This window comes from Macrosteles quadrilineatus, unplaced genomic scaffold (assembly GCF_028750875.1).
Source record: "Macrosteles quadrilineatus isolate MER2022 unplaced genomic scaffold, UCM_ALF_1.0 Scaffold_7__1_contigs__length_78375512, whole genome shotgun sequence".
Lineage (NCBI taxonomy): Eukaryota > Metazoa > Arthropoda > Insecta > Hemiptera > Cicadellidae > Macrosteles > Macrosteles quadrilineatus.
Window position 1 is genome coordinate 34,071,137 of NW_026542600.1, and position 57,272 is coordinate 34,128,408.

General features: G+C 33.8%; 1 protein-coding gene across 3 annotated transcripts; it reads right to left on the reverse strand.

The window, feature by feature from the left end:
• Nucleotides 1-1,691: 1,691 nt before the first annotated feature.
• LOC128997790 (protein sex-lethal-like) lies at nt 1,692-52,341 on the reverse strand. 3 transcript variants are annotated; one of them, XM_054423485.1, is made up of 5 exons: nt 52,067-52,339; nt 40,081-40,256; nt 23,939-24,052; nt 20,349-20,509; nt 1,692-3,645 (listed from the first exon to the last, which is right to left on the reverse strand). In XM_054423485.1, exons 1-5 carry the CDS (start codon nt 52,202-52,204, stop codon nt 3,413-3,415), a joined length of 822 nt encoding a protein of 273 aa, XP_054279460.1. In that variant the 5' UTR covers nt 52,205-52,339; the 3' UTR covers nt 1,692-3,412. The 3 variants fall into 3 exon arrangements, with proteins under 3 accessions (XP_054279460.1, XP_054279462.1, XP_054279461.1); XM_054423487.1 differs by lacking the exon at nt 1,692-3,645 and adding an exon at nt 3,654-3,910 and having other exon boundaries at nt 52,067-52,340; XM_054423486.1 differs by lacking the exon at nt 1,692-3,645 and adding an exon at nt 8,324-8,661 and having other exon boundaries at nt 52,067-52,341.
• Between the last annotated feature and the right edge of the window lie 4,931 nt (nt 52,342-57,272).

Below are 57,272 nucleotides of genomic sequence, written 5' to 3' on the forward strand. Positions count from 1 at the left end.
CCAAAGCATTTGATAGTATATCACATGAAAGGCTGTTACAGAAATTGCATTATCTTGGGATTCAAAAAACTCCTTTGCAGTGGTTCAGGTCATATCTCACCAACAGGCAGCAATTTACATAAATCAGTCATATAAACAACGCTATAATTTCAAAAATTCCCTCCACAACACAAAGTATAAAGCATGGCGTCCCGCAAGGGTCTATTCTTGGACCTTTGCTTTTTATTTGTTATGTTAATAATATGCCAAACTGTCTATGTAACAATGTAATATATAATTCTAAACTCGTACAGTATGCTGACGATTCTAATCTTATTGTATCTGCTAAATGTCAGATTGATTTGGAAATAGCAGCTCATATAGAATTAACACAAATCCAAGAATTTTGTTTAAACAATCAATTAATGCTAAATTAACAAAAAACTAATTTTATTTCTTTCAGCACTAAGTAGAACAAAAATAAGTGTAGCCCTCATATTTTTATTGACAACACAATAAATCAAATTGATTGTACAAAATTTTTAGGTATCCATATTGATGAATGTCTTAGGTGGGATCATCATGTAGGAAGCATTGTGCGTAAGGTAAATTCTGGAATCTATGCCTTGAAAAGAATGTTTTATTTAAGTGACCTAGCAACATTAAAAATAGTTTTTCATTCCCATATCCAATCACTTATATCTTATGCAATAGTAGTGTATGGAGGCACTTGGGCACTTCCCAGAAAAAATTTAGATAAGATACTTGTTTTACAGAAAAAGGCAATAAGAATAATGTTAAATGTAGATGAGTCTGTAAAGCAACATTTTGTCAATTTGAAACTATTAACTGTGTTAAGTTTGTACGTACTGGAATGTATTGTACATGTAAAAAATAACCAGAAAAAATTTAAAACACATTGTGAAACCCATCAATACAACACTAGAAACAAAAATAATATAGTTCTACCGAAACACAACTTAGAAATGTATAAAAATAAGCCCTCATATGCCGGAGTAGTTTTTAAAGATAATACCAAATGAAATAAAATATATTAAGGATAAAAAATAGTTTAGACAAAAACTTTAAGAATTTTTGATAGAAAACCCCATCTACTCAATAGATGAACTTTTTATGAATGTATACAGCTATAGATAGTTTTATTTTCTGTATTTTTTGTTCAGGTTAAGTATTTGTACATAGTAATTATAAGCTTGACACTATTTATTGTACGTTTTGTACATAATATAAATAAAGATAATTTGAATACAGAACAGATTTTTTAAGAATTTGCTTCAAGGAAAAAGAAAATGGGGGATTTTATTAGTTACCTTTTAATCAAGTAGAGAGTAAAATCTATTATAGTGATAACCTTTAAGAATTGGCCATTTTGCAAATGATTAAATAACGTTAAGCAGCTGTTTGTATTTTCAAAAAATCAATAAGTTTGCTTATCATCAATTAAATATTTATCTCTTGTCTGCCTTTATTTGTTATTTTTCATTAACTTCAAATCGGGTAAAAAAAAAAAAACTCTGTGGTAAGAATTTTAAGTGTTTTATTTTAAATCAAACCGACTAATAAGTGGGGTCCCAAGACCACTATATCTTAATCTTTGTTTGCATCTTCCCATTCGGGGACATTTATTGCCGAGCAAAAGTAATCAAAAGTTTTTTTAAAAATAAAAATAGAAAGGTAATAAAATACAAACATAATCATAATTTTTTTAATTTTATTACAAAATTCACAATGATAACACAAAGGTAACAGAGATTTTTACCTTCAAAAATCAAAAATGATGTTTAAGATAAGTTGAACATTATTATAATGACCGTTATAAAAATAAACATATACTTACATGACTATCTAAAAAAAAGAAGAAAATACAAACTAAATTCAAAAAACATTTTATTGTTGATTAATCTTTAACTAATTGGAGACGAACCTGGACTCGCTCAAAATACCACGGATAAATCAAACTCAGCTTAAAGATTTCTCAACTGTGGAATGTTTCCAAAAAAGCAATGGCATAACAAAAAATATTGATAAAACATTTGATTTCAAAAACTCAATACAATTCTTTTATCTTCATACTCGTGGTTTAACGATGGTTAAGTAAATCTGTCCCAGGTTTGGATCTTAATGTGCCACCTAGGGTAATTGCTTCTTCCCTCAACGGGAAATTCGCTAGAATTGTTTTCAAATTCAATGCACAATTTATAAACCATGTAGGCTTACAGTATGCAAATAATGACCAGGTAACAACTTATTTCCTTACAAACCTAATGTCAATATTTCTTACCCTTTATAACTTATCTTATAAATTGCAAGGGAATAGTGTATAACCAAAAAATAACCCTAGAGAAAACTCAAAGCCTAAGGTAAATTAACTTTAGTAGTACAACAATTTAGCTAGGTCCAGGTTCAAGACTACAATTTTCTCCAAGGCTTTATAATTTTAACTCGTCTAAATGAAATGAAAATTCTTAAACTTGCATAAATAAAATTATTATAACTCTTAAACTGAATAATTCATCTTAAACATTTTTCGCTTTCAAATTATTTGTAACACAGTTAGCCTTAAATTGTAGTGTCCTTTTTGATACAATCAGTACAGGACTATTGAAAACTCGATTGATGTAAAAATATATATTTGCTATATACTAAATTATGAGCAAATCAACATTAATAAATTGATTTATAATCTTGTTGATCTTCAAGAAGAATGCATACTTTCATGGTAATTATTTAGAAACTATACAAACTAATCATGCTTCTTAATAATATAGTTGATATATAATAGTTTTTTATATACAATAGAGAATTATAAAACAGATTGTGCCTTAAGAATCTGTGTTTTATGTAAATTTACATATTATGTTAACAAAAACTCATTGTGTAACTTTATTTAGAGCCAACTAAAGAAACTCATAGTATGCTTTTGGGGGAAGTGTCGTACTACAACAGCAGACTTTATTGGTCTCTTTCTAGAAACCACTTTCTGGTATACAAAGAGTACAGAAACCAGCTGCTTACTCTGTAGTGTGCTTAAAAAGGATTTTCCGTATGGTAGTTATTTTGCCAACAGGCGTAATTTTATATTGATTTGATAAAAAAATTATTAAATTTGCAAAAAGAATAAATGATTTCATATATCTATTATTTATAAAACGTTATCTTACCAAGATATATTTACAAATGTATATAAAAACAATTTCTACTTCAACTATACATTACTAACTGGTAAAGTTCAGTGGTAGCATCTTGGGCTGGTTTGAGACTGGTTGTGGTCACCACTGGCTTGTCCATGTTACTTATACTGTAACGGCCCTTCACCGCACAGACCAGCAGGTCCATAGTGACGGGCAGTTCACATAAAAAAATTACAACTTAAATTAAAGCGCTTATTTACAACTTATGTTTACGCCTAATTTTAGAAGGCTGCATATCCGTTGTTTGGGACACCAAACCCGAGCGGATTGTATCTCTGTTGCATCTTCTCTTGTCTTAACGCTCCAAAACCGGCATTGTTCCGTAGAGGGTAAGATACGAGATGATTGTTGTTGAAGTTGTTGGCATTGTTGATGCTACGTCCACCACGCAGACTTCCACGAACGCTCGGTCCGCCACGACCGGTGCCCCTGCCCCCCCGACTGTCACCTCTCCCTATAACAACCGCGAGGTAAAAAAATGAAAAAATAGCACATACAAAAATGTCTTCCACACTGGCTGAAAATGTTAAGATTCAAAGATAAAAAAATAGAAATAAAACACCTCTTGATACCAGTGCCTTAGGACAAAATGAAAACGGTTTAAAGTCGCACAGACGATGTTCCGTGCTCCAGCAGCATATTCATGGGAGGCTTGACAAGGGAATGTGCAGTAGATCACCCAGGTGAATCAGCACATGCAGGGGCAGCTCCGTCGGAAACTGAAAACCAAACACTTTTTCAAGATACACATTTTTTATTCGACCCTATTTGTTAACTTTTAGGAAGTGTGTTGAATGAGTGAACTTTTATTATCAGTTGCCTAAGTCCAGGCTTCTTGAAATGGGGTTATTCAAGTTAATATGAGTTTTTAAGCATTATAATGTTAAAACATGAAGCAAGCTGTTAAGCAAGAGGCATATAAAACAGTTAGTATCTAAAAAAGCAGATTAAGCCTGACGTTCAATCTACATCCTTGTGGTGATTAACTATACAGAACAGAGTGAACTAACAAGAGGAGAAGATATTCACTCCCACAACACTCCAAGAGCTATAGACTACCTTCTCCCAGCTCACCATACAACTCAATACAGCCGGAAGCCTTCCTACATGGGACAAAAGATCCTCAATAGCCTGTCTAACCACTTGAAGATCTTAAGAAATCAAGACCTGAAGAGGCAACTTCATAGATAATGTTATGTTAGAGTGGATATCCCTCAATACTATATTCTCAAAAACTTAATAAATTTATTATTTAGTTTGATAATTTGTTTAAAATATGGCCTAACATAAGGGTTCCTTTACAAGCCGACGTATAACACTTATAACAAGTCGACAATTTTTTTGTCCAAACCTGACTTAATAAAAAATATTTTTGGAAACTGGTTCTAAAGTTTCGATTGAATACAGGTTGTCTTTACTATTCACATTGAAGTTGTTATGAATAAAGCACAATGGCAATAAGATTTTTGTTTTGGTTTACACCTCACTATACGTACAGCATGATTTTCTTTAACTTCCCCTACACATATTTCATCTAGAGTATGAAGCTAACATATATAAAAGTTTAAATTTTAATAGAAAGGTTTGCTAAGTTGAGTTTCACTGAATATGCCAGTATATAAATAGACCTCCATTGGTTTTTACAAGTGATGGGTCGGTATTTCACGTCAAATGTCGGTACCGGTACGATAATGCTGAAAAATTACTGATATTGCCATTATCGCGCAAGAGAATGATGACATTTCCGTGGCCGCAGGAGATGATTTTTCCGCGATGGAGGATGACGACAGCATGATCCCAGGAGACGACGATGACATCTACACGGCCACAAGAGTTGTTCATGATTTTGCCGCGATCGAGGGAGACGATGATGACTTATACACAATGACATTTCCGTGACTGCAGGAGTCAATGATGATGTTTACACGGCCACGGAAGATGATTTTGCTGCAATCGTGGATGACGTTACTGCGATATCGGGAGACGATGATGACGTCCACACGGCCGCAAGAGATGTTCATGATTTTGCCGCGATCGCAGACGATGATAAAGACGTTTCCGAGACCTCCGGAGTTCATGATGATGACTACACGGCCACAGGAGATGTTCATGATTTTGCCACGATGGCGGGAGACGATGGTGATGTCTACACGTCTGTGAGTGATATTCATGATGTTGCCAAGACCGTTAAAAACAGTGATGATGTTTCAGTAATTTAATTGAGAAAGATATTTCAGATTTTGCAGTAATCTCAGAATACGACGATTATCACAATATTTCTTTGAGTTTGGCCGGACTGAAAATATCAGGCTGGCACACCTCTATATAGGCCTAGGACCTTAAATATGGTAGTTGTTTGATGTGATAAGATGGGTTTACACTTGGAAATTGGGTAGTTAGAACGTTTCATTGCTGCATTCATTTTTTTACTTGAAAAACATCCCTAATAGCCTACCTCAAAAATACTTAATAGAAAGATATAAAGACAGTGGATGTTGTAGTAGTAACCAATCCATTCAGAAAACTTGGTAAAACAATTTAAAAAATGGTATCGGTATTGAGAATTGTTTTTTAGGTATCGGTATCGAGAATCGATAAATTTTGTTATTAACAACATCACCAATTCATCAAATATTTTTTTTTACACTTCTGCTACATTATATATTATTTTGTTTTGAATATGTTTGGCTATTAAGTGTGTGTTTTTTTGTACAAATAAGTTTTATTTTCCTAATCCTTTAAGTTTAGTACCAACCTAATACTAATGCAAAATACTGTTAAACTGAAATACAGTATGGATATTTTGTTTTAAAAATAAAAAAATTAACTAGCATATCCTACAAAATTAAAATAAGGTACCAATGGTACTGGAAACAAGAACCGATTTTGGATAGGAACTGATACCGGTACCGACTTTGAAAAAGTGCAGCAGACCCATCACTAGTTTTTTTGGCCAGAAAAACAATCTACAGTGTATAGTGAAGAGTACCTGTAGGTAACAAAACAATTGAATAGATAAGTCTTAGGTTTAAAAATAAAAAAATAAACTGATTTTAAAAGCTAGGCTCTATGTTTAATTTTTAGATAGCATTTTTACAAACAAACCCACCTTCTTGTAACTCCAAAAACAAATTTTTATGAAAGAGCATTTGCCTACAATGACGATCCAATGCAATTTTTGTAAAAGCATTCATGCCACCTGGAATAATCAAACAAACACTTTTCGCAAGCTAATTTTGCCAACAATCCAATAAGCATCTTATGTTATCACACTTGGTGCCACTTTTGTAAATTGCCCATAAGCAAATTCATCAGCACATGACCACAACATATAATGTTCCAATAAGCAATCAATGTAAGCACTTTTCGAGCCACCTGAAACAGTTTTGGATAAACAATTCTGAAGATAATGGTTATAAACACTGTTTTATACAGTTTTTGTTTCATATTTTTATTTAATAGATCAACAGTAAAACTATTAAGTGGCTGCAAAAGGTATTTATATACATAGCCCTATTAAAAGCAAAAGTATATTACATGTCAGAAGGTGATCACATTTTATTGATTACATTGGGAAGACAAACTGAAAGTTAATAAAATTGGGAAATGTTAATAAGTAAACAATTTACAGCTGAAAAGGAGGCCCAAGATTTGTTAATAGAAACACCCATACCTTTGTTAATATCACTTTAACTTTACTTTACATTTACTTTATTCTTTGGCAATTTCATTCAGACAAAGAATACATTTTGAACCAGATTTGTCTTCAAAACAATAAACGCAATATCACAAAATGCCCAATGATATTAGAATGTTTGTTAATTCCTGAGGATTAGAGTCATTATTTTGAGTAAAAAATACTACAATTTGAATTGGAACCATCCTTAGTTGGATTTCACAGAGGACTGAAATAAGATATCCAGGTTTCCAATCTGCATGCCACTTTGGGCTGCATAAACTATACTGGGCCCATATTACCACCAAAGCTTTTGTATGTAAGGATTTTTTAAGCTTTTTAATCCAATAGATATGATTTCATCATCAAGCCCTTTTTTGGCAATAGATTCATCAATTTATGTTCATTTTTTTTAAAGTAGTTTCTAACACTTAGATTTTTTAATGTATGAACTTTTGCGTCAGCTTATTGACACTTCACATTATGAATGGGACTAACACTGATGCGTTTGGCAAAGTAACTAAGCACATTCCATCACAATTCATGCCTGGAACAACAACAAATTCAACACTGATAAAAAACACTTATAGTGAACCTGTCCCCCTTTTATTAAGTGACCCTTAATATAGTTTGAGTGTTAGAATTGTCAACAATCAGTTGATGATTACAATTTATTGTTAATGTTTAAATATCATGTACTGGCATGAAATTATATTGATACAATGTTGATATATTTGGCATGGTTTATGTGCAGCAAGCAAATTAAAATATGGTAAATGTAAAGGTGGTGCTTCATTGATGGCAGGTTATGGACTTTGATATGAATTGCAAAAATATTAAGTATAAAATCAATAAAATCATCTTAACTGAAACATATATGAACTACACGTAAGGAAAAAACACAATAATATATTTAATACATTTATTAAATTACAACTTGGACCAAAAATATTATAAATCATAAAGGACAAGAAGCAATTTATTTTTAACACAATAATTTGTATTTAACACAAGAAAATGTAAGACAAGAAAAATAGTAAATTAATAAGAGAATCAAAAAACAAAAAGTACCACTTACACAAATTAGCAAAATACGTTAGTATAGAAACACAAACAACATTACTATCACATAACAGAAAGTGAAAATAAGACAAACCAATGAAACAATGAAATCTAAAAATAATACATGTGAACAAGGTTTGCAAACCTAAAACAAGTAAAAACTATAAAAATGCATTTTATTAACAATCAAAACTGTTCTTGAAAAATTAATCTAGTAAAGAAAAATGTGTTAATCAAAACAGGTAAATAGTTGTTCGGACAAATAAATAAACCCTATATAGAAAATGCACTATTTGTACATTAACCTACAACTTCAAAGAAGTAAAAAAATTGTTTATATCTGATAAATATTTAATATTATATTATATGCATAATATTTATTTAATATTAATTGAACAAACCTTAGTTTGTTTGCTACACATTCTTTTGTTGTTTGATCATTATCATAACTTAAGTACTTATCCATAAGCACTTGTCCGATAATATGTCGCCTGTAGCCTATAACTATCTTGTAATTTACTATACTTTATATGTTTTGCAAAAAGACAACTATCCTCATGTTAATTTATGGCAAGGTGGGTGAGATATTGTTAACAAATGATTGGATGATTTCCAATTGGTGTTTTTCAATTTGTATTTCATGGGCTTCTCTAAGAATTTGATAAATTTCTTCAACCCGGTTGTACGTTTCTTCAACTATCCGGTAGAACCCGCCTACAAAGTTTGCTTCCGCTGTAAATTAATTTAAAAATTAGCAAATAAAACAAAACAAACTTTAATACTGTAAATACAGTAGAACCTTGCTAATTCAGCTCTCAATAATCCAGACCTTTCAATACTTCCGAAAAAATCATAGCCTAGAAGAATTAGTATAGCCTATATGTAATTTCATATCAAAGGACAATTAATAAGAACAATTTGAAAAGGAAATTAAATACATAACTGTACTTTAATTATTGAACCTAATATCCGAGTATTGTATAGTAAATATGTAGTGATTAACCACACACAGTGCCTAACTGCATAACTACAGTACTGGCAAGTGATTCGGAGGACGAAACACAGGACTTACATAAGTAACTCACCTGCGCTTATAAAAAAGGTTGTTGCTCCTAGACTACAATTATTGTTGTAAATTTTGTCACAACATTGGCTCAAACTTTGGCTTTCTCAAATTCATTAATGGTGAACTTTAATTAACTAATTCAATGGCCTCTCGATGATCCAATATTTTTCCTGAATTCAATGCCCGTTTAGGAAAACGCCACCCGTTTAAGCCAGATTATCAAGGTTCTACTGTATACAATGTAAATTTAAAAAATAACAATAATACTCATAATATTGCAAGACAAAGGCGTGTGAGTACTTGCATATGTACTTGAAATTTCAATAAATTTAACCCTTTGAATACCTCGAGCGGGTGAATCAATTTCACTTGAGGTTTGCCAGGCTTTACCTGTGTAGTACATGACAGTTATGCAAAAAAAGGCCCTAACCTAGAACAAATTAGTTCAAAGGTAAACTCTTCTGGAATGTGTTTGGGACACACTCCTTAACATTTCCTGAGGATTCCCAAAAAATCCCACTTCAGCAAAATCCGCCATCTTGGAAAATGGCAGAAAACAAATCAAACTTGCAAGGTTTTACGGAAAATGTTATAACTACAGATTTATTCGACTTATAATAGTCGTATGAAGCTCAAACTACTCTAAAGAAAGTTTACTTCAAGAAAATAACACATTTATTGGTATTTCATAGTTTTAATATATAATAATTGTAGCTTAAATACGATTTTTGTAATTTCAAATGTGTCTAGTTCATTCTTTTTCTGATTTTACGCCGTTATTACATAAAATAGGTATATACCACCCAGTTAGTAAAATGTAGAGCTTTAAATTTCAAACAATATACATATGACTTTTATGATATTAAGCCAACAATCACGCCAATAATAAGAGATTGAATGCACCAGTGTGCGCAGCGCGTAGTGCCATGGGGCTCGGCACCGCGGCCGACCTACAACAATCATCCGCTAACCACTGCCGAATTCGCAGTCAAATATGTGGAAAACGTTGGATGATATGCAATTTTATACAACAATGCATTTTATTATGAACGAAAATATGTTATCACAATCACTAAATACTTCTTATATGATCAATGCTAAGTTTATTGGTTTTTGATCTGCAAATTAACAACATGATTCTGCATGATTCGAGTTTGGGTTATAAAATGCAGTAGCCAAAATCCTGAATGTTTTTAAATAAATCAGACAATGACATATACTACATCTAGTGTACAATGATTCAAAGTATCTTTTCATTTTTTATTTAATTTTCAAAACGTGTCTTGCTTTTACAAATAATGTTAATCACTTGGCTTCATGTTGATTATTAGTTATTTTTCAGTAACCTGTAACAATAACGGTACCTATCCATATGTTGAGAATATATCATTTTCTTTACTTTTGATTGAATGTTTTGATGCATAAGGAAACCAAGCGACGCAGATTTTATGCATAAGTTTAATTTTAATACCAATTATTATTACACATTAAGCAATATTTACTAATGAAAATAAACATATAATTTTATTACAGCTATAAAGGATATTTAAGACAAACATTAAAACATAGTTCAAAACCGGAATAATAAAGTAGAAAGAAAATTTAAAATACTAAACTTTATTGATTACATGAATGATATTAATTCTGTGTGTAGTTTAATCAAGGCAGTTGTCGTATTAATACATCTATTAAAAAAACATATCATACAACCAATCCCACTGTCATCTTTCATTCATATTCCGGTTAGAATACACAGCCAGTGATGAGTCCCAGTCTTGTCTGATAAAATTATCTATGTTGTATTCTTTTTAAACGCATTATTGTATAAAATTCACATTATTCACCATAAAGTAATTATTGTATCAAATATCAAAAGATTTAACATGACTAGGGCCTATTCTTGTATTTATACAAATAACGTAAATTTATGTTAAATTCAGATTAAAATTGTTTAATAGATTTTTTTTATTAATCCAAAATAAAAATAAAAGATTAAAGTAAAGAGCATTTATTCACAACCTAGTGTATTGGTATCGTTATTATTGCAGGATTTTGGGGCAGTTTTTAACGGCAAGACACAATGAAAATTTTTAACAATGAAAAGATAAAACAAAATTACCCTGTTCAATTAAAATATCTTATTATACGTTAATTAATTATTATAGTAGTATTTTTGTGTACATTTGCCATAACTGGTTAGTAAAGACAAAGTAATGGTTAATGTCTCCAAAATTCCAAGTAATAAGGTATAATTGTCATCACTAGCATTCGGCAGCAAGTCTTTTAAAAACCATAGTTGATAATTAATTTGTTCCTGCAGATCAAAAACCAATAAACTTAGCATTGATCATATAAGAAGTATTTAGTGATTGTGATAACATATTTTCGTTCATAATAAAATGCATTGTTGTATAAAATTGCATATCATCCAACGTTTTCCACATATTTGACTGCGAATTCGGCAGTGGTTAGCGGATGATTGTTGTAGGTCGGCCGCGGTGCCGAGCCCCATGGCACTACGCGCTGCGCACACTGGTGCATTCAATCTCTTATTATTGGCGTGATTGTTGGCTTAATATCATAAAAGTCATATGTATATTGTTTGAAATTTAAAGCTCTACTACATTTTACTAACTGGGTGGTATATACCTATTTTATGTAATAACAGCGTAAAATCAGAAAAAGAATGAACTAGACACATTTGAAATTACAAAAATCGTATTTAAGCTACAATTATTATATATTAAAACTATGAAGTACCAATAAATGTGTTATTTTCTTGAAGTAAACTTTCTTTACAGTAGTTTGAGCTTCATACGACTATTATAAGTCGAATAAATCTGTAGTTATAACATTTTCCGTAAAACCTTGCAAGTTTGATTTGTTTTCTGCCATTTTCCAAGATGGCGGATTTTGCTGAAGTGGGATTTTTTGGGAATCCTCAGGAAATGTTAAGGAGTGTGTCCCAAACACATTCCAGAAGAGTTTACTCTTGAACTAATTTGTTCTAGGTTAATCGTTATCTGTCCTGTACTAGTGGTATATACCTGCTAGGAATGCCGGGAATTTCCAGACAAAAATATTGTAAGGGTTTAGTAAAATGTCATAAAATACTTTATTAATATTTTTGGGCTCATTTTGTTTTGTACTTTGAAATTTAATTTTTCATTCATTTTAGAGAGCATTTAAAAACTAAAGAGGAATCATGCAAAACAAATTGGTTTATCTCATGTATTAACAAAAATATGCAACATTTACTACAAAAGATCTCAGAAAATTCTAGTCACTACCCAGCAAACAACTTAAATCATGCCCTAAGATTTGTATTGTTACATACAAAACTACTACTTTTTATTTATATTAAACTGTATTTTTATGTTCTGGAGTATTGAAAACTAAAAAGAAATAATGTATTAAACATGAACATTTTTTTTAACAAATAAAGTTTACAAAAAAAACTTGGTGCAACATTTTGGTTACTTACTAACGGTAACCAAACGACATGCTTCAATGCAAGAGTGACAGTAATGTAGCAAGAATTACTAAAGTAAATAGCCTAACATAAATTAAATTATAGAATGGATAAGAAGAACAGAAAAGTCATGCATTTAAGAAATGAAATCCAAGATGCTAATCCAACAAAGTTTTCGTCTAACCTAACATCATGTTAGTTACTAAGCTATTTAAGACTACAACAGTTTCACAATAATAAAAACAGAGCATTCCAGTTTACAAATTACTATTCTAAACCTAACCTAATCAATACATACATTTTAATGTAAATGTCCTTTTCAACATTTATGTCCTGCTATACAGTGAGGTTGTTCACATTTGGCACAGGCAAAAAGTTACTGGGATTTTCTGTATTCATTGGATAATAACCATAATCGCATAACCGCTGTTTGGTTCCAAGGCAGTCTAACAACAACTACAGGTTTTGGACCAACAGGTGGAGATAATTGGGAATTTCAACAAGTTTTGGTCCAATTTGTTCCATGAACTCAGTGAAAGGTGTAGGGAAAAGATCATTATGGCCAACATCAAACAAGGTTCCTTGTCTGACGATGAACCTGATGCATCATCCTCAACACCAGATGGTGGATCTTCATAGTTTTGTTCCTCATAATTTATTGCAGTCGTTACAGGATAATTTATAAACCCCAGTGCTCTTGTTAGCATCATCAACTGTTGATTTTCCATTTCCATTTCCATTTTGAATCCATTTTGATTCCATTTTGAATTTCCATTTTTCTGATTGGATTTTTACTAAATCGTTTCCTTAAACAAGTCAGATTTATTCCCTACTTAAATATTAGGTTTTACTACTACTCATATTCTATCCATCTTGGGAAGGCGGATAAGAGTTTAAGGTCCCTCCAGGTCTCTCAACAATAGCTACAGCCGATGATGAGGTCTGGGAACTTTATTTTGGTTAGGTTTGATTTTTTCCGTGACCCCCTAGCAAGTGATAATTAATTACAGTAATTTCCGTGACGGATAGACACCACCCCCCGTTCAATCAGTTTACACCAAACTCCATTGAGTTAAGTACCTCACAAATGGTTTAGAACCAAATCTCCTTTAACTTATGTGCTTTCACTTTATCTTATGTGCATAATGTTTTTCAAATAAATATATTGCAAAAGCATAGCAAATAAATGCTAGCAATAATTTTATCAAGTGATGGCTGGGGTATGTTCTCAGTGTGGGCCATTTTTACGGAAAGATTTTTAATTAAGGAGATATTTTTCAAGGAGACAACTTATGTAAAAACTATGTAGAATGATCCTACAAATAACTAATTATTTAATACAAAAACAATGATTTATATTTATTTTTTCACAATTATTATTAAGTAATGACATCTAAATATAAAAACATCATGTACACATTTAAAGTAACTGAATTAAATAGAAGTTATTACAGGTTTGAAACAAAATCCAAAAGTTAGTCATAGGTTCTTTACGTTTATAAGGATTTTAACAGCTTGGTGCATATTCAGGGTGTCTACTACATTCTGGATAAAAAATTCATGGACAATTCCCGTACATTTAAGGACCTTTGTCGGTATGATTACAGAATAATATTCCTGATTTGTCAAACTGTATTAATCTTGTTCTTCATTGTAGTTGTTCCAGAGAGAAAAGTAAATAATAATAGACAAGAATTAAATTTCAAAATAGAAACTTATTGAAAGTAAACAAACATATACTTAAGGTTCAGCTTTTATAGTGTAACAGAAAAACGCAATCATTGTCTCCTGCAATAGCGACAAAATCCTAAATATCTCCATCGGTCACGGAAACATCATAACATAACTTATCCGACCCAGGCGGATTAATTTGGCATTATTCGCCCTGGCACAACGTTAGGTTCTCGACTACTTTAGAAAAAAAAACTCTTTAATGCATAATGAATATAGGCTATTGTAACTCGGTTCTAGGTACAAAATCGGTATGGTAAGCGTCTAACAGTAAGCACAGAGTAAGATTATTGTCTTTTCATCTGCAAAGTTAATATCGACACATAGCAATCATTAGTTTATCTTAGGCTCAGTTACATTTTCTTAGTAAATTTTACAGCACTTTCAAAGAATCAAAATACCCAGGCCTAGGCCTAATTATTTAGGAGGGCCTATGTAAACTGAGTAACAAACAATGAGGTTATAATATCAGCAAAGTCACTACAATATCATCATTCTAGTTCATAAGATTTGGATTGCTTAAAGCATACAACACAATAAATAAATATGGGAAATAAAAAAAATTGAATCCTGACTGCCAACAATGTACAAAGATACAGAAAATGCAATGACATAATTTGAAACCAAGTAGGCCTACGTAGTGATAAAAATTTAATGTAAACAACAATGCTTTTGGTTTTGTCAATTGAAAGATAAAATATCCATAAAAAAGGGTTTAACTTAGTTATGTTTAAGATTAGTTACATATTTATATGAAACCATAAACAGTTTTATGGCACTAGGCAATGGCCAGCCAAATTGAAGTACAAGTAAGAAGTGAAATTTAACAGCCATTATAAAACTATTATTTCCATGATAAAATATGTTTGGATCTAATAATGATTACCCTAGTAATAAATAAATACTTGTAAAGGAATAAAAGTGATACAACTTTTATGAGCTAAACTACTACTGAGTCAACAGTTCTTGGAAGTATTTGACTTGACACTTGATTGTCGTGATAAAATATTAATGGGTTTGAGACTGCTAATGGGGTTTTTATTGCATAATTACTCTAGTAATAAATTATGAAAATGTAAACAAACATCTGATAAACCTTTTATGTGCTCCTAACCAACTAGCGATAAAATTATGGCCCATTAAAAATTTAAGGACATAGTCTGACATTTAAGGACAATTCCAGTACATTTCATGGCCAGTAAAAAATTAAGTACAATTCCCGGTTTTCCCGGATTTCCGGATTGAATATCAGGGTGTCTACCAACCGGATTTCCGGTTGGTAGACACCCTGATATTCAACTACATAGCTCTTCATTAAGTCTCAAATGGATCTAAAAACAAGACTGTAAATTTAGGCAACATAATTTAACTGACTTTTTATAGGATCATATTCTACAAAGATCAGCATAATAGTTAATAATTAACGTTTAATAGAGGGTGTTTTTGAATACGTTTAGAGGTTCCACTGAAAATGCTAAATAATTACGCGCTGCTTGCCACATGGGTGTGGGTAATGCCACCACAGAATAGCTCTTACATACATAGTCAACACACACCAGAAAACAATTCCAGAATAGACATCACCTAGATGATTGGCACAAAACATGAAGCTGACCATTGTGTTAGTTAAGCATTTTTGTTACACAAGCAAACATTTAAAATACAAGCATAACTGTTAGTTGAAGATATGCAGCAATATCATAGAATATTATTGGTATGGGATGAAAGTCCTGAAAACACATTTAGGAAATGACACATCAAGACGGAAGATCACAGAAGGTAAATTATAATTCATAATTCAATTCTAGACATATATATAGTCAACACACATCAGAAAAAATTCCAGAATGGACATCACCTAGATGATTAGCACAAAACATGAAGCTGACCATTGTGTTAGTTAAGCATTTTTGTTACACAAGCAAACACTTAAAATACAAGCATAACTGTTAGTTGAAGATATGCAGCAATATCATAGAATGTACACATTATTGGTATGGGATGAAAGTCCTGAAAACACATTTAGGAAATGACACATCAAGACAGAAGATCACAGAAGGTAAATTATAATCAGTTTCTTTATAGTAAAGGACAATGATTAACAAGAGACAAAATGCTAAAATAAGAATTACAGTTATTTAATATGAAATAATTAGTTAAATAAAACAATTGAAAAAAATTAAATCATAAAAAACAAAAAAGTAAAAACCTAAAATGAAGATATGATGAATATTTAAAAGGATTGCAGCAAATAACCTATAAAGAACATATTTAGTTTCCTTTGTGGTTGATCCAGTTAAATTCATATGTTACCTACCTGTATTCTCTCATTGGCTACAAATATTAAAATACATACGATAAAAACAATCAGGGGTGTGCGATGCATCGAATCGCGATTCGATTCAGTGGTGGTCAAAAAACGATTCGATTCATGAGGGAGTCAGTATCCGTATACGAAAAACGCCTGCAGAAAGTCAACGCAATACCCGCAATACAGGAGCACGTTGTTGTTGCGTTTCCTTTACGATGGCGTTCTTATTTAATAAATTCTTTGCATGTAAATATTGCTTTAATTGTTTTATAATTTTTTGTTTTGACATTGTAAATGATGAGAGGTTTTGTTTTTTGTCTTGATGTAAGCAGTGTGAGACATGTTTTACAACTGTAAACCTAGCCAAAACAAGATAGGCTACTCCAAAATCATTCTTACAACAGTGCAAAGAAAACAAAGTAAAATAAAAACTATTTATCGAGAGGTACCAGTTAGATTATTTATTGTTTATTCCATACCTAGTTAAAAATATATTTTAGTATTTCACATAAGAAATTATAAACAAAAGAAATATCTGATCTAGTGTACGGATCTGTATCCTGTTCTTTTATTTTCTTATTGTCCTTTTTGTCACTCAGTAAACAACACTAGTGGTCGGCATCAGCAAAATAAGTCAACAAAGAGGTTAGGCCTACATGTTTTATTATTTTATGAAAGTTATCATCAGTAAATTGATTTTTTTTCTTAAGTTAGATGGGGCTTCAAAAAAGATATTTCTAAGATCCAATACAATACTAACAACTCACAAATTACAATGAATTAATTTCTTTGAAAATGATCTGTAACAGTTTTGTATTTTTGAAGAAAGAAATTTATTTTTTGTCTCTACTTCCTTGTTTGTCACTTGCATTTTGTCAACAATTGAAGCCACTGGGTGGTGTAAGAGGGGAGGGGGGAGGGGGAGGGTCTATGACCTAGAATGTACACATCGTTGCCAGGCCTGGCTGGTGAGAGTGATTCATTGTTTTTATGAAGATACTACCCTTCCTTCCGATAAAAAGACCCTGCTGTTCCAAAAACATTGATGGTAGTTTAAAAACATTGACCTGTGTTGCTAAGGGCACTAGAAGTTATTATTTAACTTTCTTATCTCTTGATTTAATATTATTTTAATCTTCTATATATTATTCAAGAGTTACTTTTCGGGTACCTAATTAATTGTGATATTGTTTGACTTTATTTTATGGATTTTTAATTCTTTTCATACATTAGCTATCAAAATCAAATAAGTTGTTTTAGGATTTTAATCTCTTGCAGTAGGTCTATACTACCACAGAAAACATACTCCTGTAGTATGTTTTCTGTGATACTACTGTATGACATGATCGTTTCCTTACTAATTATACCATAAACAATGTGTTTGTGTATGTGTGTTATTTACTGTTTTAGAGCTTTATAGTAAATTAGTTTACACAATATCTTTTCTTCAATGAGTTCTCCACTTGTCATGTTGCTTAGCCTATTACTATTTTAGGCCCTATAAAAAATAATGCCTATGTAATGTAAAGTTGTAGGCCTACTGATGCCAATTATAGATAATTCTTTATTTATGATGATGTAACAAATAATAAGTGTGAGGTTATTATACTAAGGGGGTTAGGAGACAGGTAATGAATGATTATTGCATGGTGGAAACATATTGTTTTTATTTTCTTCTTGCTTGCAGTCCTGAAGCCGGTCCACAGGCCCTAAACTTGTGATATGTTAATTGATTTGTTTATGGTCTTTTTATATTAAGTTCCATCATTGACTATTGGATTTCAAATTTATTGTAATTTAGCTACCGATGTAGTTATTTCAACAGTTATTAAAATGAGAATGAATGTCTTGATCAAAAAATACAATACAGGTTACTTTAATATATGATTGAAAAATAAATATTTTTCACCTAAAATTCATATGTTAAGTATGAATAGGCCTAATACCACATCAACAAAAATTTGCATTACACAAATGTGGTAAATTTTAATTATTGTTAATCCACTCAATTGACAATTGTGAATAGAAAAATACCGTATTGCTTTGAATCGAGTTGCATCGAATCGAATCTAAAATCTTTTGAATCGAATCATTGCTTCGAATCGAAAAAATTTTTCTGCTTCGCACACCCCTAATGTATTCAAAAAATAAAACTAGTTTAACATGTTTTCACAAAACATACGTTTTATGGATGTTAATCCTAATAGATCTTTAATATTCTTACAATAAATCTCACAAGGATTCTAAAAATTACAATAAACCCTATTCAAATATAATTGTTATTGCAGCTAGGCCCTATTGCCATATTATACATATTACATGTTATTTTAAAGGGAGGTGATTTTGGCCATTCCGTGTTTTTCAAGAGAAACTCTTAAATTTGAGAACGACAAATCAAACGAATAGTAATTTTTAAAGATTAACTGCAGAGGTTTTTAGTAATATTTCACACTCTCTAGAGTCCAGTGTAGAATAGAAAAACTTTGGAAAGACTTATTACTTTTTTCTAAAAAATCACAAATTCAAACTTCCATTGCCAAATAAGGACTTATGCAGATGTTTCATCTCAATGAATTCAATGAATTTGTGCTATTCATATTGGAAATTTAACGAGGATTCTAAAAATGACAGTGAATTTGGAATAAAAACAATGTTTAATGCACTTATGGCCATTTTATGTAAGCAAATACAAATATTTTGAAAAAATCTTAAATTGTCCGTTATTCCCTACCTGTGAGGGTATGGAAACTTAAATTGGTGCCATTTTGTCACCAAAACTTAGTAGTTAAACACATAAAATTTTTTAACACTAACTTCGTTCCACCCTGTATAACCCCCCCCCTCATCATCTTAGGGTTTTTTTTTTTTTTTTTTTGGTGTTATGGAACCATTTTGGTTTACCAGGGTTCTACTGTACTATATTCTTGGGGTTTTATGATTGTTTTTATTGTAGGCTTTATATATTATTTAAATATTTGTTGCTGATGAGAGAATACAGATAAAATATGAATTTCATTGGCTCTACAACAAAGGAAACAAAATTGTTAGTTGTATGACATTTTGTTTTGCACAATTCTTTAATAAAATGTCATACAACTGCAAAAAAAAAACCTAAATAAAAGCTCTGTCAAAGCAAACCAATAAGACTAAGCAAAATCCCATTTGTCCAACTAGATTTTTACTCAAATATTTTATTACAAGATGCCATAATCATCCTCCATTTTAAAAACATTAAGCTAAACAAGCAGTAGGTTTGCTGCTACAGGGTAGGAAAAAGGTGGTTTTTAGTAAAATGTAAATGGTTTGGTATGAAATTAATGTGTTAGATTTGATAAAAATAAACCCACAAACATATAAACCATGTTTAAAGCAGTTTACTTATTCTCGATAAGAATAACACAATTTAAATTTACAGTTTTTGTTTATTTACACTGTAACCAAATTAGCACCACACCATAGTGCTTCAAATCACTAGAAAAGAGTTGTCTTTTCTGTCTCAACATTGGGTTTTTAAATACTTTGGGAATGTCAAAAATGGCAATTTTTGCCCTGTAAAGCCCAGTTCCTATGTCCGATCATGCTAGTTCATAAACTTAATTAAAAATTCGGACCACAAATACTCGAGTTATCATGTTCACAGATATGATTCAACAAAATCACACACACACATACACTCATACATAGGACGAAAATATTATGAAATATATGTCTTATTTATGGAAATATTTGAGTAAATATGTAATCATACAAGTTGAAATTCGCTTAGTCTGCAGGTTTGCTGCGGCCTAAAAGCCATACATGCTGAGGTAGGTTTGGAAAAATAAATTAGTTTTACGGACCTCGGCTTTGTGCGAAACCTGCGTGAAATCCAGCAAAGTAAGCAGCTTTCTGTTTGCCGTGTTCCTCAGCAACTTTGACGGTCAGGCGCTCACTTCCACCATCTGGAATCTGTCCGTCCAAGTGTTTTATAGCTTCTTGGGCTTCCTCTCTTCGGTTGTATCTGTTCATGGAAAACTACATCAAAACTGTTTCACAAAATTGTTTGCAATTATTCTTGGGGGAAAAACTGGAAACCTCCCACTGCCAAACATGTGTCTATTACTAGAAGTATTTTTAAGAACTTAACAGGAACAAATTTTATGAGGTATTGGCTATCTGATGTATTTTCATAAGTTATCCTGGTATGGAAATGCTGGTACCGGCAATTTAAATTTTACCTAGAAGATACTGTTTTGTGAATTGTGGACATGATTGGAGTTCTAGCCAGAAAGTGAGAAATGGAAAATATCAGATACTCTTGGGAATTCGAAAAAATACCAGAATCTGCCCAAACAGTTTATAAAAGCTTGAAGAACTAAACTTTTATTAATTAAGGAATCAAATTCAGTGACTGATCAAGATGATGATTTTTTAAATCCATTTCAATTTATGATCTCCTCTCCTCACCAAGGGAGCTGTTCGCTGTTCATAATTTTGCCGCGATCGTGGATGACGCTGATGAAGTTTCCATGAGAACCCATTGTCCAATACATAATTCAGTAAAACCTTTGAACCTTGTTGAGTCGAGTCTCGGCATGCGAGCAGATCTGTCGACCGTTTACCACAAATTAGTTAGTAGGCCTACTTTAAATGCATTTTTGTCCTGGTAATATGTTTTGTACGTGTGTGTCGGAAAGACTGTGACGTGACCATGTTATGGTTTAGAAAAGTTTTTGTACGATTTGACAATGACGCTTTGAAGTCGAAACGTGTGTAATCCTATTCTTTGGACTGGCATGGATCACTTGGCGATCAAGGTAATGCAATTTTATATTTATATAATATATTACAATAGGCTAGTATATATATTCTCATCAGTGATTCAGCAAAACAACATACAACATGAACGTAATATTAATTTTTCGAATGGGTAGCCTCCGGATTATCAAGATACAATTAAAGTGGTTTAAATACCTGTAATGTTGATAATCCAATCGGTTGTGAAACAACAAGTTTCGGCTCACAATGGAGCCTTCTTCAGGTTTTACCAAGGACATTGTCACTTCAATGTTTTTTTATTCTTCTTCCGAAGAAGTGACAATGTCCTTGGTAAAACCTGAAGAAGGCTCCATTGTGAGCCGAAACTAGTTGTTTCACAACCGATTGGATTATCAACATTACAGGTACTGTATTTAAACCACTTTAATTGAACGTAACAGTTTGTTAAAATGGATTGTACATTCAACTCTAATTCAGTCTATTATTGATATGCAGTAGGCTTCCACATTGTTTATGAAACATTACAGTTCATTCGACAAAATTAAATGGAAGCAGAAAAGAAAATATCGATCGATAGCCCAAGGTCACATTTAAGGCCAGGCGCACACAGGCGATTATCAGTCAACCCACTCGGAGACTCTGAAGTCTAGCAACAGTTGAGCTGGAGTGCGCACACAGGCAACTTTTTAGTCGAGAATCTAAAGTCTTTAAGACGTAAGTTAGACATTACATTCGTTAACAGCGTTAACAATACCAAATGGATTTCAATGATACAGCCATAGTATGTGCTTTGTTGTTGAAGTTGTGATTTTTGATTTTATCCTCTTGTGTTAGGTTGTTCCAATCTTTAGTAACTGCCAAGGACACTTCATCCCACAACTTCTTCTTCAAATTAATATCCGAACAGTCTTTCAATGACTTTAAATATAAAGGCGGTCTCACGTCAACTTAATCAATTAATTGTTTGACATCCTTATCACGGAACTCGTATTTAAGTAATTTTATAAAAACTTCACACAACAAAAAGAGAGCAAACACTAGTGACAGATTTGGCCACGAGTAGTTGAACTCCTCGGGTGAGACTAAGCGACAGAGCGACAATTTAGTTGCATGTGTGTGCATCTACACTTGGTTCAATGGATACCAAACCTGGAGGGACAGTCCCGCAACAATTGAGTCGCAGAGCAGTTCGCTGGCAAATTGGCCCTGGGAACATCGGTTGCAACAGTTGCCCGTCTGTCCCTAGACTGTTTCCTTGGTGTGCGCACTCCAATTTAAAACAATGTTGAACATTTTAGTCAGGCAACTGTTGCGCGACTCAAAATAGCCTGTGTACGCCTGGCCTACCGCTTTCGTTATCTCTCCTGCTGTGAACTAGACATAACGCTTAGTAATCTTTAACAGGGTGATTAGTAACCATGGCCACTTGCTGAATGTGTTGATGAAGGGAAACCCAAGAATGAATAGAAGAACAATGAGACAGAACAATGAGATAGAATGTTGACATTTTCTTCTTGTTATCTTTATAATCTTGCTGTTATTTTCTTTACCAATGCCTGGTTTTTAAACTAGCCATTCAGTTCAGCTTAGAATTTAAAAGTACAACAGTACACTTAACAACATTGTTTACTTACTTAACAGCATTGTTTTTTTTTTTTTTACTTAACAACACAGGTAACGGACCAATAAGGTTCAAGGATTGAGAGAAAAGAAGTAAAATTGTAATGCTTCAAACTTCAATTTATCAGCTGGTTAGATAAATTTAATGGTTGAGTGACCGGTGCCATTGGTGTTTGGTACCATGATTCGTTGCATCACTGTCAGTGGCAATGAGAGTTTATAAACGAAAACACAACCTCTCTTAGAAGTGTACGCAACTTGCGTAAATAGTCTTAACAAAACTCATAGAAGTTTAAATTTCTATTATCTTTACGCGATCGTTGCGTAAACTACTATTACGTATTATTTTATCCTTCTTTTATTGTTTTACAAATTATTTGTTTACAACCACAGGAACATAAATTATAATTATAAATTTGTAGACGTGCTTCTCTTCTGAAACAGCACTACCAGAAGTGTAATAAAGGTCAATGACTGAAAATATCATGATTGCTAGATATTGTATTGTGTTGAAGTTAAAATGCAAATTATGAAATTAATGTTTATTTACACAGTTCTAAAGTGTTATGGGTTTGCCACATATTTTGTAATTTGTAACTAACCAACATCAAATAATCCAAATCCGAACCTCCCAATATCAGACCGACCCAAAATCGATCTGAAATTAAATTTCACTATCCGCACACCTCTAGTTTTAACGTAATAGACTTGTTAGATTTTCATTGGCTGCATGTTGTTTAGTTTACTTTCATCTTTACTGGAAAAAAACATCCCATTACCACAAAAATACTTTATAAATGGTATCGTTTCGAGAATCGATAGATCTTGGTATCGACACATCACTATTTAATAAGAAAACTTCCATAATGGTGTGGGCTTTTAAAGAATCATTTATAAGAGCAGGTTCACATTATTTAAAATATTCTAGACCAATTTATTAAAAAGAGGCTTTTAACCAAAGGTGTGTTTATTGATGTTAAGTAAAACTTGACAAATTGAGCATTTATTTGGTACCTATTGGAATCATTACAATTGCTGAGCTGAAACTTACCTAACAAAGGCGACTCCTCGAGGTAATCCAGTTATTTTATCCAACAAAAGATTCTTTTGTACAATTGTTCCATATCCGCTGAAGAGTGCATCCAGGTCTGCATCGGTATAGTGCCTAAGATCATCAAAATTATATCAAGACAGTGATTTATGACAACAACATAGTTTTCGACAACCAACTTTACCAGTTAGACATAATTTGTTATATACTCATTGTTGTGGCTTGCCCCTGAACTGGTAAGACAAGTATAAAATAATAGTGGTTTATTTACCTTTACTTTAAAGGCCCTAAAACAGGATAGCGATAACGAATTGAATGAAAAATTAAATAAAAGTTCACACTTCATCTTTAATAAAATCATCCAAACATGTCAAGTTCGTCAGACAAGTCTATCTTCAACAGACAACCCCCCGCAGGACGAGTCTTATGTCCAAAGAAGGTGCAAGGGTCGTGTAATCACAGAGACGCCGTCGCCCTCAGTGTTCTCCTGCCGGCTCCCACGATGGTACAATTTGATAATTACTGTTCATCACAGGCCTGTGTTCTGTCCACGAGAACCTTTTATTTTATTTAGAATGTACGTGTGTGTTTATCTCCGTGTCCGTGTGAATATAACGACGTCCAAGCGACTGGCTATGACATGGTATTTCTCGACTTGCTAATTACGTTACCATGACGCAACTAGCGTCAAAACCATGTTGTAGATACTACAACTTTTATTGAACTGGGACAAAAGTAAAGGTAAATAAACCACTATTATTTTATAATTTGTTATAGCATTGTATTCTCTAGCAAGTTTTATGGCAGTCCATACCTCTATCGGTGGTTACGATTGCAAAATGGCGGAACATAACTAGGAATGGAAAAGACCATTTACCGAGGACAAGAACAAAAAAATTTTTTAACTCTATTCTAACCAACAAAACAGCCAAGTATACCATGTACTGAGCTACAGAAATTATGGGCATGGTTATACAGAGGCTACTCAGGTAGCAGTACTTGTAACGACCCAAAATCCGTCAAGGTGTAAAAACCCGATTTTCAAAAGTTTCATTTTAAGTAGGGATGGGCCGATTCCGATTCTCGATACCTTCGATACCAGTGGTATCGAAGAATCGCCGATACTCGATACTTCGCTTCATTGTACTCGATACCGATTCTGAAAAGTGAGGTTAATTATAATGCTAAACTCAATTGACATTGAAGGTTGTAAAGAGTGGCACATCATAGTTTATTTGGAATACTCTGAAGTCAGCTAATATAAATAATTCCAAGTTCATTATTTATTTCACATTCGTAATAGTTTTATAATCCAAAATAGATTGCCTTTGCAATTCACGAGTAGCAATGACGATTGACGAGCTGTGTTCAGTTGACAACAGTGACAACTAGCAGTAACAGAACTCTAGTTGCCGCCATGTTGTCAGATCAAAGGCAATGTTGCCAGATGGTACAAGCATTTAATATATACTAGGGATGGACGAGATTGGATTTTTAGTTCGAGACGAGACGAGACGAGATTTTTTATTTCTCATAAAATTTCGAGACGAGATCGAGACAAGATTTCTCTTCTCATACACAACGGGAAATGCACGTTCGAAATTTTTACCTGATTTTGTAATATTGTTAGATGACTGTTTAAATACTAAAATAATGATAACAGGCAAGAATATTTACAATCTTTCATTAAATAACATCAGCATAACATTTTTTTATTAATCACGCCTAACTTATTAAAAATGCCTACGATTAGGAAACATGGTGATATCAGTTAGGATAGAGTTCAACTTATCCTAAAATAAAACAAATCATAAAATAAAAGCAATATTAATTTTTATAAAATAGTTACTTGTTTTGACTTTTTTTATAGTAATAAAACATTCCTCACACTGCTTACACTTAACAAAACTTCTCAAATGTTATTAAAGTACTATTATTAAAATAATGAAAGTAATATTTACATTAAAAGAATTAAAGTAATATTTACATTAAAAGAATTAATTAAATAAGAACGCCTTCGAAAAGGAAACGCAACTACAACACGCTCCTGTATTGCGGGTATTGCATTGACTTTCTGCAAGCGTTTTTAATTTTTTTTTTTTTTTTTTTTTTTTCTTGTCTCGATAAAAATCTCGGCCAAAAAGTAATCTCGTCTCGTGTAACGAGATTGAAAATTTCCCGAAAATTTCCCGAAATTTCGAGACTTGACCATCCCTAATATATACATATAATACACATATTTTTTTTTTTTTTTTTTTTTTTTTAAAGAGGTTGGCGGCCTCTTTAAACCTTGCATTTGCCCGTCCACATAGACTACAGATCTGTGCGTGGAACGTATCCAGCAAAGCAAGGGGTGAGCCGGTACAGTACAAAGGTGAACTGTACTGATAAAAGTTTGTGGCAGTGACCAGGATCCGAACCCACGACACTTATACATAAGGTGATCTCACAAAAAAAGGTAATCTCAGGCTAAACAGTAGAAGTTGGTAAATGGTGGAGGGCAAGTCCCCCAAAGCAGAATCTTTTTTGACTTGCTGCTACATACATTAACCATCCCAAAATCTGTCTAAAGAAATTTACTTGTTCACAATTTTATTAGGATTTCCACATTGTACAAAGTTAGTTAGGCCTAAATATAGGGGTGTGCGATGCATCGAAAATGCATCGAAATTTCGATTCGATTCGATTCGATGCATCGAATCGCGATTCGATTCAGTGGTGGTCAAAAAACGATTCGATTCACGAGGGAGTCAGTATCCATATACGAAAAACGCCTGCAGAAAGTCAATGCAATACCCGCAATACAGGAGCGCGTTGCTGTTGCGTTTCCTTTACGAAGGCGTTCTTATTTAATACATTCTTTGCATTAAATATAGCTTTAATAGTTTTATATTTTTTTGTTTTGACATTGCAAATGATTAGAGGTTTGTTTTTTGTCTTGATGTAAGCAGTGTGTGAAATATTTTACTACTGTGAACCTAGCCAAAACAAGGTAGGTTACTCCAAAATCATTTTAAAAATAAGTCTGAAAAATTGTTACTTAATACTTAACTAGTAAGATTAATGTTATAGACTGATTCATTTGGTATTTTTGTTAGGTGTCTGCCGGTCCCCGTCCCCGAATTTTTGTTGGGGCAAAAGAAAAAAAAGAATAATTTATTTCCAAAGAAACACTTTTATATTATTATATCTATTATTACAGAGGAATTAAAATGTTCAAATGAGAATTAAAAATTAAGTTGGCTCGCGACCTTTAAGAATAAAGACACAACAGAGCAATTGCCGCACTGCCACTAGCCAGAGCCAGGTCTAGTCGTCTACTGATAAGAGTAACAAGACAAAAGCCGTGACGCAACACTAACAGTGCAAAGAAAACAAAGTCAAAAGAATAGAAAGTCTATTTATCCAGACATACTAGTATAATCATTTATTGTTTATTCAATACCTAATTAAAAATATATTTTATTATTTTACATAATAAATTATAAACAAAAGAAATATCTGATATAGTGAACAGATCTGTATCTTGGTTAGATGGGGTTAAAAAAATATATTTCTAAGATCCAATACAATATTTACAACTCACAAATTACATTGAATTAATTTCTTTGAAAATAATCTCTAACAGTTTTGTGTTTTTGAATAAAGAAATATATTTCTTTGTCTCTACTCCCTTGTTTCATCACTTGCATTTTGTCAGCAATTGAAGCAACTGGGTAGCAACCGGGTGGTGTAAGAGGGGAGGGGGAGGGTCTATGACCTTGAATTCACACATAGTTGCCCGGGCCTGGCTGGTGAGACTGATTCATTGTTTTTGTTGACATACTACTACCCTTCCTTAAGAGAAAAAGGCCCTGCTGTTCCAAAAACATTGAGGGTAGTTTAAAAACATTGACCTGTGTTGCCAAGGGCACTAGGCTAGAAGATAGCATTTAACTTTCTTGTCTCTTGATTTAATATTATTTTAATCTTCTATATATTATTTAAGAGTTACTTTTCGGGTACCTAATTAGTTGTGATATTGTTTGGCTTTATTTTATGGATTTTTAATTCTTTTCATTCATTAGCTATCAAAATCAGTTGTTTTAGGATTTTAATCTCTTGCAGTAGGTCTATACTACTGTATGACATGATATGCATTTTTTAGTCCTTATTAATTATACCATAAACAATGTTTGTATGTTATTTACTGTTTTTGAGTTTTATAGGAAATTAGTTTACACAATATCTTTTCTTCAAATGAGTTCTCCACTTGACATGTTGCTTCTAGCCTATTACTATTTTAGGCCCTATAAAAATAATGCCTAGGTAAAGCTGTAGGCCTACTGATGCCAATAATAATTCTTTATTTATGATGATGTAACAAATAATGCAAGTGTGAGGTTATTATACTAAGGAGGTTAGGAGGCAGGGAATGAATGATACATATTGCATGGTGGAAACATATTATTTTTATTTTCTTCTTGCTTGCAGTCCTGAAGCCGGTCCACAGGCCCTAAACTTGTGATATGTAAATTTATTTCTTAATGGTCTTTTTATATTAAGTTCCATTCAAATTTGTTGTAATTTAGCTACCGGCACCTATTTAGTTATTTAAACAGTTATTAAAATGAGAATGAATGTCTTGATAAAAAAAATATTTTCTTCTTTCTTGCAGTTGAGCCAATTCAAGTAAAAATTATGAAATAGGCAAGTAAAGCAGCTCACTGGTATTTCCAGCAGTTATTCTAATACATATGATTGAAAATAAATATTTTTTCACCTAAAATTCATATGTTAAGTATGAAATAGGCCTAATACCACATCAACAAAAATTTGTATTACACAAATGTGATACATTTTAATTATTGTTAATCCACTCAATTGACAATTATGAATAGAAAAATACCGTATTGCTTCGAATCGAGTTGCATCGAATCGAATCGAAAATCTTTTGAATCGAATCGTTGCTTCGAATCGAAAATTTTTTGCTGCTTCGCACACCCCTACCTAAATAGTTTCTTTTTTTATTTAAAAACTGAGAGTAAATATGCTATTACAGTAGAACCTCTTTAATCCGAACTAATTTGGACCGGGGGTAGTTCAGACTATTGAATAATTTGGATTACAGAACATATTGTTGTTTTTGCATAACAATAGCTAAAATGGATTGCAAATGTTACGGGAAAAGTGAAAAAATTGTTTATAAAGTAAAATACGAGGGGGTATCCAAAAGTTCCCGGAATAGCTCTGCCGTGGGCGGAGCTTGCGTAGTACAAATTCTTGCCGCTTCGCTCATGTAGCGCTGCTTATAGCCAGTTCAGTGCCGCCTGTTGCGTTGACCAGACGTGCTCTGTCCCCGTGCAGTAATAGTTTTTGATAGTGCTGTTTTGTGATTTTGTCGTTTTTTACAATGGCAAGTTTGAGTGAATAGCGTGCAGCTGTGAAATTTTGTTTTCTACTTGGTTGCCGCCAAGTTTGTGCTTCGTGCTCTCACTGACTTTCAAAAGGAACGTCGAATTGAAGCCTGCCGTGATTTGAAACAGCAACTTGAAGCCGATCCAGATTTTTTTTCCAAAATAATTACAGGTGACGAATCTTGGTGCTATGGGTACAACCCTGAAACCAAACAACAATCTAGCCAATGGAAGACGGCATCATCACCCAGACAAAAAAAATGCCGTTAAGTCAGATTGAGTGTCAAAACAATGCCCATTTGTTTTTTTGATGGGGATTGTCCATTCAGAATTTGTTCCACCAGGCAGACAGTAAATCAAGTGTTTTATCTTGTCTTAAGAAGACTACGGAACAGCATCCGTCGCAAAAGACCTGATTTGTGGCAAACATGGGACTGGTTTTTTCACCACGACAACGCGCCTGCGCACACGGCAATATCTGTCGCCCAGTTTTTGGCCATGGTTACGCTACCACACGCACCCTACTCACCAGATCTGGCTACGTGCGACTTCTTTTTATCCCCATGGATGAAAAGGGGCATGAAAGGTCTCCGATTTGACAGCGTTGATGATGTCAAGAAAAAACAACGGAGGAACTGGCAGCCATCACTGAAGAGGAGTTCCAAGCATGTTTCGAACAGTGGAAACAACGATGGGATAACTGTATAAAGTGCAATGGAGAGAACTTTGAAGGTGATAAGGTTGTTTTGTAAAAAAAAATAAATATATGTATATTTTAAACAAAATTCCGGTTATTTTTGGGTACCCCCTCGTACAGTGTTTATTTAATAAATAATAAGTAAACAAAGTGAATAAACAGTACTGTACATTACAATAAAACAATGACAGTGTGTATATCAATAAATACAGCATACAATAAAGAACTACTGTACTGTGTATGGAGTACAGCAATGAGGCATTCGTATTAGTGAAGGTTCGGACTACGAGGGTTCGGATTAAAGAGGTTCTACTGTAATTACTCAAGTTTGTATTTTATTTAACTTTAAGAGAGTTGCAGAACTGCTTATCTTTAAAGTTTTTGGTGAGGTAACATTAGGGCTCTGCTGGACATACTATTTTATTTAGAGACTAGTGATGGGTCGGTACTTAATGCCAAATTTCGGTTTCACCGGTTCTTGGGAAAAGTACCGGGACCAAGAATCTATGGTGAAATGTCGGTAAAATTGGTAAATTGGTTATTTTTTTTATTTACAAAATTCAAATTTTCAACTATTATAATTATTTTTCACTTAAGGCTATTTGAAAGGGCATGTTTATCATGAAATATTATCAATAGTAGGCTATGTCTATAGGAAGATTATTTCAGTGTTAGTTGGTTAAGTTGTCGTCACCATCGTCAACTGATAGAGTGGTGCAAACATCGACACCAGCTCCACCATTTCCAAGCAGAAGACAGAAGGTAAGCTTAAGTAATAAAGACTGGATATCAAATGAATGATTTATTTGAACTCAACAAAATTATTACACTATCTTTCCTTATCTGATTTTGGTTAATAATAATAATATTAATTTAGGCCTAATAGTTACAAGTTACAAGATTATTTTATTTAACTCATAGAGTTCTTTATTAAACTTTGTTTTTTACTAACTATTGAAATACAGAAGCAACATAAAGAGCGCTGAATGTACGACTCGAACCTCAAAATCAGTCTAGTTCACTCTAACTGTTTGACTCAGTCCAGTCCAGTCAGTTGCTGAATTCATATTTTTAAGCCCAATGGTTAAATGTTGAGTTTTTCACGATTTTGACGAATCATAACATATTGCATTCGATCTGTAACCACTGTGACAAATGGCAACACTACTAGTAAAGACTACTATTTCAAATTTCAAGTTCAACGGTTAAAATTTATTTATTGATAGACAAAACTACATGGCTACATGACAAACAGCAAAGCCAACCCAAAAAGAAATACCCCCGCTGCAGCAATCCTGCCGACTAAGCAAATTTCTATTTGTCTGGATTTATTTTCAATTAAATCTATTTAAATAACATAAGGTTTAATGAGTACCTAGGTTTGCTGCTACAAGGTAATTACTAAAGTGTATTTTTAGTAAAATATTGATAGCTTAACTAGTATAAAATAAATAATTTTGCCAAGTTTGATCAAAATATATCCATAAACAAGCAAACTACAACATTTTACTATAATCTCCATAAGAATAACATGGAAATTTGAAATTTTTTAATTTTTTTGAATTTTCTCCATGACCATTAGTCGTACCAAAACACTTTGATGTACTAAATTATTTGTTTTTTATGCTCTTTAAAACGGTCTAGAGAAAAATTGGGAAATTTCGTGTTTTGAGGGTCAAAAATGAGAAAAACCATATTTTACCCCATAAAAGCCCCCGTAAAACCCGGTTCCCATGGTACGATTATGCCAGTTCGCGAACTCATTCAAGTTTATCCCGCCTTACACCTTTAAACCAAATTTCATCAAAATCGGACAAAAATTACTCAAGTTATCACGTTCACGGACGTATATATATATATAAATCTATATATATATATGTAAATTTTAACGAATGGTGTTTTTGGCCTCTGGGGACATCAAAATGAAAAAGTAAATCGGTCCCGGGCCTAGGTCTTACTGTGCCACCTACGGTAATAGCTACTTCTCTATAGGGAAATTTGCTAAAAAAGGGCTTATATTTGTTATTGTTTTTTGAAGTGGTTTGTACTTTATTTAGTTTTGACTTTCTCTTTCTCGAGATAGGTGAGGAAGTTCAAATACCCCCGCCGCAGCAAACCTGCCGTCTAAGCGAATTTCCATTTGGCTGAATTAATTTTCAATCCATCTATTTAAATAACATTAGGTTTAACGAGTACCTAGGTTTGCTGCTACAAGGAAACTAATAAAGTGTGTGTTTTAAGTAAAATAATTATTGCTTAGTAGAAAATGGATATATTTGCCAAGTTTGATCAAAAGATATCCATAAACAAGCAAACTACAACATTTTACAATATTCTCCATAAGAATAACATGGGAATTTTAAATTTACAATTTTTTTTAGTTTTCTCCGTAACTAATAACTGTACAAAAACACTTTGATATACTGAATTGTTTGTTTTTTTAAGCTCTTTAAGAAGGTTTAGAGAAAAATTGGGAAATTTTGTGTTTTAAGGGTCAAAAGTGAGAAAAACCAATTTTTACCCCATAAAACCCCCCATAAAACCCTGTTCCCATGGTCCGATCATGCTGGATCGCGAACTCATTCAAGTTTATCCCGCCTTACACCTTCAAACCAAATTTCATCAAAATCGGATAAAAATTACTCAAGTTATTGTGTTCACGGACACATATATATATAAATCTATATATATATATACATATATAAAAATTTGAACGAATGGTGTTTTTGTCCTCTGGGGACATCAAAATGAAAAAGTAAATCGGTCCCGGGCCTAAGTCTTACCATGAGACCTACGGTAATAGCTACTTCCCTATAGGGAAATTCGCTAAAATGTAGTTAAGCGTTGTCTGTCAAGTTTCTTTGAAATTAAAGAATGGGCCTTTGTTTTCGTCGGATTTATTAAATTATTTATATGTTGATGCGAATAATTATGACTTGTTTTCTATGTAAATAAGTGAAAGTGGATTAGTTTATTACAGGAATGTAGAAGTAGTGGCTACCATAAGTTGTTGTTTTTATAGACTAATGTGTGATAAATTCTTGATAATTGCTTCCCAAGTTTGGAAGAATTTTAAAATTGATTAAGCAAACAACAGATTTAAGAAATGCTACATATTATTTAACAGGCTTATCTACAGAGGTAGGGGTCTAAAAGCACTTAAACCTGGCGAAATACTTAAAAATCCACAATACTGGTACAGGCACTAGGCCTACAAAATAAAACCATAACAGTCACCAGCAAAGCCTTTGTTAAATCTTTTTTTTCAACAACCCTGCACCTTAAACTTAGTTATAACCTCAAATCAATACGTAGGCCTATTTTCTAAAATGTTTTGTTCATCAACATTTTCATTAATACTTTTTGTCTAAATTTCCCTTAAAACTGGAGCTTAAAATTAAAACTTAATGCAAGCTATAGGTACAAAATGACATCAAAATTACTTCCTTCCAAATATTTGGCTAGAACTTAACAGGCAGTTAACATAGGTATACAGCCTATGTTAAATTTACTGGTTTAGCTGTGAATCATTTCAACATACAAGTTAAGCCTAGGCCTATATTAAACACTTCCGGTATGGTATATTATTTTGATTTGAATGGGTTTGGTTGATTGTTTTTTAAGTGTTTTTTTTTTGTACAAATAGGCCTGAGCTTTATTTTCTTAATCCCTTAACGAACCTAGACTCTAATGAAAAATAATCAGTTTTAAAAATTGAAATAGAGATACAGTAGTTTTATTTAAAAAATAAAACAATTAAGTAGCCGATGAACAATTAATTAGGTACCGATGATACCGGAACCAAGAATCGATTTTGGTTAGGAACCGGTACTGGTACCGACATTGATAAAGTGGTACCGACCCATCACTATTAGAGACACGTTTAAATTTAACCCATGGGCCTCAAGGCCTCAGGCCAAAATAGAGTTGCTTTGGATGTGTTGATTTTTTTTAAATAATTATTGACTTAGGCCTAAGTTACTACAGTTGGTGTATAAAATGTTGTACATTAACACTCACAGTTTGACGTTGTGAAAGTGTAATTGTTTGAGAAGAACGATTGAAGAGCGGTATAGTCCGAGAAGCAGTTTTAGAGGTAAAAGTTTACTAAGAGAGAAAGGGTACCTAAATACGGCGCAATATATGTATTCAACCAAGGAGTTACATGATGTGGGGAGGGGAAGGGATGCTACCTCAATATTTCTTAGAGGAGTACTGCATATTTATCTATGTCCAGATCACACCCCATTTTTGGACCAATAGGATGCATCCTGTGTCAGGCGACACAGCCGAGATTGTGTGTGTGTGTTTTATGTAGGCTTGAGTGAGTGAGACTCTAATATTTGATATAACCTTTCTAACAGATTGAAATGCAATTTGAAAATACTACAGATTTCGATCGGAAGTAAGCTATTACTAATTGAACAGTAATAAAAATAATAATTAGTAATAATTTCTTAAATACAGAACAAATATGCCGGTTAATAACTCGTTATACCTGCACAGCTCTCTGCTACTCTAAGTACAAAGCTAAGAAGTAAGACAATTACTCAAATGTTTTACTTACGATAATTATTCAATAAGTTAGGCTATAGGTGCCTCCAAATCCAAAAAAAATTTTAATTTTGATATCTTACTTTATAGTACTTTACATAGGCCTACCATTAATATTCACCGCAGATGAATATTACTAACCGATATCACCATACATCATTTGAATATACAAGGTAGGTATTCTGACGTTTAAGTGGAAAGAACTGTGGGTTGAAGTAGGCCTACAGTTGATTGATTTCAATCATAGTCAAGCAACTGGAAGTTACAACTTTACTAGCTAGTAGCTAACTCTGATTCGGCAATTTGAAAATCACCAGATTCACTTAGGCCTATCAAAACAATAACAGGTACATATTAGTGATGGTCGAATCCGGATATCGGACTACCAGATCCGAGCTGGAACCGACACCCGATCGGATCCAAAAATTCCGGATCTTGGGCTGGATCCGGTTTTGATGAATCCGATTTTTTTACTAACACAAAGCTGTCTGTACCCATGTACAAGACCAATTTCACCGATTTTTTTACTATCATAAAGTGACTGTATCCATGTACGCTCATCCGGACTAATGTGGCAGACGTCCGGTCCGGATTATGAAAAATCCGGACTATCGAGAGTCGAGCAAATACACAGTACTGTATATAGCAGTTTTTTCAATTTAGTTCCAGGACCACATTAATGATAGCCGGGCATATGCACTTCCACCGGTAATAATTTTTACCGCCGTGTTATCTGGTAAATCGGTCTTGTACATAGATACAGACAGCCTTGTGTTAGTAAAAAATCGGGAAAACATCGGTCTTGTATGCCTGGATCACCCCTTGCTTATCTCTCTTTGTTATTCGTTCCAGATCCACAGTACTGATAGCCGGGTATGTGAAACCATAGACAAAAATAAATAAATATAGACTGTCAGCTGTGCTGCGGTTAGCGTATATTCCGGCGCCGACCGCTAGGGGTAATGTGTAGTTACGGCGCACACCGCTGCAGCATCAAGCGCTAGCGACCGTTTCCATAACAACTTGGTAGTTGGGAGTAGTGTTGCCAACTTTGGAGGAATTCCCCAGAATTGGAGTTTACTGACTTATTTAATATTAAGCTGTAAATTAATTTAAATGCCATAATTTATGGTATTTTTTTAATAATGTTTCGGGACCACGGCATTCAATAATGATGTCTACACAGCCGCGGAGGATGTTCATGATTTTGACGCGATTGCAGAACGATAATAGCGATATAGTAAGCATTTCGTTTGCAAGAGTGGTAGTGCTGGTAACAGCTGGCGAGTAGTCGACGATGAAACGGAATAGAATACCGATAACCGATATCGAACGGCGATAATGCTCTAGCGGCGGATCGCAAAACCTTTCTTTGACAGTCTATAAACAACTACTACTCATTGTCGTACTCTATTGTCTATGGTGAAACTCTACAGGTAAAATTCCCTGTGTCTGTGTACAAGAAGATTATCTGTGTCCATACAGGGTAAAAAAGTCGAGACTCCCCCATCCAATATTTTTCTAAGTTAGAACAGAGTACAGTCTTCATGTACACAGACACCTAGGGTATTTTACCTGTAGAAGTTCACATAACCGTCTATCAGTACTGTGGACCTGGAACGAACTTAAGGAAGAGATTAATAAGAGGTGATTCAGGCATAAATAAATTGGATAGTGCTTACAAAAACCACGAAATATCATATTCAAGATCTAACTATAATAAACTTAGGACAAAGTTTCATTTTAGCGAATTTCCCATATAGGGAATAAGCTATTACCGTAGTACTCATGGTAAGACCTGGACGTGGGACCGATTTTTTTTTTCGTTTTGAGGTCCCTAGAGGCCAAAAACACCATCCGTTCAAATTCATATATATATATATATTTATATATTTATATATTTATATATATATATATATGTGTCCGTCAGCACGATAACTCGAGCAAAAATGATCCGATTTTGATGAAATTTGGTACAAACGTGTAAACGTACGTTTATTCGAACGAGTTCGCGATCCAGCATGATCGGACCATGGAAACGGGGGTTTACGGGGGGTTTTATGGGGTAAAAATAGGGTTTTCCCATTTTTGACCCAAAAAACATAAAATTTAGCAATTTCTTTCCAAACCATTTTGTAGAGCTTAAAAAAACAAATAACTTAGTATATTGAAGCGTTATTATGCACCTAATTGTTACGGAGAAAATTCCAAAAAAATTTAAATTTAAAATTCCCATGTTATTCTTATGGAGAATAAGTAAACTGTTGTAGTTTGCTTGTTTGTGAACATATTTTGATCAAATTTGGAAAATGTTTTTATTTCTTATGAAACTATTCACATTTAAAAAAAAAACAGTTTTACCCTCCCTGATGCAGCAAACCTAAGTACTTGTTAAACTAACTCTATTTAAATCAAGAATAAATGTTATATTTTTAAGTAGACATTTCAGTGTAAATCCAATCAGTCAAATGGAAATTCGCTTAGTCTGCAGGTTTGCTGCGGCGGGGGTATTATGATTTTGAAAAGTTTTAGTGTCCCCAAAAAATGAGGGATTATGGGCTCAACTGGAGATTACTCTATATATAAGATGTATTTATCTTTAAACATTACCAATTTAATTTTAAACAGTATGATTTAAATTGAGATTCTGTTAATTACGTTTTTTTTACACGCCCTTATGACAGTGTGTATCTGGATCCGAATCAGAATTTTTCAAGATCCAGATCCGGATCCGGTACCGACATTTTTTTGGATTCACCCATCACTAATACATATATATCAGATATATATATACTAATATATATATATGATATATATCAGTCGCGATTTACGTGAAGTGTAGATGCTGAAAGCCCAATAATTAATCCAATTTTAGTCATTTTCTTCTTATTTGTACAATACCATGCACCCTTTAAAATACAGGAAATCTAAGACCGATAAGAGTTGTATCATTTAATGTAATTTATTATTTTTACAGGTTGGCCTATCTATACTTAAAATTCTGTAAGCAATTTTTTTAAATAAAAATTGTGCGAGTTCAACAGCTCGCTGGATGATGGGAGAGGAATCAAATTAAAGGTCTTGATCCCAGGGGGTCTCCCAGAAAATGATAAGTAAAGAAAAATATCTTCCATTTAAAATGCATTGGGATTGAAAACGTCAGCTTTGTTTACATTAAAAAGGTGATAACAAATGTGTTATCATTTTTATTCCAGTTTTAATTCTTTTGATAGGGTGTGTGAAGTTTTTTACTAATCTATATATATAATTCTGTAAGACCAAATTTTTACCAGAAAATTGTGGACGTCTGGTAAGTCGCAGAAAAGTGGGAGAGGTCTTAAATTAAAGGTCTTGACCCCAGGGACTCGGGAAAAATAGCAGAATTCCCATAAAGCTACCAGAAAACGAGATAAAACGTAAAATATCAACCATAAGAAATGCATGGGGACTGAAAAATGTCTGCATTCTATCAGCTGTTACTTATTTATTTGCAATGTTTACATTTATTCCGAAAGTCAAAGTTGGTAAATAATGTTTCAAAATGAATTGTGTTTAATTTTTTTGTTTTCCGGTTTTATAATGAGTGAAGTAACTAGACAGAGTAGGGGGAGACCTGCAAGACGTGGAAGAGTGTCCAGGAATTCAACAGACTTAAGAAATGCAAAAGAGAACGTCAAGGGCCTAACTGTAAAAGAAATCCAGAAGCAGTTTTACAGCCTGTCTTTAGAAGAACGCTGTAAAATGAGTTGAGTGTTGTTTCTCACAATCTAGCCCTCTTAAAGCACTTGCATGCATTGTGACGCATTTCACTTCGCAGAGGAGGCCACAAATAAATGGACGACACAATGGACTCATTAATATGCCATAAACCCAAGTACATGACGAACTAAAAGAACTGTTTTTACATGATTCTAACTTCATAACAAACATAAGGCAATACAACAGTACAATAGCTAATAGCTTTTGCGTCGCTTTCCGCTACACAAAAAGAGATTCCGAAAAATGGGCCTTAGTCGCCTTACTGTTTTAAAATTCAGGGACAAATTCATAGATATATTTCTGACATACTACCGCAAAATGGGGAGCTGTCTTCATATGGACAATTGTGTCTAAATTCTACAGGCCACTAGTCAACAAATAATTTAGTAAATTCTGCTTAAATACTAATGTGATCTATTACAATTTCCATAAAAATTTGCTGCCTTTAGCAGAGTTAAACCTCTGGAATGATTCAAATTATTTATTGAAAATAACACCCATAAAAGCCATTAAGAGACTATTGTTTACACAAAGATATGGTGTACAGGGATATCTATCCTGTCACATTTCTGAGTTTGATTTACAATAATATGTATGCATATTACAATAATTTATTTTATATTGAAGATCTGGATCCGGTACTGACATATCCTTGGATCCGCCCATCACTTATTATAACCTAAACTTTACCTTCCTAATCTATCCTGACTTCAAAACACTGAATGCAGTAACGAATTCACACAAAGCTCGACTGACCACCCCGACATGCCTAAATAAATACCGATTAGTTAAAAACAATCAACGCTCGGTTGCATTTACAAATGCATCTACCGCTTTGTCATCTTAGGTTTCTTATTCTTCCCGATAATTTGAATTGTTCATGTTTGTGGTGGTGTTCAATTCACATATGTTCAATTCATACATGTAATTAGTCTGACAGTCCATCCATTTCCCTTTATAGAAAACATTGTTGTATACATAATCACTTGAAATATTTCTATAGTCAATGATAATGTTTTAATCAACAATTTTACTATTCTCTTCATCTACTATTCAAGTTACTCTCTTCACTTAACCTAAACTTAGCGTAGCGGACTAGCAGCACAGTATTAATTTTGGTATTCTAGTTCTAGTTAGTGAAGTGACGTCATTATACTTATTGCAGACAGAATCAGAGTTAGTTCATTTAATAAAGTTATTACTTTCAGCACAGAAAACGTACTACTATAACCCAGAATGCCAACCGCATGGTAAAAAGCATTAAGTGTTTTGAGAGAGCTTTGCCTGTCAATCGGTAGGCAGCGCCACCAGCGTTGCTATGCTATTGCATGGCAACGCTGGTGGCGCTACCTACGGATTGACAGGCAAAGCTCTCTCAAACCGCTTAATGCTTTTTACCATGCGGTTGGCATTCTGGGTTATAGTAGTACGTTTTCTGTGCTTTCAGTTGCTTGACAATAATAACAATCAGCTGTTGGACTAATTCACCCACAACTCATTCCCCTTATAAAAACTGGCCCTATCTTGTTTTTTTTGTCAATTGCTGTATATTTGTATGGTGATGTCTTGTAAGTAATATTCATCAGCGGTGAAAAATAATGGTATTACTTACCTAGTAGGATTCAGAAGGCAAACCCCTATAATTACCTTACTTACAAATGCCACTGGTGCAGACAATAAAAACTATGTCAAAAGTAAAGAGTGTTGCAATTGCTTAACTGTTTAAAAGAACCTACCTTGGAAGGTTAGTGACATACAGGTTTGTATCTTTGATTTCATCACCAGAGGGTCTCGCATAAGAAACTTTGATTCTCTTGTTGAAGATCTCAGTTCCACTAAGCTTCTCTATTGCGAGATCAGCATCTTCTGGTTTTGTGTAGTTCACAAAGCCGAATCCAAAGCTGTAGCCAGTCTTAAGAAACATACAAAAAATAAATAGGCTATTAGGTTTAATAAATAGATCCTTATTTTAGAATATTGTAGTGATGTGTGTATGGATGCAGGGACTCGAAAATATCGATGATTTGTATCGATACACGGGAGCGTATCGACATGCCCGTATCGATACACCTATAACCAATATCGTATTGTTTATTTATTAATATAATTCTAATTTTTAAGATAAGTAACCTATCCTCCCATCTTCCTCCACTCAAATGTAGTAGTGGAAATGGGTCTATCCAGGATATCAAGTGATCCAGAAATAAAATAATTGGTTGCTTGACCATTTTTTAAACAGGCTAAATAATATTTTTACCCAGATACCTATATCAATTCTGGGTTCAAAAGTGATTTTAAATTTGTTTTATCTCTTTTGTTACTCCTACGGCGGCCATTTTTGTTTTACTAACATTTTTTGCATTTTTGCTACGGTAATGTAAGGGTTTGCGTTAACTTGCACAACTCGGTAACCATGAACACTAGAGTGATGAAACAAAAGGCATTTTAATCTGGAAGAAATAGCCTAAATATTATGTTCAGTACATATTTATTGAAATGTGTATCAAAAACCGTTTTCAACCCATCTCAACATTTCATAAGAAAACGGAAAGATTTCAACTTTTGAAGGCGTATAACAATTGGAACGAATAAAATCTCAAACTTGATTTTTGTTGTATGTGTATAGCAACTCAGTAGAAGTGTTTGTATTTCAAATACCAACCCTGAGACTTTATTCCTTTAAAAGTTATCATTTTTCAAAAACTGAAATTTTTTGAAAAATTCAAATTTTGAGTCTCAATATATTTGTTGGGACGTTTAAAAATCTGAAATTTTTACCAAAAACCCCTCTTATGGTTGTTATACTGCTGTATGAATTTCCATCTTTGAGATTTACTTTTAAGCTAAGTTACAGTATCATAAAAATCACAATAAAACCATAAGCTCGGCCAACGTGGCTAGTAGGTACTGTTGGTAGCTTAAAGATAAATTTATAGGTGTAGGTAATTATTTCATTTAATGTAAACTTATCTTAATGTACATTTCAAAAATCCAAAACAGATTTTTAACTTAAAACTTTGTACCCAAAGTATATACAGTACTAAAAATAAATAAAATCCTGTTGAATTTTAAGTTTTATTCATCATTCAATTGAAATAAAACTTAGTAAATTATATTTATTTATAGGTTTTAAAATTGATTTTCCATTCAGATTTAATGTACCGTAATCAGTAACATAAATCAATTAAGTGTTTATTATGGTATTTTGAAAAGGAATAACTCATATTCTGTGGAAACTAATACAGTCTCCAGTCCCTACAGGAAGTCGTAAAGGAGTCACAAAACACAGAATTTCATAACAAAATAACTCATTTTCATAAGAGATGGAGAAATCACTCAACACTCCAACAACAAACTCCTGGACCGATTTGAGAAATGTTTGAAGATTACTGGAACAAGAAGCTTACATTGTTTTATTCCTGTACCGGCTGTACCGGACAGTAGTAATGTTAGGTGCTTCAACCTCACTAGCAACTGAATATGAAGTTCATTCAACATCAAAAGCTGTAAAAATTACACTTCATACAAAAGACTCTATTGCATGTGTGTATGACAATCAGTGATGGGTGGCAGAGGTGATTGACATCAGTGGCCAAAATAAAGATCCAGCAGGACCAACAACCGCCTTTAAAAAAAATGAGAAAGACCAAGCTTGGGTGCCTATAAACAAAGTTTTGAGGAAATTAAATCTCTTGGAACTGACAACAACCACGGGAAGGACATACAACGACAAACCCAAACTGAATGAAGGAATACCTCCAAACCTCTTAATTAGCATAATCGAAGTAGAACAAAAAACACTTACAAGTAAAAAAATTTGTATTTAATTCTTTAAGAACTTGTCTATCAAACAGCTTTTGTATGTGAAATTTCAAATTTTCTTTATTAAAATAAAAGTGGTTCAATAAATTTATAAATAAGCTAAAAATACTTATTGAAAAAAAATTTGTAAACCCAAATGAATGTAATCTGATAAGTTTTTTTTTTTTTTTTTTTAATTCCATAAAGACAAGAAATTTGCAAGAAAAGGCTATACATTACTTTAAAGTAGGTAAGTTTACATAAAATAAAATAATTACCTACACCTATAAACTAATCTTTAAGCTACCTACAGTACCTACTAGGGGCGTTGGCCAAGCTTATGAGCGCAGCACCAAATGGTAATTAAAACGATATTTCGATTAGGGCTTCAAAAGGTTGACCCCTAAGCCTTTGATTTATTCCTAGAAGGTGCTTCCAATGGTTGACCAACTTTTACTCTATAGCCTACAGTAACAGTTTAAAAGTGAAATGTGAGTAGTACTCATCACATCAATTTTTAAGTCAGGTTGTGAAAACATGAATAGATCGTCTGCAACTGTAAACAGGAGATGAATAAGTTATGAAAATAATATAATATTGCGCACTTTGCACATGGTCAAGTGTACATCGTACTGAACCATTGTTTTTACACACATTTCTTAAAGGATAAAGTGAGTAAACTGTGGTGAACTTCCGGTTTATTCAATGTAGGCCTAGTAGTAATAATTGTTTAGTAAACCAAAACTCAGTTGTAAACTGTTAAATTGAGAAAGAGGATCAATAAAAGTCAGGTGTATAATGGTAAATTTTTCCTATCACCTAGTAGTAAAAAAATTTAGTTTCTAAGATTTTAGATGCGTACTAAGAAGGGATTTTAAAGTATTTTCTCTGAAAGACCTGAAATAAGACAATTATTAAAATTCAAAATAATGGCCACATTCAATTTTTTATGCATAGCCTACTATCTTTTAATATATATCAACGGTACGCCTACCCCCATTGCAGCACATTCGCATATTCAGAGAATGTATAAAGTCTTAGGGCCGGTACACACACACCGACTTGGACGCATGTGAGTATGACTGTTTGTGTCGTGCTGGCATACGACAAAGTCGTGTTACCTCACGACAGTTGTCGTATCGGTATACGACTCAGCAAACACAACAGTGAAATCTACTCGCTTTAGGACTACTGGCCCAGCTAACCCAGGCATACAGGCATACAACCATGTATAAACAGAATGAATGTGTCTAAAAAGTTTAGTCGTTGCTATGTAAAAAAAACTTGTTTTGAAACACTTTGCAAAAATAAACAAGAATTGATGTAATGCCATTTATGTACATTTCATTATACATCCTTAATTTGTCTAATTATATGTGTTATCAGTTAAGGTATTGTTAATTTTGGTTAATTTGTGTTGCCCTTTACAATAAGTTACCATTACAATAAGTTATTTTTGTAAATGTACATACAGTAAACTCTCTCTAGTTCGGCCACCTCGGGACCGGACCACCGGCCGGACTAAAAAATGGCCGGACTATCCGGCTGTACTGTCAAAATTTATAATACCCCATTTAATGCATACCCTATGGTAAAAAATCAACAAAGACGTTGTTTAATGTTGAATTATTTGAAATATTACAATCATTCACCTATTTTGAAGTAGCCTTAGCCTACATAAATTTAATAATACTTGACCTAACCTCTCACAACCGTTGCCATGATAACATCTTGGAAAACGTCTAAAATCGCAAAAAATTGGTTTTTGATCGTTTGTAATTTAATAAGTAAGTGTCGTAGACCAGTTTTAAATAGCTAAAAACCCAGCGTGGTACCCGCAGTCGTGTCCCGAGACGCACTAGTGTGTATACACCGACGCGACAGCCGTATAAGGCCATGCCCGCTACGACTCAGTACAGTCGTGAGCCCATACGACACGACTTGCCTGTCGGACCCCCAGTCGGTGTAGGGCGCGACTCGAAATTTGTCGTCCACGACTTTGACACCTCCACGACTGCTGTCGCACTAGTGTGTACACCCCCATGCGACTTCCATTGCCTCCTTTGTTTCTCTACTTGTCGTGCAGATATACGATTTCTTGAGTCGTACAGGGGCACGACAAAAGTCGGTGTGTGTGTACCGGCGGCCCTTATTGGAAAATCCTGCCTTAAAACAAAACTTGTCAACTTAGGTCCATAAATAAGTGTTCAAAAGATTCATTCATAAGAATAACATAGGAAGTAAATAAGCAGGTTTCCTGCCAGTAAAATGTTAAAATGAGGCATTTTAAAGGTAGTATACAGAACAGAATTAGGTGAAACCCGTCAACATTGACGGTTACTTTCAAGGCTTATGCTAATTCATATAACTGCGATAAATAGATTTAAGTAATAAAAATTTTGAGCATTTAGCTCTTTAGCTTTTTTGATGAGTAATAAGTGTAAAAGCAATAATGACTATTGCGTTAGTTACAAAATATGGTTGATCATTCAATGAATAAAATATTTCCCATACAGTACATCATAAGAGTTATTATTACAATGTTAACTGGTTTCTCTTCTTTTGGAAGAACCTTTAAATAGTAGTAAAATAGTATTGGTAAATTTTTTGTGATGAACACTTCCGATCCGCGCTCGTGCATGCGCCGTTAGCTGTTACTGATGTAGGCCTATGTGAAAGTTGGTCAACCATTTAAATCACTGTCTGGAAATAAATCAGATGCTTAAGGGTCACACTTTTGAAGCCCTTTATCAACATAAAGATTTTAATTCCATTTTGCGTTGCGCTGGATTTTAAGATTTAAAATTACACCTCAATCATAAATATCAGTGAAGTAGTTCGGGTGAAAAAGGGCTGATGTTACAGCTTATTTTATTAGGAAGATAGATAATGTTAAAGAAGGCAATGACATATCACATGCTTAATACTAGATATTAGAGGGTAATGATTAACCTAAGAGCCGTTGATTTACATAAAGCAATTAGAAAATCAATTACAACAATGAATATTAGCCGATACGCGGCAGAGCTGACCACGGGGGGTAGATTTCCGGGGGTAGATGTCTGGGGGTAGATGTCTGGGGGTAGACATCCGAGGGTAGATATCCGAGGGTAGATTTCCAGTCGCGAGCTGTTTCTCGAACGTGTATAAGCCCCGCCCCTTGTGACGTCAAGTAGGACTTTGTCTTTTTATTTTTTTCCCCCTAAAGACGTTTTATAATCCTCTATGTGTCTGTTGTAAAGGTCTTATTGTTGGCCCACTTATTGTGAATCACAGGGTTTTATTGAAACTTATCTGGGAAACTTAAAACCACTCTTAAGTATACCGTTTTAGTTTAACTTATATAATTTCGTTTTGATAATTATAGGCTTCAATAATATATATAAAAGTTAGGCAAAAAGAATTTTTCAACCATTTTTGTGGGGTGAATATTTTTCACAAATTATAAAAAAATAAAAAAAAGCTTAGGTTTGAGCTCAATAAAATGTTATAATTCATATGCCTGATGATGTTTCTATGATCACAAAAATATCGCCGGTCAATACCGGCGATAATGATGAGCGGATTTTTGGCTGATAATGATGATGTCTCCACGATTGTGAGAGATGTTCACGATGATTCCACAAAGCCAAGAGACGATGATGTTATTTCAGTGATCGCGGAGATCTTCACGATTGAACCGTGACCACGAGACTAGTCGAAGATCACGCCGCGAATCCAACATGTGTTCGATGATGCCGTGAACGTGGTACATGTTCTCAATGGTGCCGTGACCGCGACATATTTTGACGATGGTAACGTGACTGCGAGACAGAAAAAGGTGTAATAACATGGAGAATGGACAGAGTTTTTGATGCAGATTTTTTTCAATGGTCATGAAAAGTCAGGAATTTTATTTGAGAAATCTGGTAGATACCTTAGGCCTATATAAGAAGATTTAAGTGATGTTGAAGAGCTGGTTGATGATCCTTGAGACGTAGGTCTACTGTGATAGTGAAATAAATTATCCTTCAGATTAATAGCTGGTTTTATACTATGCAACTGAGCTATTGCTAAATGTGTGAAGTGTGCTTTTCATGCATTAGGCCTTCTTTTATTTGCAAATTTACCTCACTATCTAAATGATAATATTTTTGGAATCCTCATGAAATTTGAACAAAGTGGCTATTTTGAATTGAATATTTATAGGCCATTTTATTATAGGCTATTTGGTTAGTCGTCTGAGTGAACTGTTGTGTGAAGTGGGGCGGCAAAACGAGCGTGTGCAGGCTACTATAAGCATCTGCGCAGTGTCGCCTGTAGATGTGTCCAACCAAGGTCGTAAGCACCAGCACCGCTAAATTCTCAACTGTTTAATACAAACCCTAAGACTTCGTACTTTGTAGGACTTTGCTACCTACCAAAACATCTGATCTGAATTGTTTCACATTTTGCATCTGCTATTTTCTTTTAAATCGTATCATAATCTTAATCTTCTTATGTATTGGCGTCAGCTGTTGTAAAATAAATAAATAACAAAACAATCTGTTTCCAAGCTAACCCGTGGCTAAATAAACCACCTCGCGGTCAGTGGGCAAAAAACCTTTCGTCAACCCTCAAATCCTTGATGTTTATTTCATCCAGGTTTCTTTGTTGTCTATAGTTTGATTGGTATCTTGTCTGGTGGTAAAATTGGAAATTAGCCTATGCATAATAAGGTGATCATGGGAACCTTAGCAGAGCCTAATTTATATATCATTAGAAACTAGATTTTTACATGAAAACAATAGGTAGTGCAAAATTTTTCTGCGTAGACAAAAATTACTCAAACCCCGGTCGTCAATTTATGAACCAGTCTTTGTACCCAGACACTTTGTAACCAGTCTTTTCAGCTTGTCTCTGTTGCCATTACATTAACTGTGTTTAGTGAATTGAACACTAACACAATCATCGTCTAGGGAAGAATAAGTAATCTAAGGTGACAAAGTGGTTACTTTTTCTTCCATAGACAACACTTTCAATCGTTTGTGTTTAAGTTAGTGTTCAATTCATTAAACACGGTTAATGTAATGGTGACAGAGACAAGCTGAAAACATTACAGTAAGTTAACCTAACAAGATATAAAGATAGGGGTTTGAGTTATTTTTGTCTATACGCAGAAAAATGTTTTCACCGCTGTTTTCAGGTAAAAATCTAGTTTCTAATGATATATAAATTAGGCTAGGCTAAGGTCCCCATGGTCACCTTATTATGCATAATTTCAAATTTTACCACCAGACAAGATTACCAATTATTAGACAACAAAGAAACCTGGATGATAAAAACATAAGCTAAGAATTCCATAAAAAAAGTTATTTTTTTGTTTTCATAATTTATTGACTTATTCAGTTGCAATTTATTAGTTATTCAGTAGGCTCCCTCTTATCCGGACACCTTTTAATCGGACTTCGGTTAAACCGGACTACACTTGGCAGAAATTACATCTTTTTAACCGGACAATTTTAATCAGCACATCGGTTTAACCGGACCACACTTGGCAGAAATTACATCTCTTTAACCGGACAATTTTAATCAGCACATCGGTTTAACCTGACTAGATCGGCAGGAAGTGGGCGCTACTAAAAGGACTGTTCTCGTGGGAAAGATTTGAGAACAGTGATCACGAGTCTAATTACAATGCTCTGCTAAATTTAAGTTAAATACTGTACTTAGTACCATATGCATTTAAACGGTCCGTTTTAACAATTTTTAGGTGAAGTCAGTTTAACCGGAAAACCCGTTATCCGGACTGGCCTTGGTCCCGAGGAGTCCAGATAAAAGGGAGTCTGTAGCATGTGTTCATAAAACATTAGGTACCATAAAACACCATGTAAGTTAAACCTCACTGCATGTTAATAGGCCTACTTAGTATAAATAATCCACAAATTGTTATGCATGTAGCCTTAATTGATTGTCAAATAGTAATTTTGCCGTAAAAAATAAATAAATAAAATTTAAGTAAGTATCGGACAAAATAACAACAAACTGTTTCTCTCCCCAACACAGAGGAGCTTGCTCCAAAGGACACATACACACACACACACACAAATAGGCTTAACTTAAGTTAGAGAATGCCTGCATTAATTTTTGGTCAAGTTATTGCCAGTGTGTTCCTACCACATCATAAGATAACTATGGTAACTGCTGGCCTCCCTATAAGTTATGACCTTAACCAAAACAGTGGTTAATTGCAATTACTTTAAGTAGTTAACTGAAAATTGAATAACCATTTTAACCCAGTCTATGATGGGAAGGGGAAGTAGGGCCTAGGCCTAGGGAGATGTTAAAAAGTAGCCTACGCTAGGTCTAAACTTAAATGCAAACAGTAGGCTAATAAGTAAATTATCAAAAAAAGTGCAATAGGCCTAACTTATGCCTAAGCATAATATAAATTCACTGTAAACTGCATTGATTCTAGAACTTGTTATAATTTAACTTAGAGGATATGAAAGCCTGTGATTTAAATTGCGCAGAGGATACGCGTCCAGTAACCAGACGTGGATTAGGCCATGGTGGAAGTAAATAAGGTGTGCTACTGCGCATCTTAGCCGGCTGCAGGCGGTGCGGGGGAGGGGTATCGTGACGTCACCTTGGGGGCAAACATGCCTCGTGACCATATCGAGCAGTAACGCCGCTCTAATAAAATTATAATTTTTAATAGTAAGAACCGATAAAAATTCCTGAAACTTTGCATAGTCTTGGACTATTAACATAGGATGCTTATGATTTAAATTTTATTAATTTATTTGAATTAAAAACCATTCAACCACCGATCAAACTTCAAACTTTTTCATACTAACACAAAAAAGTTAGTCGGCTACCAAATCACGTATTATTTGGTCAGGTTAATGAGACCTGCAGGAAAGTTTTAGGGAAAGGTTCTAATTTAACTGTAGTATCGGTTGGATTTCGATAAAAGAATTACTTTTTTAGCTACGAAGAATTATATCAAGCGGCAACGGAGCGCGCGCTCAGCCGATGCCACCGTTTATGGATAATAAGGCCACGCATTTATTATCCAAAACACTGTAGCTACATGTTATAAGGATATACTTTGTATTCTACATTTTAAATGAAATATGTAATATTAACATGTGGCAGATATAATAAGTTTTACATTAAAATGTGTTGCAACATCTTCGTTTTTATACAAATTAACTCTCTTTGATAACAGTTGCCATACAATTTGTAGGATCGGAAATGAATAAAATTTCCTTAACCAAAAACATAGTTTATTACATTTTGCAATCTTATAAAAATATTTATGACCTGAAAGTAAACATCTAAAAAATTAAACATTTCATCACCTCTGGATTTTTCTAAACTTTTTTAAGTTTCTTTAGAAATTTTCTTTTTCGCCACTAGCAAAATTGCATTGTCTTAGCCTCCTGTTGATTTGTTGAAAAAAACTAAAATATCGAACGTTTGGTTGCGTTTTCTTATTTTTCGAACTATTACAAAAACCGTACACTGCACAATGGGGCATTTTGGTAGAAAGATGTGTGCTCTATGGAAAACTGACATCTACTGCAACTCGCGGTGAACACAGAAACGAAAACAAAACAAACAACACGTGATCATCCACACCCCTGCACCCGAGCCAAAGTTGCGACATAGATAACAACCCCAGTGAAATAGGATCCTAGCTGTCGAATTAAACTGGAATATCACATTTTATTATCATGGTATTGCAAGAGTGAAACAATTTTATATTTTTACCTGATTATAAATACAATGTTTAATCACCAACTTATTTTTTAACAGAGTACATTTTTTTACGTTAAATACATTCCTTTTCGTTAAAGATAATTTATTGTTTAAACCACTATTTGCAAACTTTGGTTTTAACTAATCAACAACGATTTGCAATACTGTAAATGCAATTTGGCAACGTTAACCCTATTCACCGAGGAGACAATATTATATTCTCTGTGAACTTTTACGAAATAACCCATATTCAAACGGGGAAAACCACACTGAAGTCAACAGAACAAAAATTTTTCACATAAATATATAAATACAGGAATAAAAATATCAATGATACTATATTCATGAAACTACATTATTTGTTGGATGGCAATGTGTGATTAATACATGGCAACTGACTCGACTCGCAGCACGCGCTCCGATCACGTGCTCATATAACTTAGCATATCTCAGGAAATAACGCCTCTAACGGTATATAGTTTGAAGGAAAGTTAAATTTGGATCTTTATCTAAAACTTTCCCGCTGGTCAAATGCTTCTAACCAAATAGTACGTGATTTGGTAGCCGACTAACTTTTACAGGTTTAGTTTTAAGAAAGGCCAAGTATAAAGAGTGATTTCACGCTTAAGTTTTTAACAATTACAAACTATTTTTTCACAACACGCATTGTCCACTTATAATTGATGTCCATGTCAAGTTTCATAATTTTTCCTCAATTCTAACAGTTCAAAATGTTGATGTTAATAGAGCAGTGTCACGCTGAGCTATATACGCGCGCGAAGCGTTTGCCCCCAAGGTGACGTCACGTCGTGATGCGCAGAACGGTCTCATACTCGTCCGGCTGAGTAGCACACCTTATTTACTTCCACCATGGATTAGGCGTCCCTCAGTTACTGTCATAACCTAACCTAACCAACCAAACTTGCTGATAATGAAAAAAATCAAATGAAGGTTCAATTCTCTTCATAACATAAAATTATAAATGCCAAAAATTCTAACAAAAGATGTACAGTTAAGAAGAAATTACATTCAAAGCAAAATCTGTGACAAAAAGTTAAAGACCTCTTGGATATCAGCCGAGCACTCTATCCACTACACCACGAACAACACCGGCCGAACATCGTATCGTTGTGGTAATGGCGTTCCGGGACCCCACAACCCGGTGACGTCACTACCGGACGCCTAATCCACGTCTGGTTACCGGACGTGTATTCTGTGTTTAACACGATCGCGGCGACACGTCAAATGGCGGGCGTATCCCAGGTCCGGCGCAGCCCTCAGCATCGAACAAACCCGATTGCCGCGTGTGATTGGCTTTCCAATTTCGGGCTGACAAATAGCAAATAACGTGCGAGGATGTCCTGCTTTACAACGAGAGTCGACGTAGTTCGCTAAACACCAACAGATAGCAGCACTGCCTGTAACGTAGCCAGTCCCATTGGAATTGTATTGCCAAATGGAGGGAAAAAGACGGGACAAAAGTAGAATTGTGAGATTGCCAGACGGGGATTTACGGGAAGATTTACTACCAACCAACACCACAACAAAATAGGCCTACAGTATACTATTGAGCAGTGCTGTGCGAGGTTTCAAGTTTCTAGCTCTAATCCTGGCTTAAAAATAAATCATTTCGTACTGCATTGCAGCTTGGGAGCGATCACACCCACCAGGATGGCATTAGGGTTCCGTATGGGAGCGATCGCTCCCATGCCGCCGCGAACGTGTTAAATTGAGTTCTGAAAAGTAGGCCTAGACCTACTTCATCCAGACTAGGCAGAAAGATTTGTTTGCATATGACCAGGGCTAGGCTTACGAGGCATAGACCTATAATTTTTTTTAAGTTAAAAGGGCTTTTGTCATAAAACAAAATAGGCTAGGCCTAGGCCTAACTTAGTTGTTTGTTTTAGGTTTAGGCCTAACTTAGGCCTATGGAGAGTTGGTGATCGGAATGGTTTGAGTTTACCCAGCCTATTAAAAGAAAGTAAGGACGCCTAAGTTAAGCCTCAACTCTCATTTGCCAGCTTTGGACCTAGACTAGGACTGGGGCCTATATAACTTGGGGACCCAATGAGTCGGCATAGGCCTACGTGGCTTTAATTAGTTACTAATAATTAATTAATGCCACTCAAACCGGTTAACAAATCAGGTATTAACAGAATTATTTTAAGATGGTTATGCTATAAATTATATGCTTACCTTAAAATCTTTCATGACCCTACAACTTTCAACTGGTCCGATCGTCGAGAACATGCTATACAATTCACGATCAGTGAACGTTTGGGGCAGATAATTAACGATTAAATTGGAATTAGTACGTCCATTTTGGGCTGCCATTATAGATAAATGCTACTCAACAGATGATCAATAAGTATAATGATAAGTAAAAAGTAAAAAGATTTGGACAAAGAAAACCTCCTGTTCTTTCTTGCTAAACAAGATGGCGGGGTTTGGATGAGTGAGAGTGAGTCTAGTAGGCAACGGCAAACGGTGGCGTGCGTGAGCTGCGAACAGTGTTGCCAGTATTGCTACCCTGGATTCATCGAAATTTCCCCATCTGACTGGGGGGGAAATCCCCTCTTTATCACCAGCTAAAGCAATAATAATATTGCAGTTCCTTGGTGGTGCCTTTAGTGGGCCACACGCTTAACAGTGTCAAGTGCTGAAATGTCTTGTTGTCAGCATTCTATCAAAAAGTTTTTCTCCCTCCAGATCCATACATGTGTCATTTTGTTGTCATTTTGATACTGATTGTTATTGATTCGCACTGATTGTTATTGTAGTTAATTATTTACACTGTTTCTCGTTATTGTTATTGATGTTAATTATTTACACTGTTTCTTGTTATTGTTATTGATGTTAATTATTTACACTGTTTCTTGTTATTGTTACTTTTTTCACAATATTGTAACTGTTGCAAGTTTACTCAAACTGTTCACCACCACCACCAAATTCTTACTCATTTATTAATGTTTTCTATTGTATCATCTTGTTGCAGGTAAATCTTGTCTAATGTATTATTTTGTAAAATGGCGATTGCCGTCGAAATGAATAAATAAATAAATAATCTTTGAATAACACGAAAAGACTTCAAAATCTTTAAGTCCCCAAATATCCTCTCTCCAACCAACAAATTCTAAAAAAATCCATTTAACATACAAATATCCCCAATTCAAACCCACCCGTGCCATATGAGTGTGGCTTACACTCTACATGAAAATATTACTTTAACAAACATGTACATTATTCAGCAAAAATCCTCGAATAATCCACCAAGCCATCAAAGTCCAAAGTCCCCAAATTTCCTCTCTTCAACCGCCAAAATCTAAAAAAACCTTTTAACCATCAAAAATATTCCCAATTCATAGCCAATCTATATGACATAAGTGTGTGGGTAAACATCATCATTAACTCCAGACGACGACCCGACGTCCGGGTAGAAATGGCGACGCAAGTAGTGTTGTTTAGGAGCCATCAGACGTGTCATAATGAAAATCCCCATTTTATCCCAAGCTAAAGCAGCAAAAATCCTTCAAAAATCCGCCAAGCCATCAAAATCTAAAGAAAAGTACCCAATTTTCCTCCATCCAACCAACAAATTCTACAAAAATCCCTTTTAACTACCAATAATTATCCCCAATTCATACCTATCTATGCTATTCCAAGTGTGTAGGTATCAGATGTACTCTAATGAATTTACTTTAACATGCATACATTTCTTCACTCCATAGCAAATGTATAGTATATTTTTTTTACTAGATAAAAATATGATAAAGGAGGCCAAGGAGGGGTTGATTTCCTTTTTAAATCCCCCCATCGTTAAAGGTTCTATTGATCACTGACTTTCTACTCAACATTAATAGTTTTTTTAATCATCATTTATAATAACCTACTTTACAAAATAAGTCTTAAATGGTAATAAGGAAACAACTATAGGTCATAAAATAATGCTGTATATTCCCACCAAATTTTTGAACAATTTATTATTAACAAACTAGTACTTGTAATATATTCTGTAACCTATTCTGTTGGTTTTAGACTGAATCCTTGGTTTTTTTAACTATCCTAACTTCATCCATATTCTGACTCAAATTTGATTGAATCCCAGATATCCACTAAAAAATCTCCCACCGGACACAATGCATCCACCAAAAGAATTCCCAAGCTTAGAAAAAAAACCCCAATTTGGTGGCAACACTGACGGCAAAGCTCGGAGTGAGCTCGGTTCTTCTTGTTTTGCCACCAGTGTGACCACTACACAAACATTATTACTCCGCATGGAGGAAAAAAAATAAATTTAGCCAGTGAAAACAGTGCTATATACAAGTAAATGTATATTTTCTATCATAATTATACAGATTATTAAAATACTAGCAAAAATAATCAATAACAAATCAAATGTATTTTCCTGAAGAGTAGTACATATTTAAGATTAATAAAAATGTATTTATTAATGCCAAATAAATTTAAATAGGCCTATCCTGCTCGTAGAAACTACACTTTACAGGCTCGGATTCTTTGCAATGACATAAATTGCAGAAAATAATTAGGCAGTGTGGCGTCAATAAAAAATTAGAAATCCAATGCCATCTTGTTTCAAGATTCTTCATTAAACATATAGGCCATAATTATAGGACTGCTTCAGTCTCATATTCAATGGGATTCTAACTCTATTTCTGAGCTCCTACAAGTGATGTAATATTCCCGGGAATACAAAATCAGAGAAACATTCCCAGCGAATTTATGGGAAATTATGACCTCCACAAGACTGCGACTGCGGGAGATTACTATTATGCCACAATCGCGGGAGGCGATTACTATGTCCACACGACCGCGGGGGACGATATAATAATGATGGCTTCATGGGCGAGAGGGGTGTTCAGAATTTGACCGTGATCGCGCAAGACGATGATAATGTTCACATGACCGTGGGAAAAGATCAGAATTTTGCCTCATTTGCGGGTAGACGATGATAATCTTCTCAAGACCGCGGGATATTTTCATATAGCTGCGATCATGGAAGACAATAATTATGTCTACATGATTGCTGAAAAAAGTCAGAATTTTGCCAAAATCGTAGGAGACGATTACAATGTCTATACGACCGTGAGGGATTCGTCAGAAGTTTACCACGATCGCATGCAAATACAAACACCCCTTTATTTATTTTTCAATTTATTGGTGCCTCAAAAAAAAAACAATTGCATCGCGCTTAAGGCACGTGCCTATTCGGTAAATCGGCCCAGGTTGAAACAGCTGATATAATTCGTTAATTTCTTTAAAATATAAATACTCATAAGGTTACCATGGGAAACTACAGAGCCACTGGGGCGGAGCCCGAAAGGATTTTAGAGATAAGAATAGGCCTACATGTTAATCAGGAATGTGAGCTATCATCATGCCAAATTTCTGCCCAATCCAACCAGTAGTTAAAGCGTGAATGAACCCCAAACAAACTAACACACAAACTTTCACATTTATTAGGTAGTATCGTTTGTTTTGTAGATAGTTCAATCTAGTTTTATTTGTGGTGGTCGATGGCGATAAATTATTCTTATATTGTAAATAAAACACTGGTACTAAAAGTGAAACTGATAAAGTTAGCATGGGTAAATGAATAAAGCTTATTCTTTTTCACACACTTTTTCCTCACGTTGCAAACAAATTACTGTTTATGATGGACGAGATTGGATTTTTAGTTCGAGACAGATTTTTTATTTCTCATAAAATGTTGAGACAAGATCGAGACGGGATTTCCTCCCGTCATGAATCCTGTGATATCAGGAAGACCATGTTTGACATTTTAACCTGATTTTGCAACGGTGTTAAATACTTACTGATTTATGACGGATGACTGTTACAATAAAAAAATAATAATAATAGCTAGGCAAGAATATTTCTAATATTTTTTAAAAAACAACTGTATAAAAAAAAAATTATTAATTACGCCTACCTTATTAAAAACGAATCTTGTGCTTAGGAAACATGGTGATATCAGTTAGGATAGAGTTAAACTTAGAAAAGAAACCAAATTTATCGGTCATAAACATCAGTCTTACTAGGTAAGTATCAAGTAACAATTATTCAGTCTTGTGTTATTTTTAGAATGATATATTATTGAAGTGACTTGTTTTGGCTATGAAATAGAGAAAGAAAAAAGAGCTTTATTTTTCACAATTCATTACACCCTGTCATATATACAATAACATAAAACAATGGTTTGTTTAACCGTCTGTTTGGTTGGCACCCTGCTTTGAATGAACATTATTTAAAAACTGTAACATAAAGTACCTAACTATACATATTAAAATAACAACGATTATTGAAATTCAGCTCATAAAAAAAAACTGATCATAAAATAATAGGAATATTAATTTGTATAAAATACTTACTTGTTTTGGCTATGTTTACAGTAGTAAAACATGTCTCACACTGCTTACACTTAACAAAACTTCTCATAATGATGTAAAACCAAAAACTTATAAAAAAATTACAGTAATATTTACATGTAAAGAATTTATTAAATAAGAACACCTTCGCAAAGGAAACGCAACTACAAAACGCTCCGGTATTGCATTGACTTTCTGCAGGCGTTTTAAAAAGTTTTTTTTATCTGGTCTCGAAAAAATCTCGATCAAAATAAGTGACTACTTACATTTCTCAAAAATGTCCTGAAATTTCGAGACTTGTCTATTACTAGTTTATACTGTACACGCTTCCCAGGGTTTAAATAGTACTGTCTATCACTCCTTCCTACCTAGGATAAAAGATAAGCAGCTAGAAGAGTAGAGGAGTTGGATAGAGCTGTACAATTTACATTTTTCTTACTTGTAAGGTTCACGGAAAGTAAATAAAAGATATGTCTAATAATATTTAATACATATATTTGTGCTTATAATGTTAACTCACAAGACAGTAGTTTACATAAAGGATGGTAAGTGGTGATCAATTTTTGATTGGACACTCCAATCATCATCATACCCAATATAGTCCAGGAGCTGAGGGGGGTTGAGCATGCATGAAAGTAGTACGCAATGTTATTGCTGATTATTGTAATATGGACTGTGGTGATAAAAATTACGTATGTCGCCTATTTCAAAAGTGGTCGATAAGGTGGGGGGGGAGGGGGCAAACATGGCGGTTTGCGCTATGCGTTAAAACGCTGATAGTTCGAAAACGGTAAAAGATAGAACATCGGTTAAAACGTCGTTGTAATCCTAAAAATGTGGACAACAATAATGGTCATTGGGTCCGAGGTCGTATCTCTATAAATAAACAAGTTATTGTATAAAATATGTAAAAATGGACTTTTCGTGTAGATTTTTTACCGAAAGTAGAATTAATTTGTGAGTGTCGCAAAGAAGTAATATCAAATATCTTTGCTGATAGTTGTAATATGGACTGT

Coding starts and splice junctions, on each gene's coding strand:
- LOC128997790 (XM_054423485.1), bottom strand. CDS start 52,204: ATGGCAGCCCAAAATGGACGTACTAATTCCAATTTAATCGTTAATTAT. Junction 24,053..40,080: donor TATGTCACTAACCTTCCAAG/GTAGGTTCTTTT, acceptor TGATGATCTTAG/GCACTATACCGATGCAGACC. Junction 3,646..20,348: donor AGGTTTCGCACAAAGCCGAG/GTCCGTAAAACT, acceptor CGGTTGTTATAG/GGAGAGGTGACAGTCGGGGG.